Source organism: Mya arenaria, chromosome 3, assembly GCF_026914265.1.
Source record: "Mya arenaria isolate MELC-2E11 chromosome 3, ASM2691426v1".
NCBI classification, from domain to species: domain Eukaryota; kingdom Metazoa; phylum Mollusca; class Bivalvia; order Myida; family Myidae; genus Mya; species Mya arenaria.
In genome coordinates, this window is record NC_069124.1 from 75382907 (window position 1) to 75447707 (window position 64801).

General features: G+C 37.9%; 4 protein-coding genes and 1 long non-coding RNA gene across 5 annotated transcripts; 2 read left to right on the top strand and 3 right to left on the bottom strand.

Moving 5' to 3' along the window:
• Positions 1-3494: 3494 nt before the first annotated feature.
• Positions 3495-5437, bottom strand: LOC128227037 (uncharacterized). Its single transcript, XM_052937214.1, has 4 exons — positions 5347-5437; positions 4939-5099; positions 4213-4454; positions 3495-3923 (listed from the first exon to the last, which is right to left on the bottom strand). The coding sequence occupies exons 1-4, from the start codon at positions 5435-5437 to the stop codon at positions 3782-3784; spliced, it is 636 nt and encodes a 211-aa protein (XP_052793174.1). The 3' UTR covers positions 3495-3781.
• Positions 5438-7563: 2126 nt separating this feature from the next.
• On the top strand, positions 7564-13605 carry LOC128228984 (uncharacterized). Its single transcript, XM_052940583.1, has 5 exons — positions 7564-7769; positions 10277-10449; positions 12217-12346; positions 13004-13115; positions 13316-13605. Exons 1-5 carry the CDS (start codon positions 7655-7657, stop codon positions 13440-13442), a joined length of 657 nt encoding a protein of 218 aa, XP_052796543.1. The 5' UTR covers positions 7564-7654; the 3' UTR covers positions 13443-13605.
• Positions 13606-23288: 9683 nt separating this feature from the next.
• LOC128228637 (uncharacterized) lies at positions 23289-44103 on the bottom strand. The gene is made up of 3 exons (XM_052940057.1): positions 43991-44103; positions 27292-28103; positions 23289-25001 (listed from the first exon to the last, which is right to left on the bottom strand). Exons 2-3 carry the CDS (start codon positions 27928-27930, stop codon positions 23703-23705), a joined length of 1938 nt encoding a protein of 645 aa, XP_052796017.1. The 5' UTR covers positions 27931-28103; positions 43991-44103; the 3' UTR covers positions 23289-23702.
• Positions 44104-49379: 5276 nt separating this feature from the next.
• Positions 49380-51435, top strand: LOC128228975 (uncharacterized). Its single transcript, XR_008260014.1, has 2 exons — positions 49380-49477; positions 50634-51435. It is a non-coding gene; the product is annotated as an uncharacterized LOC128228975 (long non-coding RNA).
• A 3287-nt stretch (positions 51436-54722) lies between these two features.
• LOC128228566 (anaphase-promoting complex subunit 15-like) lies at positions 54723-60730 on the bottom strand. The gene is made up of 4 exons (XM_052939945.1): positions 59934-60730; positions 59739-59798; positions 57520-57639; positions 54723-55421 (listed from the first exon to the last, which is right to left on the bottom strand). Exons 1-4 carry the CDS (start codon positions 60054-60056, stop codon positions 55386-55388), a joined length of 339 nt encoding a protein of 112 aa, XP_052795905.1. The 5' UTR covers positions 60057-60730; the 3' UTR covers positions 54723-55385.
• Positions 60731-64801: the final 4071 nt, after the last annotated feature.

Sequence of the window (64801 nt, forward strand, 5' to 3'; positions counted from 1 at the left end):
ATCAACATATTCAATGACAGAATGCGGTTTAAAAATATGTAAAACATATATTTTTTTTAAAAATAAATTTTGATGTTGTATGATAAAAAGAGTTGAGATTGAGTTTGAGATTTGACTTAAGTATTTTCGTGATATTGGGGCCAGAAGTTCAAGTTTCCTTCGAAGAATGTCCCTAAATACGTATTGCCTGTTTTAATATGATATTCAAACTTTATGCAGACACCTTGGTTTTGCAGTATGTTGAACTTAAAATAGTAAGGCCAGTACGTGCCATTTCATCTGTGCTTTTACTTATAAAGCATGTTTAACGTCACTTTATAATATGTGGGGTTTTTTTTACATCGGTTGTGACTCGTGTTGACCCATGTAGACGTGATTCCCCACCCTGTACTCGTGGTAACAGACCACTAAGTAAATGCCCTATACATTCTATAGTCAATTAGCCAATATGCATGGAAGATAACACTTATTTCTAGCGCTTCACGACTCAACACCGTATATGGAGAGAAAGCTCCGCTTGTGTACTAAAGATCAAACAACGTTGGGAAAAAATACGTTTCCCCGAAGAAAAATAAAATTGGTAGAACGTAACCACTGTGTATTCGGTATAGTGACAATATCCGGTGTACGAGGACAAACACTGCGGTGACAATGTAAACTATTAAAAGTAAATCCAGCATGTTCAGCCTGTTTTTTTAAATCTCAAACCATTCAGCTTCAAAACCTATAATTGTGGAAGGTAGCCAATGGTCTGAGGTGGTACGTGTATAGCCATGCTTTGCCTCACTGCCATGTGTCAATTAAAAGAAAAAGGCATGTAACAATAAGTAGTCACTTCCAAATTGGTGTAATTTGTCCACATAAGTCATGAAACGCTACCTTTTTATGCACCAGTCAATTGTAACCACGGACCCCCCCCCCCCCCAGGTCCGGGGGACTTTGACTTTCGGTCCGGCCAACCCCGGCTAAAATCCCCGCCCTGCGGAGACGAATAGATGGTAAAATCCCCGCCAAATGCCTCCGCACCCCAGGTACCCTAGGTAAGGCCCATTCCCCGCTATATTTAAAGCGAAGACAAAACCACTACATTCACCCAGCACTGCGGGGCCACCTGAAAGGTAAACACATGGCCAATATCCCGGCTATCCCCGGTATACCCCCGGACCTGGGAGGCCGTGGTTACAATTGACTGGTGCTTTATAGAGACCTTATAAAAACTGAAATGCATCGGTTTATTGGAAGTATCCATCTAGCATTCATAATTCATAATGCACGAATGAAATCAACCGAACTAATTGTACCAATGTGCAGTATCATAATTTGACAAGGTACCAGTGTCTTAAGGGATGTTGGAAAACTTTATGTCCGGGAAATTCGAAGAAGGACAGAGTAACGATGAAGGTCTGAATCAAGCAATCAACAGAGAATAAATGTGCACTGCCTGTACAAAGATATCCAATACACGTACGGTACGATGTGCGTGCGTGTGTGTGTGGGGGGGGATCAACTTTTTTACATCACTTTTTTGTTTCAACAGGCAAACTTATTGTTTGAATTGTGAGGTTTCTCTGCCATCGAATGTTGCCAAGACGCAATGAAATAAGTGCTATTTTTCGTTGATTTGTCTTTAATTTATAACTAGGTTTCTTCAATTTCTCACACCAATCGGTCTTCGGAGGTCATAAAAGTAAAAAATAATTGTTCTGTACTTAAATTCAAGTGCCTTATAGTATGGACTTAATGGTCGGCATATGCTGTCGTCTTACAACAAAATGTTTCCGGATCGCTGTGTGCCTTAATTAAGTTCTTAAAACCAATCATTTTTCCCATTTAGGTTGCGTCTATTTCAATGTGCATTGCATTGTAGTATTAACATATGATTTATATTACGTTTAAGATACTCGTTAAGTTTTTCTAAATGTTGGTCGGCAGTACCTCTTTCTTGAGTGAGTTTATTCAGAGATGAGCCCAGATAAACGGCCATGACAGTGCCACATGGACGTTATAAACATTTTCTGTAATTAACGAATGCTAGCAAAATAAGAACTGTGTTGATGTGGGTTTCGTGTTTAACAGACAAAATTTATACTTTGAGGAAATGTAATGTTAAAACTGGAATAAATTTGGAAAGGCCAGAATTATTGTGCAAAGATTATAAGTATCTTCCATGGCCGAGAGTGTAAGATAGGTTCATGTCGACCCGAGCGTAGGGTGTTTTGTGGAAACGAGGTTTACCGAGTTTCCTCAAAACAACCTGCGCGAGGGTCGGGATGAAACTATCTTACACGAGCGCCTATGGTAGATGCTTTTTCTTCCACCTCAGTTAAACAAAATGAAGTAATAATTATTTTTTCTTGCTGAATGGATATGTGATTATTCTTGGTTGTCATGGATATGCGCGCAGTGATACAGATTATGTTTAAAGTCAAATCGGTCTTTAAATAGTTCTGAGGAGAGTGAAGCATTATTTCTTGAAAGGTGCGTGAAAACCTTTTTATGGTGACATTTGAAGTGAGAAATAATTTATTAGCATTCTTAATATTGCCACAAGACAAGGTTTCAAATTCTATGATACTACAGGCGACAGTCTTCAACAAGGGAGGTAATTACAATGTGATGACCATTAAAATGGAGTTCCATACGGGTTCTTGTTTTATCTGTACCCGTGGGCAAGATAAGTTGAATTTTTGGATCTACTTATCTACTTATCTGAGGTGGGAGAATATAAGTATCCTCCATGGCCGAGAGTGTAAGATAGGTTCATTCCGACCCGAGCGTAGGGTGTTTTGCGGAAACGAGGTTTACCGAGTTTCCTCAAAACACCCTGCGCGAGGGTCGGGATGAACCTATCTTACACGAGCGGCTATGGTAGATGCTTTTTCTCCCACCTCAGTTAAACAAAATTAAGTAAAAAAGTATTTTTTGGCTGGAACTCTTTTGTGCTTAGTGAACATAATTGCGTACGGATATGCGATAATTCGTGGTTGTCATGGATATTCGCACAGTGATTCAGAGTATGTAAATGGTCTGATCGGTCTTTACATAGTTCTAAGAAGAGTTAAGCTTTATTTCTTGAAAGGTGATTGAAAACTGTTTTCTGGTGACATTTGAAGCGAGAAATAATTAACTAGCGTTCTAAATATTGCCACAAGACAAGGTTTCCATGATGCACTACAGACGACAGTCTTCAACAAGGGAGGTAATTACAATGTGGTGACCATTAAAAGAAGTTCCATACGGACATTTTATCTTCGCCCGTGGGCAAGATAAGAATTTCTAGCATGGTTAAATTAATACTTATCTGAGGTGGGAGAAAACTGTTTCTATTCATAGCACTGAAGTGCAACCCGTTGTAGGTCTATGCCATATTTTGTTATCAAAACTTATAAACGCAACCCATTTACGAAAGGTTCCGGAATCAAAAGACTTTAAAATAAGAAGAGCGTTTTATTGTCAATTAATACAAGGATTCAACGAAAATAAACAACATAGAGTAATAATCCATATTTTATTTGACTTATATTACAATATTACAACAACGATCGGTACGTCGAACAGAGTATTGCAGTGATGGAAGAAATATTGCTAAAATCTACCGTAATTAGACAAATATACAATAACAATGAGAAACATATACTGTGTGAAGGGACGAAGCCTGCGTCCGGACACTGGGTACTCATCCTACTTAATCATAAGTATACGCGTGCTACATTACAAGGTAATTAATAAGTCCATGCGTAAAACATATTCATAGCCGAAACGTTATGTCTACGGCTTCCGGTTACAAATTGCGCCACCAGTTGGAGACACCGTCCGCGAGATCCCCAACGCTCCCCATGATGGACCCACCTAGGCTCGTGAATCGTTCGGAGGCCACTGTCGCCCCACAACGCGCGCCATCCACAAATATACGGAACAGCAGCCTTAAAATGAAAAGAAATAATTATTAAAATGATGTTTAATTTCAAATAATCGTTTGTTTGTTTTCATCCGTGTGTTTCAATCAAAACGTTAATTGAACTTTCATTACACAAACACATGCATTGAAGACACCAAAACACAGTGCCCCTCGAGTAACAGCTCCGACACCATTGCACTTACGAATGTTGAAGACACAAGACTTTACGTATAAAACACAATTAAGCCTTAAAGTACATGTTGGCATACCCTCGTTGTAATCTGTTACAAGTATACCGTTTGAAAATGCCCTACCTGGCGTTTCCAAGACCCATAAGCCTGGACACCTCGTCCGTGCCCAACATCTGGTTGTACACGTCCATGTTCGAGCGGATGAAGGTGCACGAGCTCATGCCCGCGTATTCATTATAGCTGCACGTGCGCATCGCGTCTGCTCCAGCGTCCTCGATATCATCACAGCGCGCGGAATAACTCTCGTACACCGGAAGTAGGGTCGACGTCACACATGTTTTTGATCCGTTCATGAACAATTTACCCTAAAAAATGGCATTAATTATTTTAATTGAAGACAATTTGAATTTCGTACTCGTACTATTTTTTTTTTCAAAAACACATCACAGATCAACTGCGATGCTGAATTGTAAAGAAAGTAATTATTTTGAAATGCCTTCGTAAACTTTCCCTGAAATTCTTAACTTATGACTTTTATAAAATGAGCATTCTGGAAAAAGATCATGTAAAACGTTTGTATGTGAATGAGGATAAACTAATTTTAACGAGCTTTATTACAATGCATTTGATTTTAATGTTCATCTTAGAATAAGGCGCCAAGCCGTAATATTATAATATGGGATCAGTGAAACTTTTTTGTAGATAAACCTTATTATTATTCATTTTTTCACCTTGGTAAGCGTATTTAAATCGAAACACGATTTTCAATAATTATTGACCCGAATACGCTTCTGTAATATATATATATATATCAATTATAATATAATAGGGATCAGATGCGAGCTTTACCTGGGGCGTAAACTGGCTATGAAGCTCGTCCGCTCGGGCGCAGAAGTGGAGGCCAATTTTGGTGGCGTAGCCATCATGGCCGCAGGGGAAACGCCGCTCCAGACACCGGTAAAACTCGCAGTTGCCCTGTGCCGCCGCCTGTCGGCACGCCTGGTCAACATCTTTTTAACAAGGAACATATCAATAAGGAAATGGATTCAGTTGAACAAGGTTATTGATTGAAATCCATAACCCTTACAATGACGGAATAAGAGCTCATTCGGAGCTATATGACTTGTCTAACATTTTCGTACTGTTTTCTATTTTGAAAACATCAAAATCTTCTTTTCATCAGCAATGGTTATTTACAACATATTTATAATACTCCAACTTTTTAATTGAAATATATTATATGAGAAACTAGTGTACCTTCATGTGGCTCGACCCTCGGAGAACCCCTCCAGAAGCTCCAGGAGTGAACGCCGGCCACCAAACACAGCATCAATACTATACCCTTCATTTTTTCAATGCGATATCAATAGCAAGCTCAAGAAAGTGATTGACTTTTTGGTCTTTGTAGGTTCACTATATATACATGGACGACTGACATTGTTTACCAGTTAAGGGTTATCGCGGGGTGTGATAAGATAAACAGCGGATATATGTTACTTGTATCATAGTGAGAATGGGAAATTTGGGGATGCAAAATAACATTCTAATTCACAACAAGTTACATATTCACGTAATATTTTGTAAGTCTTATCAGTGGATTGGTAGACTTTGGAATTGAATGGGTCACACCCATGAAACGTTTAATTTGAAATAAATCTGATGTCAACACATTGTCAATAATATATAATACTACTAAGGTGTGAATATCATATGGGGTCATGGTTTGGTACAGAAGTGTTGCACACAGATAACATTAACCCCAATTGAACGTTCAACTGACCGATATTTTATCGTACCATGATAATATGTTACAGGTGCATGATCATTAAATGTATATTAACAAGACGTTTTTGATTATAAGAAAATGGTTTTCTTGAACATCTAAACTTAATGTTGCATTTGAAGATTCAAAATACGCGTTTACTCCATTTTTAAGTAAAATATTTAAATTGATTAAGTACACTTAGGTTTTGCTGTCTGTGGAACACCTAAAGCCAGTGCGTGATATGTCACCTATGTTTTCCTTTATAAAGCTTTATTGGAGAAATCTTGCAACAAACCTTGTCTACATTTATGCAGTATATGTAGTTAATGGGTGTAGAACAAAACACGACCCCATCCTTAGACAAAACATCCCCGGACAAAACACCTCCAGCTCTTTTGTGTATATATGGACACCACTCCCCAATCCCTCATTGTGTATACAAGGCGGAAAAGCACCCCCTACGAATTTTAAAAGAGTGGACAAAACACCCCTTAATCAAAACACCTGTTATAACAATGTGGTTAATGTTTAATTTTATGTGTGACTTATAAATGTTTAATAAAAGGACATCATAATCTTTAGAAATCTTGAACACTCTATATGCATGTGTATGCATACAAAACTGAGCTCGGGATGTTTTGTCAGGGGGTGTTTAGTCCGTCTCCCGTAGTTCATCATACACAAAGAGGTGTTGTGGAACCCTGCAGTACAATACTTTAAATTAATCGTCACAACATTCGCTTTGCAGGACGACGAATACCATTTACAGAGCTTTGAATCTTTCATCAAGCATCCGCAGATTGAAATATGTCACCTAGTAATTTATACGCTATACTGTAGAATAAGGCCCCGCCCCGAGCCACCCTTATACCCACTGAGCTACGTTGATGCAGAACGAATGCTTTCCAGCAGTATGGTAATAAAAAGCTAGAACTATGGTGGTTTTATCATTTATTACATGTTTTGTATGATTCTGCTGCCCACAACTTTGCTACTGTTGGTAAATTATTTGGATTATGTACTGGAAATACGATTGTGATTAGACTATTGTATCATGCTTATTTTGATTATATATTTGCTCCATTTAACGGATAGTTTTCAAGTTATTATCTACAATTTGTTGCTTGGATGACACAGTTTTAAAGTCGTAGTCACTAGCATGTTCGTTCTGAAGTTGGTTAAAACGATTATTTCAAACACATGCTTTTAAATGCGATATTGTACCCCATGTATGAGAAGCCTAGAACCATTCGTCGAAGCCAAGAAATCCATAATTAATTGACTCCTTTCGGCATAATATTGGCTGCAGTCCCTCATACCAAAATACCCTGACATGATTGTTTGCATAAAACAGTTGTGATATTTATTCTATCACACATAAATGGATACATGTATGAGTGAAAGTGTGAGATTATTTTTATTACAGGCAAACCAGAACTTTATTTTTTCGACATGTTTTCAAAATGCATTTTTATTTAATCGGAAATTAACTTTAGACCTGCAACTTGCTTGAATGCAGCTTATTCCAGATACAAACCAGATTTATCGACAATTGCCTTTATATGATCTCATGAGGTATTTATATTTGAAGTTTGAACAGTTTATGAATCGGATAACAATAACATTATCAAAATAATCTAATATTGATATCATCCGATGTCCACATGCAGGGTGAATATAACTGATATGGTGCTGATATAAATATGCAACCTATCACACTTGTCAATCCTTCGGACCTGCATTCAGGATAGATTCCTCACTTCTAGTTATTACGTATACAGTAATACTGTGCCACACACTATGAGGGTTCTGCTTTTGTTTACCGTGGCGGTCCTAGGCCGCGCCCTGGCGCTCCCATCCTGGTTATCCTTTAGTGACACGGACAACCCGTCACAAGAGATCACCGCAAACACAGGTCAGTGCACGTACTTGTAAGTTGGCAGTAGCTTGATTACAAGTGACACTCGTATTTAAAATACATACACATGTATAACAAATATAAATTTTTAGTGATAAACCTTTAACTACTTACTAAATAATGCTTTTATGAAAAATATTAATTACTGATAACTGGATTTAACACGTATTTAATGCCTGAAAACGATCAAATATTATCATTATTATTATAATTGGTGAGTCATAAAACATTTACAGTGATGAAATAGCGCCTCATAAGGTAGAAATACCGTGTTTTTCTGTACCTTTCGTTCATATTCAACACGCTACCCTTCATAAGAAACATTGTTTTCGATATGTATTCATCCTTTTTGGTAAATTAAAACAATTGTATTAATTGTGGCAAATCTTATTTGGGAGTAAGAGTGCATCTTTAACTAAACAAATTGATCAAGTGCTTGAGCCACCGCAGGGCAGTTTTGCTTGCTATGAATATTTTACTGCATAGGCCATTGCAGCCTCCGTCCTTGGCATTTTTAATATAGCGAAGTGACAGGCGAGGCCACTGGGTTAAAGCTAAGCGAAATTGTTTTAAGTATACGTTGAAATGTTCATTTGCTTGCTAAATTATACGGTCCCGTTATTATGTCTATGTTGCCCATATATCAGATATGTGATGAAACTAGGATGGCCATACTGATGAGACATAATCTACCAGTATAAAATACGGCTCGTACAATAGTTTGTATTGTCTTTTTGTTAAGTTGTTTCTGTCACTGGTATACTTTTTTAATAGTTTAAAATGATTATGTTAATAAAGAGATCAACATGATTTAATAAACTATTTCAAATGTCACAGTGTCATAGTCGTAAACAGTTTTGAATTAGAGAAATAACTGACAACCTGACCTACGGAGGAATATCATGTGTGATAACGAAGGTAGCGCTGTAATCGAAATACCACCGTACCAAGAAAGCAGGATTCAAAGAGACAAGTTTTTTACATTAAATATGTCATAGTTCTTGAGGGTATTTTGTAAAACACAAAAACTGTTAGAGTTCTCATGGTTATTGTTATATCAACACACTGACACCTATTTTGTAGCAAATGTGCTTCTTTAAGCCTTGTAACTTGTATACACGTTCCATATTAAAAGGTGTACTCATTTGTTGCTATACACCACACCCGTGACACCTCTTTATTATATAAACGTGGGGACCAAATTTCATTTAAATATCTAGAACGGGGTTGAGTTATGGCCAATATAAACGTTTGTGCATGCCGACGCCGACGACAGGGGCTATGACAATACCTCGAATTGTCTCTCTTGGAGAAATAGATGAGCTGACAGGAGTTCGGTACGCAAGAAGGCTGTACGCAGTTCGCAAACGGTGAAAGTTACCCGTACTGCTAAGTTGAAGACTGTCAGCTTCGCTGTTCATACTCGAGTCCCGGTACGCACAGAGAATGGACATTTAAACCCACAAAATAGAAACCATGCGTATTAATGAACTTCATATTAAAATGTTGATACACGTATATGTCCCAATTGCTGTACACGGCCTTCGAAACATGATCGCACAGATACTGTATCAGACAAAAATAGAAATGAGATGTTTTGTGTTTACCGCTACATGTATCCATTGATAATGAAGATTATAATAGGAGAGAGGTATAAATATTAGCTCTTAGCTATCTCCTCAATCCTTAATTATTATGTATGTAATGTACGTATTTGCTAAATGTATTTATATAGAATAAATACTGTTTAAACCAAGATTATAATAGTTCCCTTCCCCTTGGAGAAAAAATTGTAAACAGTAATATTTTGTTATTTAAGAATGGGAAAATATGCGGAACAATAAATGAATATATTGTTTATAAGATATTGATATATAAGCATTTAAAAGCTTTTAATTTGAATTAGTTTTAAAACTTCAATTTTGTACAATGGGAATGACAGTGTTTTCCGAATCCGGCGTACGTTTCTTTTGGTAAATAAGGTGTTTACTGATGCTGAATATAGTCGGTTAAGCTGTATTTATTTGGTAAATGCAAAGTTATAACCCTTTAACCAGCTTCCTGTTGGATATCATATGTTGTCTTGTGACTCAGACTCAGGTTAATTCTACCGATTCACTTGATTTATAACGGCTGACTGCAGATTTACAGCCGATTCACTTGATTAAAATCAACAACGGCCTGACTGCAAATAGATTTACTAGCATATATAATCACATACTGCCATCCCATTGTGCAAGATATCAATTTCGAAAACGAATTTGTTAATATGCTGGCAATTTAGAGTGAACACAAAAATGCGCTTGGTTTGACCAAGTTTATTTTGATAAATGCATACCAACCAACTTTACCTGTACATTCTTATCGGTCACTTATCAATAACAGCAATATGTGAGTTACTTGTTCTATGTTTATACCAGTATGTCACTTAAATGAACTTTGTACTTGAACAGATAAATGTATTCTAAGAAACCAGAAATCCTTGTTGATTGTCTGTTTAATAGAAATCACAGCTGCTGAGGCCCGTGAATGTATGCAAAAGGCCGCCTGGGGGCGCTGCGAGTTCTACGACTGCCTCGAGCAGAAGTTTGCATGCGGACCAAATGGCTACACGAACAAGATCAGCAAGCACTTTTGCACCAAGATCGACGCTGACTTCGACAGTTTTGATACTTTTGTACGTTTACCAATGATCAATATTTCAAATTAATAATTATGGCCTTATTCATCTAAAACTATGTATAAACTCACAGTTCGTTTAAATGACCCGTTTTCACATATGCATACTATGGCTTTTGACCTATATATTATTCCATGTATATGTTGTAAATAATACGCGGTGTTTAAAAACATAAGGAATCAAAAGCTTTTGATGTTATAATTTTAAACGGAGTGGTTCAAAATGGTGGTTTCTTGGAACATAACTAGCTTTTTACCAAATCTTTATTAAAAATGAAGGCCTGTTGGTTTTGTACCGAAATCTGAGGATGATAATTTTTGGGTATAATATCTTCGGAAGAAACCTCTTACCTTACTACGTTCCCATAACAAGAGATAGAACACATTTCTTCTAAATATAGCTTAATAAATGTGCCTTCATATTGCTTCCTTTTCATCAAACTTAACGATTACACGATTTCAGCTCCCGAATTCGTGAAGTTAAAAACGTGAATTTGTGTGAAGGAAACCATGAAATATTGATTTTGAAATGTCACCACCTGTCTTTTGTAGGTATTCGATAATAATTTGAGTTTAATATAAGCTAGAGAAAACTCTTATAACGAAATAATATTTTTAGACAAGTAATAAAATAAATACAACAATCGCAATAAGTATTTTCCACAAACATATCTTTCTTTTATGATGCAAATAACAAATATATATATATATAGATATATATCAATTCGAAATAATATCACGAAGATGTACAATCGACCATGAGCAGGCATTGTGTTTTATTAAAATTAAACTATGTTTAGGCCACCTTCCTTATAGCAACTTCTATTGCCCCAGATATTAATTTCAGAATTTTATAGGAAATTGGAATGAAAGATTGCGGCATACATGCATATAATACATGTTACTTCAATCAGTAAACTTGTTCTTTGAGTTTTTTTTAGTTTATGTTTTTAAAAGACCGCAAATATCGCACCATCATTCATAATAAATAGTAAAATTTGCACATATAAAACGGGTAAACAAAGGCTATTATAATAATGAAATCCAGCAAAAGGTAAATCTTGGCCTTTAATGGTGAACACATGAACCAAGGACCGCACATGCGTACATTTATGTAACTAATAAACACCCGGAACCATGTAACGATGTTATCTAAAATATAAAAAAGATACATATTTTCTTGTCCAATCATGGCTTCAAAGTCGAGCTAGTTAAGGGAACTTGAACTTGCATTTCTGGATTTTTTATGACCATTTGCTGTTATCGTATATATACGGGCATTGCCTTTTTACGTCAAAAAAGAAGTTAGCCATATGTATAAATATCCTTAAATATGCTTCCGGGTACATATATCGTGTGTGTTTTCAAATCGGTATCCCTGAGCAGTAAGGATATATTTTTTAAACAAATTCTAAGAACAAAAAACGTATAAGCAAGTAAACCTTTAAATCAATTTTGGAACAATAATGGCATTTACCTTACAGTATTTTGTTAGTCAGGTGGCCACAATATATGTACTAGTCTGTCCAACCTAATGTTCAATGTCCATGAAAATGCTATTTTCACCCAACACCAGTGATTTACCATTTTGAGAGAATGGAGTCGTGTTTGGAAGGTGTTCGTTACGTAGGATCGCGTTCCAACATTACTAACATTAGTTTTACATGAAGTGGATTCGAGTGTTATTAGAATGAGCTTAATGGATGAACCCCAAAACTAGATTTCTTGTTAAAACTTATAATTAAAAACCTTCCCGGGTTTCCAGGGTAAGCGTTGGTTGAACCAGACGAGCATCTGTCTGGTGAGCTACATGCGGACCATCTACGAACAGGCGGCCACTTCCTGCCTCGACATCAAGAACGCCGGCATTGAGGCCATCCTCGCGTGCAACGAAGGTACGTGTTGTCCAATTCCGGAGAAAATTTTACAAACCTAAACTGTGCTTTAAAGCTGCACTCTCACAGATTGAACGTTTTGACAACTTTTTGATTTTTTGACTTGGAACAAGCCAATTTTTGCGAACATCCATGGAAACCAGTTATATAAGACTGCTGACAAAAATAAGATCGCAGATTTTTATATTTAAGTTCAAAAATTGATGTTTTATGCATTTTTCTTAAACCGTAAGTAACAGTTTAGGCCATAAAACATTAATTTTCGAACGGAAATAAGAAAATCTGCGATCTGATCTTTTGTCAGCAATCTTTTATCATTTGTTTGCAGATATTTAAGCAAAAATTTGCTCTTTCCAAGACAAAAAATAAAAAAACTTGTAAAAATGCTATATCTGTGAGAGTGCAGCTTTAAGATATTCGAGAAAGTTCATGTTTTTATATTAAATTAACTAATAATTGGTAAACTTAGGTAATGCATCGATGTCAGCATGTAGAGGTATTTTTAAATAACCCATATCTACTGTTTTGATGATACGTACATTCAATTTCGTCTGGTATAAATTTATACGAGTGATTTTATCTTTTCTTGAACATGAATATATATCAAATACAAACTTTGTGTACACCTATATTCATAATTGTCCCTCTTGCTCTCAGGCGTGGTGGACGGACAGGATTTTTGCGATTTCTTGGACACAAACGGGGCCGCCTACAATAACTTGATGGGTCTACAGGAGGTGCAGCTCATGCTCGGGCTCCGTGACGTCAGGTAAGCCTGTTTCATACGTATTTAGTCTTAACCTAAAATTCTACCGTGAAACTTAACAACTCATCTGTCTCTGAAACTGTAAGTTAGGACGTTTTTGTTGACGTTTGAGTAGTAACGTAAAACCCCAAAAGGATAAATGGAAATAATTATGTGTTTTTAATCCTGTCATGAACTGTCTCGATATGGTGCTAATATTTCAGGGTGTTCCGGAGCATGATCGAGGACGCTGTCACGTGCGGAGTTGGGAGTCTGGCGGACAGAGCACGATCTGTTGGCGCCAGCATATCCGGATTCTTTAGCCGCGTCTCCAGCTACATGTTCAGCTAGACACCCACAGAAGACGGGGGAGCAGGGGAGTGTTTTGGGAGGCAAAATTGGAGGTTCAGTGACGGCAGGATATATACTGTAGATTATCTTTGTAGTTTTATAGAAGTCAGATTTGTGTTTGTAAAATGACAACTAATGAATACGATTAAACTGAATAATTTTGTTTTGGAGTGATTTTTTATTAGCTTCATATATCGCTATTGAGAAAATATAATGCGCTCTTAGGAGTTTAACAGTCGTAGAGTTTTAAATTAGATAATTGATTGACCGGTTAAAATGCATTCATTAACATGTTCAAACTCTAAACGTCCTAAAATTTAAGGTATTGACTCGTATAAAGATACATATCAGTCATTCTCTGTCATCAATCGCCATGAAATTAAATGCAGAAAATTGAATAACAAGAGCAAAGCACGTACCCGACCAATTGCTAAAATAAAATACTTCTATTTAGTTTTTCGAAATGTATCAAGTTCTTACTCAACTGTGTATACATACTATTTTAATCCAGTGTACATTATAAATAGAAAATAAATCAATTCAGACTGTTTTATTAATTTTTAACCAATCCTATGTGTTTATTTTCCTTATTAGGTCGTTAAAAATGAAAAAAAAAACGGTTGAGTACATCTAAAAGTACATTTCTGGCAATAAAACCCATTTTGCACAAAAATAAGATAAATCTGTACCAAACTATGAGAGAATATAAATCTTAGATCAATCAGAGTAAAGGCATTTAATATGTTGAGTCATGCTAGGCTATAAAGTGGTAAATATATTGAGATGGAGAAATGACTTAATTAAGTATATAGGAAGAATCTCTGGAGAAAGGAGATCTAAAAAGATAAAAGCAATGCGTTCGTTTGAGGGCAAACAGATGACATTTAAATTTACTCCTAGTCGTGAGGGGACGATCGGTGACGTCAGTAATACATGTCCCTATTGGCATTTAGATGCACCCCAACTTTGGGCCCAAGTCGTGAGGGGACGATCGGCGAGGTCAGCAATACATGTCCCTCTTGACATTTAGATGCAGCCAGAGTCGTGAAGGGACGATCGGTGACCTCGATAACTACAGGGACAGGCCCAGAAGGCAAGAAGTTTAGAGGCACAAGGCAAGGGCCCAAACGACACTGAATGAGTCGCAGAAAATAGCTCAAAGAACCACACACGCATTTATCCATATTGCAACCAATCAGCGTCGGCAACTATTATCAACTATAAAACAAAAAAGCAAAACAAAACAATTTAATAGGGTATTGACTCTCGGTCTGTGCTGATAATGTGAAGACTATTTTACCTCACTAGCACTAACATTGCATTTAACTTGGGGAGCATCCGCGATTATTTGTATGTGGGGCGTCTCGTTATGCAGATTATTTAATAGGTGATGTCATGTCATATTCAGTGTAAGTGCAAATAATTCAACATCTCAATATGATCAAACGTTCGTACCTGCATTCACAATAAGAGTACTGCTGTTGTTTACCGAGACGGTCCTATACCACTTTCCTGATTATCATTTGTCGACAAGGACAACCAACCAGACGCCATCTCCGCATACACAAGTGCTTGTAAGTTAGGAGTTCTTTGAGGAAGAACATCTGGCATGATTGATCCGCCGCAGATACTAAATGTTTAATATGTATGTTTCACTACAGACACCATTGTCACCTCCATACAGTGGTCCGTGCGTTTCAGCATAGCGACGACAATAACATTTAGTGCATTCAAGCAAATATGCATATAGCATACAAACAATTTAAAAGCAAACAGGTAAAATTAGCGATAAGCATAATAATTAAATGTGAACACAAGATGAATGAAATTTAAATAGAAGTAGTGAGTTCAAAATTTTGAGGTTCCTTTAATAATTTTAAAATACAAGTGGTACAATATTCTGGGTTTTCGCAATTTTGCGATCTGCTAACACGAAGGTTACCAACTTTTTTTAAAATTGTTACATTTCTTGGAAAGTGGGTTCAACCTGGTCTTTTTATTATTTAAGCCGCTACATGAAACAGCGATTCCTCTTTAGAATCCCACAAAGCACACTTGTCACCATTTTTAGGGGGTTTCTCTTAATTTGATTGTCTTTGCATGTCGAATATAACATTATTATAATATTTTTCAACTCATTTGGACAGAAATGACTAGCCTGTCTGCATTGTTTTCTTTTCATTTGCTGTTTTTAGTTTGAAACGATTATTTAAATAACAGAGGTAAAACTCATTCACTGAGCTAGTTGACAAGTCACAGTGTCATTGTCGTTAAGGTTTTGATGAATTGCTAGAAATATAATTTTCTTGTCAAATAGATCCCAGTTCCCCAAAGTTTTCTGTCTTTTTGGTGCACTTGAGAAAGTTAACGACGATTATCCTGCGGAGGAATATCATGTGTAATTGCAAATGCGTCACTGTAAAATAAACTTTAAATACTAAGCTGCCAAGATATTGCAATTCAAAGAGAACATCTTTTGAATAATAAATGTGACATAGTTCGTGAAAGTAGTGATTTGACACAAAGAAAGTGCCAACCCTCGTAATGATGTGAGATTCAGGATTCGGGTAAAACTATGGTAGCAATGGGGATGAATATTTAAGCCTGAAGTTCAGATTTCAAAATATGAGCGAGAGGCATGAGCTGTAATGAATGTCACATTGTTCGGGGCTCGCTCTGTCCAAGCCCCCCCCCCCCCACCCTTGATGCTCGGCCGGGAACGCTCCGAAACTATCATAACGGCAAGCAACTTCAGAACTGTCGTTCGAAGCGTTTTTACTGCCATGCAGACACAATCCCGTAAGACGCCGTGTTTAAAGCACAATGAAACCTTCCCCGGAAGTCGGCGGGGAAACTTGAACCGCCACTCCCGGAATGTTCTTCATGATGCTGCACTTCCCATAGCCTACGCCCCTACGCACGAGTTTTCATTTTCAAGGCCGTATAAGGTAAGGTAGGAAGGTCGGGATAATGCATTTATTCATGCTGTTTTTTTATACCATTTTCACACTAAAAACCCGTAACAATTTGATCAGGAAAAACTATCAAAAAAGGATTACAAAAGGGAATACAAAACGGTCAAAACAAAATTGTCTGGTGGCAAAAAAATTATCCGATAAATATGAACGTGTTAGTGTAAATAGCCACTCATTTGTCAAGACCACATTCGGTAGATAGGCAAACCAACAGACAATAGTGAAAGGTTACATGTATTTATACCAGATAGATAATGCAAGAGTTGCTACACTGAAACTTCAAATGTACATTGAATTCCAGCGAATACAGCATGGTAACCGAATACAACATATTGATATTATATAAAGAAGTTTCGAAACAATTAAAAGCATTGCCTGTTCCTTATATCCTATATCATTAAAAATAAAATAAAAAAAAGTCAACATATATGTCTTACACAAGAAAACCTGTAATACTGCAGACAAAAGGGGCTCAAATAATCTGGTCATGTGACGGTCACTGAAGTATTATACATATGGTCTAGGGGGAGGGGGGTGGGGGGGGGGCAACTACTAAAACTACTAAATATACAGTTAGACCAGAAAAGACATGGTTATCCCCTTATATATTACAATTATCAAATATGCTTGGCCAACACACATATCGCGCCCTTCAGCTAGACTCCTGCTTAAGACTTCAAGACGTGCAGTTTTGTTTATAAACTCAAAGAAGGCGATTATATTTTGCACATACATGTATCGCCTTCTGTTTGTCGTTGTGACGTACGTGTCGTCTGCGGCACACTCAAGCACGTGCTGCCGTAATGCGTGCGGAAACACGTTCAACTATCAATTGCTACGCACATGCCAGGAATGTGCAAACGATCCGCCCATAGACTACGAAATGTGCAGTCATGCCTGTGGGAAAACATTCTCGACATACTATCGTCAAATATGCGATAAATGCGTTGCTCGGGTCGATTTAACTGATCAAACGTGTATTTAGGCTTGTGGAATTACATTTTCGTCCCAATTCAGGAGCATATGCGACCTATGCGTCAGAACGCCACCGCTGACAGACACTATGTGCATTAAGACATGCGGGAACACGTTCAGCAGTCAATACCGGTCTATATGTGAACAGTGTGCCCAAAATCCACCAAGAACGGACAAAATGTGCATCAATGCTTGTGGAAATACGTTCTCTAGTTATTACAGAAGGATATGCAACAGCGTGTGCTGATCTCTTTTCCTTTGTAGAACGACCGAACTATTAGGATTACAACTGCATATGGCCGAAGATATATATTGTGTATATACATACAAACTGTGAATATATTATGATAGGCTAGGACAAAAATAAACTAGTTTGTTCCTGCCCCCTGTGGTCGATACCGTAATGATGGAATGTTTGTACGAATTACCACCTATTGATAATTTTCCCGACAGAATGTTAGCAGTTATCCGTATGTATAATTTGCCAATCTTCAAATATCATAGTAAAATTTAACTTGTTGTTGTTGTTGTTCCCGATCACAAGTTGTGATATATATTATTGGCGATTATAATCAGTACACGCCATGTATCTCTACTCGTCTGAAAGGGTATTGTTATTCAAAGCAAGGCTTTATTTAGATCGCAACCGTGTTTCGATTTATGAACAAACATCAATGACATAATTGTATTTATCAATAAAACAAATAATTATGTTCAAAGGTGCCAAAATTACCCTTGACGATCAACACAGCTTGTGTTGTCTTTAGTCGAAAACAGAAGGGTCCTTCTACACTCATTATAGGTTAAAATCTAATTGCGTGAATAAAATTTTGTAAGATATTGAACTTGCTTTATAAATATTATCATTTATTTCACTAGACTCTTCTTATTACAAATCCCACAACGTTCTTCGATATAAGTACATGTAATTTACAATCCAGAACAAACTCACATACCGATTTTGCGAATGCTGACATGGATTTCAACAGACTAACCTTGACCGGATGTGCAATCTCATCTAAAACTGTACCATCAGCTGGCAGAGAGCCTGGTGTCGAACGAAGGTGTTTCGCCTTGTTCTTCTGGCTGTATGTCATTTGTGGTCTCATTAAATGGAACAAAGACTGCAGATGGGGCGTCTGGTAGTGAATTGGATGGTACGGTCTCATTAGAAACTAGTTTGCTACATACCTTGTTTCGCTCTTCTGGGTTTGAGCCTGTGTATTCTTTGGTCGAGGATTGGCTCCCTATCCTGACCCTTTTGCGTTTAAAACAAACGCCTTACTGTCCTTCTTGTTGGGACATTCAACGATCATGTGTGACTTACTATCACAAACGTAACAGCTATACGTACCTCGTGTACGGCTGAAACGCTGATGACTGCTACGCTGCTGAGTAGACATAGCTTCACCAAGCCGCTTCACCTTTTCTCGCAGACTCTGTATTTCCTTCTGGAGAAGGCTCATGTCTAACGCAGGTCCAGTATTATGCTGAACGGCGTAAACATTAGCTGTATCATCATCATAATTTATTGATTCATGAACCGTTTTTCTCTTACCCATAACACTCTTGGAATGCTGAAACAACCTGATGGTATTCATGGCCTCTTCGATGGTTGTATACGTACGCATGAAGGTGCTAGGACCAGCTTCACGATCTTGCAGGCCTTGACAGAAACGGTCTATCGCCTGCTGGTTTGTGAAGGTCTCCGGGAGTGACCGGAAAGCTTCAGCAGCTAGTTCCTGTACCCTATCTCCCCAATCTGTCATGCACTCACCCTTTTCCTGTGAAGCGTCAGCAAACTTGGCCTGCGCGGTGGCGGGAAACTATAAACCAAACCGTTCCTTAAGTTTGCTCAATAAAGAACGGTAGGGCATACGCGGACTATATTAAAGTAATCGAGCACATTTGTCGAGTACCTTTCCTGACAAACAATGTAATAAGCATAGTTTACAATCATCTGAACTCCAGCCAAATGATTGTGCACACTGCTGAAACTTCATTTCGAATGAATGCTAGGTAGATTTACCATCATATACCAGAGATTTAGGTATATCCTTCAACGCATGAGTACCCCTGCGCACAGATTGGCTGTAAGGAGACGCCTGTACTACCTTAGGGGAATATTCCGCATGCTTTTGCGAAATCTGGTGCTTATTGAGAAAGGAGGAGTGCAAATTACATTGCGCACGACTTTTCGTTTTTGGGGCATATCTTGTGTCGGCTCATCAGACGATGAATCAGGACAGTGAAGGGACAGAGTTTGGAGGGAGGTAACCGACTGCTTTTATGCATACGTACCTTTTTCTGTCGGGTACTGTATGAGCGAGGGATACCAGATGCTGACTGGACATACTCATCACTGTCGCTTTCTCGCAGTCTACCCAGGTCCAACCTTTGTTGATCGGGGTACTTGGGTTTCAGCTTTTGTGGAGTTGGCATATAGTGATTGGCCATTGAAACAGGGGCATTTGTCTGATTGTAAACAGTGGGGCGTGGCAATACATTTTCAGATTTATAACGCCGTGGGACACTAGGCAGCAATGATGTTAAATGATCAATGCGGTCATTCAAATGCTTTTGTGCAGAGGCAACAGTTCTAAAAACCGTCCACCTCACCTCAATATTTGAAACAAGAGGGGTGGTCTTGGTTGTTTGTACACCTTGAAGAGGGGGCCGGCCAAGTCTCTGTTTGAGGTGAACTCCAACTCTTGCAGGACAGAGTCCGGCAATTAATGCCGAAGCATTGTCTGCAAACTTTCTTCTTGGAGGTTGCCATAATGCTCACGCAAATCTACAATGGTAGATGCTAACCTAGGGCCAATGTTTGGAATTGTCTGCAAGTCTTCAACAGGCAAGAAGTTTACACGCACTTTACTACTTGCCATGCTTACAAATCGAATGCTCCTGAGTAGAAAAATAATTTGAAACAATCACCAACCTAGTTTGTCTTCTATCCGGCTACTTTCCCGTCCGAAAAGTGGATTTGGACGCTGAAAAGGCCTAAAATTACAAACCAAAGCACACGAAGGGGCCTGGTCAGTGGCAGTCCATGAAGACTACGACGTAGAACCAAATTATCAACTGGAACGACCAGAAGAAAATGAACAATGGCCAAAAATGTACGAAAAATGTGGCTTCAAACGCGGGAAAATTCTCGAGAAAAATTTGCCAACAAAAATTGCAGAATTTCATCAACAAGTGTACTGGAACGGCTTAATAAAACACCGCTGCAACCATTAAAGTATTCCCTAATAATTATCTGGACCAAACCCAGCATAGCTTATTTAATTATAGGCATAAACACGTGAGGTCTTTTTTAAGCAGTTATTTAGCACGTCTTGCTCCTCCAACAGCTGATCTTGAACTCCCAGAGATCTGCGCGCGAACCAGTGACGTCAGTACTTTATGTGTAAACAGGTCAAAGAGTGCACTAGCACTACAGCCTCAATTAGCCGCAATAACTTCCGGTAGAACTCGTTCACCAGTAAATGTCAACAAATAAAGTCTCACAGGTACATTTGTTTTAGTGACATCACATTGCTGAGTTCATTTACTATTGAATTTGAAAAACCGTTCTGTATTTTCGACGAATGCACTTAATTCTTCAGCGAGGGAACTAGTCATTTCGTACCCTGACCATTTCGTACCCTCCGATTTTTGGTCATTTCGTACCCTTTAGATAGTCATTTCGTACCTAACCTATAGTCATTTCGTACCATATATTTTATTTTGGTTTAAGTCCTAAAAGCAGTGCTGAAAATGAATATAGAAGTATTGTATTAACTCATATCTGGATCTTATTTTACTTTTGTGTTTTAGTTCGAGCAAAATTAGTTTTAAAGAAACTAGTAATATAGCAATGGAAGTAGAACTAACTTTTGAACTATACTGGTAGAGATCTTTCATTCATACCTACAGGCTGTCAGTCTGCTGGGCTGCTGACTTCACGCTGCTAGGCTGCCACTCTGCTTGGCTGCTGACTTCACGCTGCTGGGCTGCTGGGCTGCCAACTTCACGAACATCTTACATTCATCATGAAATTCCATAAATGTATTTCCTCGATCTTCACTTATGTCTAACTACTACCAACAGTAATGAAGTGCACCGCCTAGAAAGGTGCAGTCAACAGTCAGAGACATTGATATCTGTTTTTAAAACTCCACACATAGTCCACTTTCTTTCTTGTAGCTGTACAAATAGGAAAGTAGGTCAAAAGGGTTTGGGCTGTCTCTGACCCTAGGGGCATTATTTGAACAAACTTGGTATAGAACAATCATAAGATAACAAAATCAAACGTATGGGCCTTAAAGATTTTTTAAATTATTTTATATAAGAATATAGAAAACTTGTGATCCCTGAGGTGGAGCTAGGTAGAGGATCACTTTATGATGCGAGATACAAAATATCAAAGGTCTGTTTCAGACCGGAATATTTCAAAATATTGCTATATAAGTATATATAAGAAACTTGTGACCCCCGGGGCGGAGCCAATTTGACCCCAGTGACATTATTTGAACAAACTTGTTAGCTACGATAAGGCTACATTTAAAATATCAAGAGTCTGAATGAAGCTGTTTCTGACAAGAAGACTTCCAAAGATTTCCCCTATATAAGTTTATAGGAAACATGTGACCACTTAGGCTTGATCAGTTTTGGCTTAATTTGAACAATCTTGGTGAAGGGTCACTAAGAAATGTTACATACCAAATATCTAAGCTCTTTGCCTTGCGTTTTTTGTGAAGAATTTGTTTTTAAAGTTTGTCCTTTCTGTTGCCATGGCGACCTTCTGCATGAAATTCATTTTTTAACACGTTTTAAGGTCAGCACACAAGGAACCTCCTTGTGAAGTTTCATCAAAATTGTCCAAGCGGTTAAGAGATGTTTATAGTTGTTTAAGCAATTGTTGACGACGGACGGCGAACACGGACATAAACCAATCACATTAGCTCACACTTAGAACGTTGTGCTAACAAGGAATGGAACTTAAAAACTTTTTATGTTTTGATCCTTCAACCCAACTTACAATACAACAAGTAGGAACTGAGTCTTTCAGCCCTTGACGTACGCAATCCTTCCCTGTTTACCTGTGTTGAAAGATATTTTTGTCTTGCATGCCAACACGTGCGTGTAATCATTGGGCTGATAGAGACGGTGTAAGTTTTAGTCTGTAAAGTTTGGGGTGAAATGCAACATTGATATTTTACCAGGCAACAAAGAAATTTTGAAAATGTTAATTACAAATCTGTAATAAAAATAATTTAGTTCTTACAAAGAATTTTGATATTACCATAAAAAATAATGTAAGCATTACACGCATGCGAAACAGTAGCTCCAGCTCTTTTAGGAGCTGTATATAAAAAAGAGCCAATGACACTTCCGAGCTAGAGCAAAAGAACGGACATCATCATAAAACGGAAGTATGACTCGTTATTTTTATATAAAAAAGAGTATAAATATGCTTATTCCGGTAAACAGGCGGTCATCTTTATTCCCGACAAAATAAAAGAACTCGATAATACTGGTTTTATCTTAAATGTAAGCTTCTTGAGTGAAATTCAGCTGAAAATCGGTGAAAATGTTCTACTTTCGTTTGTAAACATATTTATATGGCACTGCATTCCCCGATTTCTCAAATAAGCACTCATAATTGTGATATTAGATAAAATAATGAGTCATACTTCCGTTTTATGATGATGTCCGTTCTTTTGCTCTAGCTCGGAAGTGTCATTGGCTATTTTTTATATACAGCTCCTAAAGGAGCTGGAGCCACTGTTTCGCAGCCATGCATTAGGCACACAAGAATGCAGTAAACATAATTTATGCTTAAAGCAGCACTCTCACAGATTTACCGTTTTGACAACTTTTTTATTTTATATCTTGGAATTAGACAAATTTAGCGTAAATATCTGCCAACCAGTGATATAAGACTGCCGACAAAAGATCAGATCGTAGATTTTCATATTTCCGAAAAAAATATATTTTATGGCTTAAAGTGTTACTAACGGTTTAAGAAAAGTGCATAAATCATCAATTTTTGAACTTAAATATGAACATCTGCGCTCTGATTTGTGTCAGCAGTCTTTTATCACTGGTTTGCAGGTATTTACGCAAACATTTGCTCATTCCAAGACAAAAATTGAAAAGTTGTAAATACGGTAAATCTGTGAGAGTGCAGCTTTAAAAAAAATCGTTACACTGCTGAATGTAAGCTTTTATGATAATATCAAACATATGAATGAGAATCTGTCAAATGCATAATGGTTTTGTGAACAATTGCATTGTTTTGCACAACACATCTTGTAGATCGCTATTGAGCCTTACAGTAACACAGAGGTCTGAGCAGCTTGTCTGTGATACAGGCCGATTGACTCCCATACTTGTTTACACGGACAATATCACCAACCAAGCGGAACTCCGAACCAGAGGTCACGTGATATGTCGCCTCGAATGCTCCGTGACCGGGGACGGTCTCAATGGTGAGGTCATACCGCTGCAAGGCGCGATCTTCCGGCCGGAAAAACTGCATCAAAGATATTCCTTTGTTTTCCGTTTCCATGTGTTGTAGGCCGCTCAGCACGTGTCGGACGTCAGTCACCCGGTCTAACGCGAGTGTAGCACACTGAGGCTCGACTGCTAGCCGTTTGTTGAGATCTCTTATCACAGCTTCCGCCAAAGTTTTGGCAGTTTGGTCTGAGGCGTTAACGGGAGTGAAAGTGTAGCACGCGCAGTAGTTCTCCGGCACCCAGGCGTCCGTGCACGAGCGGCCCTCTGGTATGGACTTAAATAAACTAAGACTTCGAACGGTGCCGTCAATGAAAGACTTTGTTGGTGTTTCGAAATCACTATTTAAGACGTCAATCATGGTTTGATGAACATCGAATGGTGTGGTTAATCGGTTAAGATTAATTTTGAGACTAGTATCTACATTTGGAAACTTTGATTTTATATGATCTGGAATCACCATGTGCAGCATAGGCATGCGGTCCTCAATTCTCCCCACAAATGTATTCCTAATTTTATCAATTCGAGAACCATGGTCACTAAAAAACACTAAAACTGTATTGTCTAAATGCCCGTTAGTTTTCATCCATTTCAAAAACTCTAAGAAATCATCATCACCATAAGAAAGGAAGTTTGGGTATTCGTGACTAAACTCAACTAAGAAAGAAAGCATCATTTTTCTCTTATTTTTGTAAGTAATCAAAAATTGTTTCAAATAATCGATCAGAACCACATGTTTTGGGCGGTCCTTGTAACACAGCGTAGATCCACCACCCTGCAGATTCACGTTCTTGTTCTCCAAGTATAGAAAAATGGGGCCAAGTTTGTTGCGCATGCGCTCACGGTCAATCAGGCCTAGCCAGAAGGGCCGCATATAATGGTCGGCGGGTGGCCTCACAAAACCACGTGTGAGATAGTTAAACGTGCCTATTTCCGGATAGTCCTCCGCGTACAGTGTTGCGGCGCCCCGCTCCGAGAAGTTGCGCCACAGGAAGGGAAATGGGTCGAATGGGTCAGTGGTGTAATCTTTGATGGGGACCTCGGAAGTCCACACGCGCCGGCCAGTCAACAGCGGCGTCAGATTTGGCAGCGTGTTCTCGCCAACCTGAAAAAAAAATTCAGTAGTTGTAGTTTCACGGTACAACGTCAATAAGCAAGTGCTTGTTATCAAACGTATAATGATGACATTTACTATGAGTAAATGCAAATTGGTACGGCGACGTATTTAAGCACTTGTTATAGCATGGAATTCCCAACTCCAGCCTCGTTAGTTTTAATAATGTACAAAATATACATTCCAAGAAACAATAGTGGATTTCTGTATTAACGTCTGCTTTGGTCTCCCTCTAAACAAATAACTGATAAACATTCTGAGTTTGTTCAAGGATTTTTAATTTGCCGGAAGAAATATGTGGTGGAACATATTTAGTAATATGCATTTATTTTATATGTTTGCAGATAATCTGTCTGCATAGTTTACCTTGGCAAATGCCTGAATATGTTGAGTGTTGAGTAAGTGAAATCCGCGGATTGTTGAAAATGTTTCCAATCCGTTTATGCGTCAAACATTTCTTCCTAATACAGCATAAATGTTAACTCATTTCTTTTGACAGTTTCATTCAGTTTCATTTACGTTCTTCTTTGAAAAGAGAACATTGTACCTATGATCTATTGAATATATTGTGCATGATCTATTAAATATACTGTGCATTTATTTCGATCATCTCCTCCTAATTAGTGTCACTCTAGGCTTGTGATGTGATTCAAGTTTGAAGCAGTTGAGTTAGTCATGCAATATTTATTGATTGAAGGTAAGCATCGACCGTTTTGTCAATTTGTCACTATCTACCTCATAGTTTTCCTCTCAAATACCGGCGGTAAGTTCGTTTGTTGAATGCTATCCATTCTCTGTTTAGCCATATATGTAGACTATAAAGTTGGCTGTGTTAAGTGTTTTTTTGTGCAGCAATCTTTCCAGCAACATATCTAACCTTCTAGCTCGTCATTTATTGGAGAAACATTGAATATGAAGATTATTAACAATATGATACAGCTGAAGCGTTCCAAGTCCAGTCCAAGTTTAAAGTTTTATTTATCAAAAGTCATGTCACTATAACATGACTAAGTAAACATGATAAAATATATACTTTGAGATTATGAGGCACATAACATTATCCCAGAGACTGCTCAGTGAGTCTCAGTCAATCCTGAATTCTCAGTAAGCATCAATCTGCCGAAACCCACCAGCGAGTCTCAATCAACCGTGACTGCTCAATGAGTCAGTCAACCGAGACTGTTCAGTGAGCCTCAATCAACCAAAACTTCTCAGTGAGTCTCAATCAAACCGAAACTACTCTATGAATCTCAAGCAACCGAGATCTTTAGTGAGTCTAAGTCAACCGAGGTTGTTCAATGAATCTCAATTAACCGAGACTGCTCAATGGGTCTCAGTCAACCGCTGATTTCAAGCTGCCAGTCTGTCACGCTGTAATCCTGCAAACTTTACGCTGCTAGGCTGTTAAGCTGCTCACTTCACGCTTCCAGGCTGTCACGCTGTCAGACTGCAACTCTGTAAGTCTTCCTAGTTCACGCTACCAGGATGCCAATCTTTTAGGCTGCTAACTTCACGTTGCCACGCTGTTAGTCTGCTAATTTCACGCTGCAAGGCTACCGCGCTGACTGACTGCTCACTTCACGGACATCACGTAAAATGTTTAATGTATTATTCATGCAAGCGCCAAACTGTAGTGAGTGTTTACCATTAAAGCGATTGCATTTCGAAAACAAAATCAATTGTCTGAACATTTATGATGTATGCTTTTAACAAACCTTAATCATTATAAGTTCAATATTTAATAAGCGATCAGCACTTTAAGCGGCATTGTCGGTTATGGAGAATTAAAATTAGGAATGCAAAAATACACAACAGGTTGTGTAGGTCTCTTTAACGCTACCCTTCTCACTGAGTATCATAAAACCTATCATAAATAATGACTAGCCATGTCTCAACTTACGTTTCTATGTTGCCAAATTCTGCCATAAGTAAGTGTACACACAGTACTCGGTCCTACAGTTTCAGCTACATTTACTTATAATTTTAGAACAGTAATAAACAGTGAAACATTACACAACCTTTTCACCTTTCTGAGGTATGAATGTATACAAGCCTGGTAGAATTGATGGGATCTTTGATCCAGACTCGGCTCGACGTTTAGTCCAATAATCATAAATGTCTGAATATATTTAGATGATGAACTTTGGAAGTTTGCGATAGCGATTTAAAAATCCCCAGTTTTGCAGATGTTTTACTGAAGAATACCGACATTGCCTAGCAATTTTATGTTATTCTTACTGACTTATCAAAACATATTTCTTTTAAAGCAATGGTATTATACCTTCATATAACCTTTAAAGTCGTAGGAGCCCAGTTCTTCTCGAAGGTAACGGATGGTTTTTGGCAGCTTCCGTATGGAAGCCGAGCGGGAGACGGAGTCGACACCAAACATAACGACGCTTAAATGGTGAGCAGACTCCTCCAGGAGAGGGGTCGTTCGATGCACGGATTCCTTAGCAACATTTGTGAGAATTTTGTCAAATATGAGCTTCCCGTCAATTGAGCATTCTGTGTAAAAGAAATCTGCATTCACTCGTGTGGGCGGTGACAGCGTTATCGGCTCGTCAAACTTTACTGAAACGTCGTCATTTTGACGTCGAAGTATGCTGTATGTGCATGAAACTTGATTCATTGAAAGTTTCAGAAGAGCTAAGGCACTTTTATTGAATATCACAAGCCCATGGTTATCAACTGTAAGAATGTTGGTTGACGTGTCACAGGTGAGCGGTTTAGGGTCCCATACGTACTTCATGATGGACGGGTCGTATGGATTCAGGCTGGGAATGATGCACGAGCTGCTCGTGTTCGCATGTCGGAACAGGTAACGCACCGTAAACGTTATTTCTATGTACAAGTATGGCACCATTACAATGGCAATTAGCCATAACAACACTTTTATCACACGACACTTCCTCATCATGCGAGTCTATTGTCTGTTTATACATCCACTAAAATCCTTCGAGATTTATGTACATCTAGAATTTATAATATAGAAGCGCTATCACGTAACTGCTTCAACATGGCGGCCGTCCCGGCGAAGCACGCCAGTCGCAAGAATCCACTAATCGTCGCCTTTCATTTCCTTTAGGCAGCCTGAAATCACAAACAACAACATTGTCTGGCTTCCTCTGTATATTTTGTTTGTTAATATTTATAATCATATCTGCAACCTGATGTAAAACTGAAAATGCATAATAAAGAAATCTCAAACGGCATCACATACATATCTATTTTATCATCATCTCAAGTTCACTATATAATTAATGTTCCGTCTAATATCCGTTAATAGTTTACTTTCGTTGACTTTTATTCCATACATACAATAACAACATCACTAAATGTTCTTGCGGGTGATAAGGAAGTTCCATGGCGCATTTACAATACCCATATGAACTAGCTCTCAAACTGACAAGCACTTTAAGCCTTAATACGTCGAAGTCAAAGTGATACATTTTTCTCCCACCTCAGATAAGTAGATCCAATAATTTAACCATGCTAGAAATTCTTATCTTGCCCACGGGCAAAGATAAAACAAGTACCCGTATGGAACTCCTTTTTAATGGTCATCACATTGTAATTACCTCCCTTGTTGAAGACAGTCGTCTGAAGCATCAAGGAAACCTTGCCTTGTGGCAATATCTAGAATGTTAATAAATTATTTCTCGCTTCAAATTCACCATAAAAAAGTTTTCACGAACCTTTTAAGAAATAATGCTTCACTCTCCTTAGAACTATTTAAAGACCGATTTGACTATTAACATAATCTGAATCACTGCGCGCATATCCATGACAACTACGAATCATTACATATCCATACGCATTTATTTTCACTACGCACAAAAGAGTTCCAGCAAAAAATGCATTTTTACTTAATTTTGTTTAATTGAGGTGGGAGAAAAAGCATCTACCAAAGCCGCTCGTGTAAGATAGGTTCATCCCAACCCTCGCGCAGGGTTTTTTGCGGAAACTCGGTAAACCTCGTTTCCGCAAAACACCCTACGCTCGAGTTGGGATAAACCTATCGTACACTCTCGGCCATGGAAGATAATCCATCTCGCAAATGGCGACGTCAAGTGCCCATCGTGTAAACTCAGATGACAAATAACCATAGCAATACTTTGCAAACATACAGGGCCCAGCTTCCCGTTTAACTATTGAATTGGTGTAGAAGGCGACCTTACATTTTTTAATAAGTACGGTAATTAAAACATGTCCTATTTGGTATACAGGAATTTTAAGACCTCAGAGTGAGCAGAAAGTCACGTCAAAATAATCCTGCAACTGTACGAGACATTGCAGTAATTGATCTGAGAACAATACGTTTTTAGACAAAATTTCTTAGTAAGAAATGTTAAAAGTTTAAACATACAGTGTGAATTCAAAAGGCAGAGCGCATATTATGTTAAAGCATGTTGTGTGAACTTGATATACTTTTCATGCTTGCGAGATCACATTTTTACAGCATTTCTCACACAACATGCATGTAGTGACATAAATCATATTTCCTGTGAAATTTGAGATCGATGCAGGTTTTTGATGTGACATGAAATCGCATTGTTCACATTAATATAAAGGTAGAAAAATCACTACAAATCACTGGCAGAGTTCGACACATTCACTACATGTCACTTGCAGAGTTGGACACATTCACTACATATCACTAGCAGAGAACGTCACATTCACTACATATCACTAGCAGAGTTTGACACATTCACTACATGTCACCAACAGAGTTTGACACATTAACTACATGTAACTAGCAGAGTTCGACCTATTCAAGAGCATATCACAAGCAAAGTTTGACACATTCACTACATGTCACTAGCAGAGTTCGACACATACACTACATATCACTTGCAGAGAACGACATATTCACTGCATATTACTAGCAGAGTTCGACACATTCACTACATATTACTAGCAGAGTTCGACACATTTACTACATATCAATAGCAGAGTTTGACACATTCACTACATATCACTAGCAGAGTTCGACACATTTACTACATATCACTAGCAGAGTTCGACACATTCAAGTACATATCACTAGCAGAGTTCGACACATACACTACATATCACTAGCAGAGTTCGACACATACACTACATGTCACTAGCAGAGTTCGACACATACACTACATATCACTAGCAGAGTTCGACACATTCAAGTACATATCACTAGCAGAGTTCGACACATACACTATAAATCACTAGCAGAGTTTCCCTACATATCACTAGCAGAGTTCGACACATACACTACATGTCACTAGCAGAGTTTGACACGTACACTACATGTCACTAACAGAGTTCGACACATACACTACATATCACTAGCAGAGTTCGACACATACACTACATATCACTAGCAGAGTTCGACACATTCAAGTACATATCACTAGCAGAGTTCGACACATACACTACATATCACTAGCAGAGTTCGACACATACACTACATTCACTAGCAGAGTTCGACACATTCACTACATATCACTAGCAGAGTTCGACACATTCAAGTACATATCACTAGCAGAGTTCGACACATACACTACATATCACTAGCAGAGTTCGACACATTCACTACATATCACTAGCAGAGTTCGACACATACACTACATATCACTAGCAGAGTTCGACACATTCACTACATATCACTAGCAGAGTTCGACACATACACTACATATCACTAGCAGAGTTCGACACATACACTACATGTCACTAGCAGAGTTCGACACATACACTACATGTCACTAGCAGAGTTCGACACATACACTACATATCACTAGCAGAGTTCGACACATACACTACATATCACTAGCAGAGTTCGACACATACACTACATGTCACTAGCAGAGTTTGACACATACACTACATGTCACTAGCAGAGTTCGACACATACACTACATGTCACTAGCAGAGTTCGACACGTACACTACATATCACTAGCAGAGTTTGACACATACACTACATATCACTAGCAGAGTTCGACACATACACTACATATCACTAGCAGAGTTTGACACATACACTACATGTCACTTGCAGAGTTGGACACATTCACTACATATTACTAGCAGAGTTCGACACATTTACTAAATATCACTAGCAGAGTTCGACACATACACTACATATCACTAGCAGAGTTCGACACTTACATTTCATATCACTAGCAGAGTTCGACACATTTACTACATATCACTAGCAGAGTTTGACACATTCACTACATATCACTAGCAGAGTTCGAAACTTACACTACATATCACTAGCAGAGTTCGACACATACACTACATATCACTAGCAGAGTTCGACACATACACTACATATCACTAGCAGAGTTCGACACATACACTACATATCACTAGCAGAGTTCGACACATACACTACATATCACTAGCAGAGTTCGACACATACACTACATATCACTAGCAGAGTTCGACACATTCACTACATATCACTAGCAGAGTTCGACACATTCAAGTACATATCACTAGCAGAGTTCGACACATACACTACATGTCACTAGCAGAGTTCGACACATACACAACATATCACTAGCAGAGTTCGACACATACACTACATATCACTAGCAGAGTTCGACACATACATTACATATCACTAGCAGAGTTTGACACATACACTACATATCACTAGCAGAGTTTGACACATACACTACATGTCACTTGCAGAGTTGGACACATTCACTACATATCACTAGCAGAGTTCGACATATTCACTGCATATTACTAGCAGAGTTCGACACATTCACTACATATTACTAGCAGAGTTCGACACATTTACTACATATCAATAGCAGAGTTTGACACATTCACTACATATCACTGGCAGAGTTCGACACATTTACTACATATCACTAGCAGAGTTCGACACATTCAAGTACATATCACTAGCAGAGTTCGACACATACACTACATATCACTAGCAGAGTTCGACACATACACTACATGTCACTAGCAGAGTTCGACACATACACTACATATCACTAGCAGAGTTCGACACATTCAAGTACATATCACTAGCAGAGTTCGACACATACACTACAAATCACTAGCAGAGTTTCCCTACATATCACTAGCAGAGTTCGACACATACACTACATGTCACTAGCAGAGTTTGACACGTACACTACATGTCACTAACAGAGTTCGACACATACACTACATATCACTAGCAGAGTTCGACACATACACTACATATCACTAGCAGAGTTCGACATATTCAAGTACATATCACTAGCAGAGTTCGACACATACACTACATATCACTAGCAGAGTTCGACACATACACTACATTCACTAGCAGAGTTCGACACATTCACTACATATCACTAGCAGAGTTCGACACATTCAAGTACATATCACTAGCAGAGTTCGACACATACACTACATATCACTAGCAGAGTTCGACACATACACTACATATCACTAGCAGAGTTCGACACATACACTACATATCACTAGCAGAGTTCGACACATTCACTACATATCACAAGCAGAGTTCGACACATACACTACATATCACTAGCAGAGTTCAACACATACACTACATGTCACTAGCAGAGTTCGACACATACACTACATGTCACTAGCAGAGTTCGACACATACACTACATATCACTAGCAGAGTTCGACACATACACTACATATCACTAGCATAGTTCGACACATACACTACATGTCACTAGCAGAGTTTGACACATACACTACATGTCACTAGCAGAGTTCGACACATACACTACATGTCACTAGCAGAGTTCGACACGTACACTACATATCACTAGCAGAGTTTGACACATACACTACATATCACTAGCAGAGTTCGACACATACACTATATATCACTAGCAGAGTTTGACACATACACTACATGTCACTTGCAGAGTTGGACACATTCACTACATATCACTAGCAGAGTTCGACACATTTACTACATATCACTAGCAGAGTTCGACACATACACTACATATCACTAGCAGAGTTCGACACTTACATTTCATATCACTAGCAGAGTTCGACACATTTACTACATATCACTAGCAGAGTTTGACACATTCACTACATATCACTAGCAGAGTTCGAAACTTACACTACATATCACTAGCAGAGTTCGACACATACACTACATATCACTAGCAGAGTTCGACACATACACTACATATCACTAGCAGAGTTCGACACATACACTACATATCACTAGCAGAGTTCGACACATACACTACATATCACTAGCAGAGTTCGACACATACACTACATATCAATAGCAGAGTTCGACACATTCACTACATATCACTAGCAGAGTTCGACACATTCAAGTACATATCACTAGCAGAGTTCGACACATACACTACATGTCACTAGCAGAGTTCGACACATACACAACATATCACTAGCAGAGTTCGACACATACACTACATATCACTAGCAGAGTTCGACACATACATTACATATCACTAGCAGAGTTTGACACATACACTACATATCACTAGCAGAGTTCGACACATACACTACATATCACTAGCAGAGTTTGACACATACACTACATGTCACTTGCAGAGTTGGACACATTCACTACATATCACTAGCAGAGTTCGACACATTTACTACATATCACTAGCAGAGTTCGACACATACAGTACATATCACTAGCAGAGTTCGACACTTACACTTCATATCACTAGCAGAGTTCGACACATTTACTACATATCACTAGCAGAGTTTGACACATTCACTACATATCACTAGCAGAGTTCGACACATTCACTACATATCACTAGCAGAGTTCGACACATACACTACATGTCACTAGCAGAATTTCCCTACATATCACTAGCAGATTTCGACACATACAATACATATCACTAGCAGAGTTCGACACATACACTACATGTCACTAGCAGAGTTCGACACATACACTACATATCACTAGCAGAGTTCGACACATACACTACATATCACTAGCAGAGTTCGACACATACACTTCATATCACTAGCAGAGTTTGACACATACACTACATATCACTAGCAGAGTTCGACACATTTACTACATATCACTAGCAGAGTTCGACACATACACTACATATCACTAGCAGAGTTCGACACATTCAAGTACATATCACTAGCAGAGTTCGACACATTTACTTCATATCACTAGCAGAGTTTGACACATACACTACATATCACTAGCAGAGTTCGACACATTTACTACATATCACTAGCAGAGTTCGACACATTCACTACATATCACTAGCAGAGTTCGAAACATACACTACATATCACTAGCAGAGTTCGACACATTCACTACATATCACTAGCAGAGTTCGACACATACACTACATATCACTAGCAGAGTTCGACACTTACACTACATATCACTAGCAGGGTTCGAAACATACACTACATGTCACTAGCAGAGTTCGACACATACACTACATATCACTAGCAGAGTTCGACACATTCACTACATATCACTAGCAGAGTTCGACACATACACTACATATCACTAGCAGAGTTCGACACATACACTATATATCACTAGCAGAGTTTGACACATACACTACATGTCACTTGCAGAGTTGGACACATTCACTACATATTACTAGCAGAGTTCGACACATTTACTAAATATCACTAGCAGAGTTCGACACATACACTACATATCACTAGCAGAGTTCGACACTTACATTTCATATCACTAGCAGAGTTCGACACATTTACTACATATCACTAGCAGAGTTTGACACATTCACTACATATCACTAGCAGAGTTCGAAACTTACACTACATATCACTAGCAGAGTTCCACACATACACTACATATCACTAGCAGAGTTCGACACATACACTACATATCACTAGCAGAGTTCGACACATACACTACATATCACTAGCAGAGTTCGACACATACACTACATATCACTAGCAGAGTTCGACACATACACTACATATCACTAGCAGAGTTCGACACATACACTACATGTCACTAGCAGAGTTCGACACATACACTACATATCACTAGCAGAGTTTGACACATTCACTACATATCACAAGCAGAGTTCGACACATACACTACATATCACTAGCAGAGTTCGACACATACACTACATGTCACTAGCAGAGTTCGACACATACACTACATGTCACTAGCAGAGTTCGACAAATACACTACATATCACTAGCAGAGTTCGACACATACACTACATATCACTAGCAGAGTTCGACACATACACTACATATCACTAGCAGAGTTTGACACATACACTACATATCACTAGCAGAGTTCGACACATACACTACATATCACTAGCAGAGTTTGACACATACACTACATGTCACTTGCAGAGTTGGACACATTCACTACATATCACTAGCAGAGTTCGACACATTCACTACATATCTCTAGCAGAGTTCGACACATACACTACATATCACTAGCAGAGTTCGACACTTACACTTCATATCACTAGCAGAGTTCGACACATTTACTACATATCACTAGCAGAGTTTGACACATTCACTACATATCACTAGCAGAGTTCGACACTTACACTACATATTACTAGCAGAGTTCGACACATACACTACATGTCACTAGCAGAGTTTCCCTACATATCACTAGCAGATTTCGACACATACAATACATATCACTAGCAGAGTTCGACACATACACTACATGTCACTAGCAGAGTTTGACACATTCACTAAATATCACTAACAGATTTCGACACATACAATACATATCACTAGCAGAGTTCGACACATTCAAGTACATATCACTAGTAGAGTTCGACACATACACTACATATCACTAGCAGAGTTTGACACATACACTACATGTCACTAGCAGAGTTCGACACATACACTACATATCACTAGCAGAGTTCGACACATACACTACATATCACTAGCAGAGTTCGACACATTCAAGTACATATCACTAGCAGAGTTCGACACATACATTACATATCATTAGCAGAGTTTGACACATACACTACATATCACTAGCAGAGTTCGACACATTCACTACATATCACTAGCAGAGTTCGACACATACACTACATATCACTAGCAGAGTTTGACACATACACTACATGTCACTAGCAGAGTTCGACACATACACTACATGTCACTAGCAGAGTTCGACACATACAAGTACATATCACTAGCAGAGTTCGACACATACACAACATATCACTAGCAGAGTTCGACACATACACTACATATCACTAGCAGAGTTCGACACATACATTACATATCACTAGCAGAGTTTGACACATACACTACATATCACTAGCAGAGTTCGACACATACACTACATATCACTAGCAGAGTTTGACACATACACTACATGTCACTTGCAGAGTTGGACACATTCAAGTACATATCACTAGCAGAGTTCGACACATACACTACATATCATTAGCAGAGTTCGACACATACACTATATGTCACTAGCAGAGTTCGACACATACACTACATGTCACTAGCAGAGTTCGACACATACACTACATATCACTAGCAGAGTTCGACACATACACTACATATCACTAGCAGAGTCCGACACATTCAAGTACATATCACTAGCAGAGTTCGACACATACAGTTCATATCACTAGCAGAGTTTGACACATACACTACATGTCACTAGCAGAGTTCGACACATTCAAGTACAAATCACTAGCAGAGTTCGACTCATACACTACATATCACTAGCAGAGTTTGACACATACACTACATGTCACTAGCAGAGTTCGACACATACACTACATGTCACTAGCAGAGTTCGACACATACACTACATGTCACTAGCAGAGTTCGACACATACACTACATATCACTAGCAGAGTTCGACACATACACTACATGTCACTAGCAGAGTTCGACACATACACTACATATCACTAGCAGAGTTTGACACATACACTACATATCACTAGCAGAGTTCGACACATACACTACATGTCACTAGCAGAGTTCGACACATACACTACATGTCACTAGCAGAGTTCGACACATTCACTACATATCACTAGCAGAATTTGACACATACACTACATATCACTAGCAGAGTTTGACACATACACTACATGTCACTAGCAGAGTTCGACACATACACTACATGTCACTAGCAGAGTTCGACACATACACTACATGTCACTAGCAGAGTTCGACAAATACACTACATATCACTAGCAGAGTTCGACACATACACTACATGTCACTAGCAGAGTTCGACACATACACTACATGTCACTAGCAGAGTACGTTCAACACATACACTACATGTCACTAGCAACGTTTGACACATACACTACATATCACTAGCAGATTTCGACACATTTACTACATATCACTAGCAGAGTTCGACACATACACTACATATCACTAACAGAGTTTGACACATACACTACATATCACAAGCAGAGTTCGACACATACACTACATGTCACTAGCAGAGTTTGACACATTCACTACATATCACTAGCAGAGTTTCCCTACATATCACTAGCAGAGTTCGACACATTTACTACATATCACTAGAAGAGTTCGACACATACACTACATATCACTAGCAGAGTTCGACATATACACTACATATTACTAACAGAGTTTAACACATACACTACATATTACTAGCAGAGTTCGACACATACACTACATGTCACTAGCAGAATTTGACACATTCACTACATATCGCTAGCAGAGTTTCCCTACATATCACTAGCAGAGATCGACACATACACTACATGTCACTAGCAGAGTTTGACACATTCACTACATATCACTAGCAGAGTTTCCCTTCATATCACTAGCAGAGTTCGACACATACACTACATATTACTAGCAGAGTTTGACACATTCACTACATATCACTTGCAGAGTTTCCCTTCATATCACTAGCAGAGTTCGACACATACACTACATATCACTAGCAGAGTTCGACACATACACTACATATCACTAGCAGTGTTCGACACATACACTACATGTCACTAGCAGAGTTTCCCTACATATCACTAGCAGAGTTCGACACATACACTACATATCACTAGCAGAATTCGACACTTACACTACATGTCACTAGCAGAGTTCGACACATACACTACATATCACTAGCAGAGTTCGACACATACACTACATATCACTAGCAGTGTTCGACACATACACTACATGTCACTAGCAGAGTTTGACACATTCACTTCATATCACTTACAGAGTCTGACACATACACTACATATCACTAGCAGAGTTCGACACATTCAAGTACATATCACTAGCAGAGTTTGACACATACACTACATATCACTAGCAGAATTCGACACATTCACTACATGTCACTTGCAGAGTTGGACACATTCAAGTACATATCACTAGCAGAGTTCGACACATACACTACATATCACTAGCAGAGTTCGACACATGTACTACATATCACTAGCAGTGTTCGACACATACACTATATATCACTAGCAGAGGTCGACACATACAATACATATCACTAGCAGAGTTCGACACATTCACTACATATCACTAGCAGAGTTCGACACATTCACTACATATCACTAGCAGAGTTCGACACATACACTTCATATCACTAGCAGAGTTCGACACATTTACTACATATCACTAGCAGAGTTTGACACATTTACTACATATCACTAGCAGAGTTCGACACATACACTACATATAACTAGCAGAGTTCGACACATACACTACATATCACTAGCAGAGTTCAACACATTCACTACATATCAATACACTACATGTCACTAGCAGAGTTTGACACATACACTACTTATCACTAGCAGAGTTCGACACATACACTACATATCACTAGCAGAGTTCGACACATACACAACATATCACTAGCAGAGTTTGACACATACACTACATGTCACTAGCAGAGTTTGACACATACACTACATGTCACAAGCAGAGTTTGACACATACACTACATATCACTAGCAGAGTTCCACACATACACTACATATCACTAGCAGAGTTCGACACATACACTACATATCACTAGCAGAGTTCGACACATACACTACATATCACTAGCAGAGTTCGACACATACACTACATGTCACTAGCAGAGTTCGACACATACACTTCATATCACTAGCAGAGTTTGACACATACACTACATATCACTAGCAGAGTTTGACACATACACTATATGTCACTAGCAGAGTTCGACACATACACTATATGTCACTAGTAGAGTTTGACACATTCACTACATATCACTAGCAGAGTTTGACACATACACTACATGTCACTAGCAGAGTTTGACACATACACTACATATCACTAGCAGAGTTTGACACATACACTACATGTCACTAGCAGAGTTCGACACATACACTACATGTCACTAGCAGAGTTTGACACATTCACTACATGTCACTAGCAGAGTTTGACACATACACTACATGTCACTAGCAGATTTCGACACATACACTACATGTCACTAGCAGAGTTTGACACATACACTACATCTCACTAGTAGAGTTTGACACATACACTACATATCACTAGCAGAGTTCGACACATACACAACATATCACTAGCAGAGTTTGACACATACACTACATGTCACTAGCAGAAATTGACACATACACTACATATCACTAGCAGAGTTTGGCACATACACTACATATCACCAGCAGAGTTTGACACATACACTACATATCACTAGCAGAGTTCGACACCTACACTACATGTCACTAGCAGAGTTCGACACATACACTACATATCACTAGCAGAGTTTGACACATACACTACATGTCACTAGCAGAGTTTGACACATACACTACATGTCAATAGCAGAGTTCGACACATACCCTACATGTCACTAGCAGAGTTTGACACATACACTACATGTCACTAGCAGAGTTTGACACATACACTACATGTCACTAGCAGAGTTTGACACATACACTACATGTCACTAGCAGAGTTCGACACATACACTACATGTCACTAGCAGAGTTCGACACATACACTACATATCACTAGCAGAGTTTGACACATACACTACATATTACTAGCAGAGTTTGACACATACACTACATATCACTAGCAGTGTTTGACACATACACTACATATCACTAGCAGAGTTCGACATATTCACTACATATCACTAGCAGAGTTCGACACATATACTACATATCACTAGCAGTGTTTGACACATACACTTCATATCACTAGCAGAGTTCGACATATTCACTACATATCACTAGCAGAGTTCGACACATATACTACATATCACTTACAGAGTTCGACACATACACTACATATCACTAGCAGTGTTCGACACATACACTACATATCACTAGCAGAGTTCGACACATACACTACATATCACTAGCAGAGTTCGACACATACACTACATATCACTAGCAGTGTTCGACACATACAAGTACATTTCACTAGCAGAGTTCGACACATACACTACATATCACTAGCAGAGTTTGACACATACACTACATGTCACTAGCAGAGTTTGACACATACACTACATATCACTAGCAGAGTTCGACACATACACTACATGTCACTAGCAGAGTTCGACACATTCACTACATATCACTAGCAGAGTTCGACACATACACTACATATCACTAGCAGAGTTCGACACATACACTACATATCACTAGCAGAGTTCGACACATTCACTACATATCACTAGCAGAGTTCGACACATTCACTACATGTCACTAGCAGAGTTCGACACATACACTACATATCACTAGCAGAGTTCGACACATACACTACATATCACTAGCAGTGTTCGACACATACACTACATGTCACTAGCAGAGTTTGACACATACACTTCATATCACTAGCAGAGTTCGACACATTCACTACATATCACTAGCAGAGTTTGACCCATTCAAGTACATATCACTAGCAGAGTTCGACATATTCACTACATATCACTAGCAGAGTTCGACACATTCACTACATATCACTAGCAGAGTTCGACCCATTCAAGTACATATCACTAGCAGAGTTCGACACATTCACTACATATCACTAGCAGAGTTCGACACATACACTACATATCACTAGCAGAGTTTGACACATACACTTCATATCACTAGCAGAGTTCGACACATTCACTACATATCACTAGCAGAGTTCGACCCATTCAAGTACATATCACTAGCAAAGTTCGACCCATTCAAGTACATATCACTAGCAGAGTTCGACACAAACACGTTTTTAGGAATTCCGCATGGACTTTGGTTTTCACCGGGAATTCCTGATAAAGATCACGTGACAAATGTGATTCATTTAGTTACTAGTTAGTATCATATATTAGAACAAAGTTTTTGTCGGGAATATAAATCTTAATTTAAAACTGCCAATGCAGCCATAGTGAAACATTCATATGATAAAATATTAAATATGATATCAAATTCAGGTAGGGAATATTATGTTTGGTACAATCAGAATTATCATGGATTAAGTAACAGTTATCTAAAATAAAAACAAAACAAGGGATCCTGCAGGAACACACCTAGCAAAGTAAAATTTGGGTTCCTGTTACCCTTTTAGTGTCAAACCATTTGAACATCTCATTTGTTTAACAAAATCACATAGTGAAATAATTTTAATGATTCTCTGTAAACAAGTAGTTGTTTAGGACCATATTTCCACAGATCACATTTTTCACGCGATCCTATTTGTCAAAGTTGTGAAGAATGGGACGAATTAAAACACAGTCAAATGTCCTGTAAAACAATGGGATTTTCTTTTTCACACCATTTTTTGGACATACATATATATAACAACATTGATACTTGTTTGCAAAACTGTACACATGGTTAAAATGTTATTGCTGTAGCTTCAAAAATAAGAAAATAGGTCAGAAGTCACAATCTAGGTCATCCAAAGACAACATTGATAATTGTTTCAAAACTGTACACATAGTCCAAATTTTATTGCTGTAGCTTCAAAAAAAGAAAGAAGGTCAAAAGGTCACAAACAATGACATCAAAGTATAAAATAAATATTTGTTTTCAAAACAGTACACATGATCCAAATTTCATTGCTGTAGTGTCAAAAATAAGAAAGTAGGCCAAAAGGTCACTGTCAAGGTCATCCGAGCACAACATAAATATTTGTTTTCTAAACTGTTCACATGGTCCAGATTCCATTGCTGTAGCTTTAAAAACAAGAATGTAGGTCAAAAGGGGCTAATTTCAACTGTCTTGGTATATCGCCATTATATGATGCTCCACGACAAATATCAAAGGTATGGGCCTTGTGGTTTGAAACAAGAAGATTTTGAAAGTTTTTTCTTATATAAGTCTCTAGGAAACTTGTGATCCCCGGGGCAGGGCCAGTTTTTGTGCACCAGGGGCATAATTTGAATAGTCTTGGTAGAGGACCACTTAATGGTGCCTTATTGAACATATCAAAGGTCTTGGCATAGCGGTTTCAGACAAAAAAGATTTTCAAATATTTCCCTATATAAGTATACCAAACCCGGGGTGTGGCCAGTAATGACCCCAGGGGCATAATTTGAACAAACATTCACAAGCAATTGTGTTCAGATGGATGCACGAACGACAGACACTTCTAGCCTTTGACCAATAGAGTTAAAAATCAACCAACCCCTTTAAACTGTAATGTTGATCTCTTTTTAACAAAGGCAAGGGAGAGTAAAACAAAAACAACTGCACAACCAAAACAGATGTCTGTCTTTAATCCTGACTTGGCTAAAAATAAACTTTCAAGGGCCACACTCTAGTGATGCATGGGCGGGATCTGGCTAGTTTCGAAAGGAATCGAGCCCTCATGGATATCTAACTACTGTACAAGTTTCATCGAGATAAAATCAAAACTGAAGACTGTATTGTGTTTACAAGCAACTGTTTACAGAAGAACGGACGCACGGACGCACATACGACGTTCACCACGCCACCGCATAAGCTCTTAAGTCCTTTGGGCAGTAGAGCTAAAATTTAAAAAAGTTAACAATCAATCTGTGAGAGTGCATCTTTATACGGGTATATTTATATTGATTCACTTATTGGGGCTCTTTTTTAAACTGCATTCGTCCATTTTAATAACTGCCGAGGACGAAATTGTTCTTTATGAGCTGGTAAGGAGTACAACCCCATCATATGACATAGACTGCAAGAACTCTTCAGAAACAGCCATTTGTAAAAAAAATGACAGAATTGGAATTGTTTGTTTTTGACCATTTAACATCCTTAAAATATTATATATTAGTTTATCTACAGGAACAAAATTGTAAAGGACGAAACCCGTTCTTTATGAACACGTCAGTAGTAAAAAACGCGTTATATTACTTATCTATACTGCAAACACTTTTCTTTTAACAATGGAACTTAGCACCATTTCATACCACGGGCTACAGCTCGAACGAAATAAAGTTTGTGTAAATAAAACAATTCAAGGGTCATATAACTGCAGTGACTTAGGCGTCATGGCAGGTTGTCGAATTTGGTCCAGATATTCTGCTCATTTTCCAAGATTGGTAATGATCGGACAAAAGCTCCTCAAGTTACAGCGCGGACAACATGAAGAGTGTGTAATTAACGTAATTTAATGACCATTATTCTGAAAATACTGAAGCTACATGACTGATATTCGGCCGAGATATTCTGCCCATACAAACGTTGTCCACGTTTGGTAATGATCGGACTGAAGCTTCTCTAGCAAGAACGCGGATAAGCTAGTGGAAATATTTTAACAATATGATCAAAACAATACAGATACCATTTAAAGAATGTAGAACAATACAAGAAGGAATATGCCATAGAAACAAAGAGCTTATAATTGGAATTAGGGATTAGAAAAATCCCGTATTTAACGTCTATTATTTTTGACTACATTAAGGAGTGTCTATAAAGTTTAAACATTATGATGTTTTCAACTGACAGACTCCTCACTTCAATAACATTCCGAAAGAAATGCAAGATGACTTACCTTATAAACACGTTATGCTCTCCCTATATTTTCACTAAATCGAATACATAATGATTTGATTCAACCGCAAACACATTGTCAAAGAAATGGTCGCCTATATAATATTGACTTCCTTCACAATTCTCTATACACAACGGTGAGATCATATTTCATCCCCGCTGTGAAGCTGTGAGGTGCGCTTCTTTAAACCTACCCAGGGCTTGAATACATTGAATTTTTAAGTATTTCAATGACTTATTCCACATTCACGGCCACTAAACGCCAGCTCCACCACTTATCGGAGGTGCAAAGGAAATGAGTTGTAAACACTTCCGTGGTGCGGCTGTGTCTTGTGTTTACTTCTACAAACATGAGTACGATTGGTATTTTATTTGATATTTTTTTTTAACGGACATATTTCGAAAATCGGAGAATGTGGTACCGTGTAAGAACACTTTTACTGCAGGTTGGCTACGATTTTGTTTCAAAATTGTTCGCACCGTGATGCCAGAATCTTTTCTGCCGAATCGGACTTGTGCATATTATGAAATCTGCTAGCAATTCAGGTACACTTCGTTGCTTACACACATCCTACGAACATTCTGGCGCATGCATTTTTTTATACCTACTATGCATAGTACTTACACTGGAACACAATAAAACTAATAAGCACTTCATAAAAGGGAATTATGCACATTTTTATAAGTGGTGGAGCTGCTGCTCTAGTGGTGGCGCTGTCGATTATGTTTTGCACCCAAAGTAAACGAAATTGCAGGTTTTGACACCCAAAAATGTTGGAATTCTTAATGATAAAGTCTAGTACTTAATGATTGCCTATCTGCAATTTCATTGGCTGAAAACGTAGGTTTATTCTAAGAAAAAAATACCGTTTTATAGCGCCTCTACCCCAAACATTCCGAAACATCAGACGTTGCTTCGATGACTTAGCTTATGAAAGAGGTAGGTCTAAGTAAAATCTAGCCTACTGTGTGTTTTTTTCGGAATAGTTTTCACTTTGGTTAAGGTAGTTCGCCCTGTTTCATACTAACTAGGGCCTTACTGTTAAAAACATTGCAAAGTGTTTTGGTAACTATTTTGATATTGATGTACAAAATAGTACTCATTTGCAAATGATTTTATGTAATTATCACCTTTTCACCTTTTAGTGGTATGTGTATTGCATTTGTTATGTTTGAACATATATATACCACAGATTTTTTAATTTTATGAAACATGTAATTGTTTGTTTTTTCTAAGACGAGTCACCAACCATATATGTACTTAATAAAAGATTAAACTACAGTTGAACAAGTCAACTGTAACAAGTCAACTGTGAACTCCTTGCAAGCTCAGAAAAACATGTAGATATAAAGAAACTGGCAAAACATATTTTATTTTAAAACAAAATATGCCAAATTGTATAACATTTGATCTTGGAACCAACCTGCAAGTCACTTTCTCAGTGAGTGTGGTGCTGACGTGTCAATGGTGTATGTGCCAGTGTGAAAGCATGTGAACAAATTGGGGGGGGGGGGGGGGAGTGATGCAGCGTGCGTGCGTGCGTGTATGTGTTGCGCTGTGAAACACCTTTATAATACGAAAAGAAATATTTCAAGAACGCACGAAAAGAATAAACATACTTGATAAGCTGTTCTTCGAATGTCGTGCTGCAGTTATTTAACGCTGCCTAAGAACATGGTAGTCATTAGTCAACGTAATAAGTATACATGGTAATATATGAGTATATGAACATTTTAGAAGTATTGCATTGCTTTAAGTGTCCATGAAAGGTTCTAACCGTGCTCCAAGAAGTCGTAATGTCCATTGTATATGCACGAGGTCACCTAAGCTGTCACAATGTTGTACACTATATGAACCATTGGTTTGCGTTACACTGTCTTCTTTGACTTCCAATACTTGCATGCATTCACTAAATGTGTTGTCATAGATTCTGTGCTAAATATTATATTTAACATTCTCACTTTCATATCTACCATCATACACAAAATTCTAATCATACACGAAATAGCCCAAAAAGATTAACTCATATTGCACCCAAAGAGCGTGGGCAACCATTTATCAACTATAAATCAACAAAACAAAAAAGAATGGTGTTGACTCTCGGTCTGTGCTGATAAGTTGAGGACTATGGAGCGTCTAGTTAGTGCAGCATATCTTACAGGTTATACCATGTCATATACACGTGCAGTGTTATTGTAAATATTTACACCTCAACTTCCATTCCGTCAATGAACTGTCTTTCGTCATATGCGGTCATCATCCGATGAACGCAACTTCTTCGGATATGCTCGGATCGTAAATCACCGCATTACAATATACATTTGTACATGGAAATTGTTTTTCTTGTTATTGTTTGTATTGTGTAAGCAGGTCCCGTAAAAATAAATCAACATTTTAGAAAGTGTAAATTTATGATATGTTTAATGTATTGTTGCCGTTAGTGGTTCAATTTTATGTTTAATAGTGATTTCAAGTGGTTGATCTTTTCCCGCGTTATTGTGACATTATTTGATGTTACAGTCGGGTCGTTTCATTTACAGAATGGGTTAGAAAGGAATACTGCAAGGTTTTCTTAAATTAAATGAAGTATTTTTAACAATTCTTGAATGAAATAATGAACTATTGGTGTAAATATACGCAATGAATTGCGGGATTGATGTCATTTACGGGGTTATGAGCACACTTACACTGGTCAAAGTACGCGTGGCACTTTAGCCACCTAAAATGCGTTCATACCCCGATAATGACTTCAATCCCACAATTAATTCCTTAAATGAAGACAATATTATGTAGTTTTCTGGCCTTTTGCTTTTTTACGATTTGCATACTCGAAGATTATCGGCGTTATTTTCAATTGTTACATTTCTGGAAACCGGGTCCTTCATTAGCAGTTACATGAAACAGCGATTCCTTTTAAGTATCCCACAAAGCAAACTTATCATAACTCTCTGAACTTGATTGCCTTCGCATGTTGAATATTACCATATTTTTGTAAGTCATTGGAACGAAATGACTAACTTGTTTTCTTTAATTTTGTTATTTTTTTTTCAATTTGAAACAATTATGTAAATAATAAAGGTAAAGATCATTCACTGAGCTAGTTGACAAGTCACAGTGTCATTGTCATTAAGGTTTTGATGAATTGCTAGAAATATAATATGACCTCAGCTCCCAAGCTTAGAACAGCTTTTTGATTATTAATATGACAAAGTTCGTGAATGTCACATTGTTCGGGGCTCGCTCTGTCCAAGCAAAACCCCCCGTTGATGCTCGGCCGGGAACGCATAACGGCAAGCAACTTCAGAACTGTCGTTCGACGCGTTTTTACTGCCCTGCAGACACAATTCCGTAAGACGCCGTGTTTAAAGCACAATGAAACTTTTGCCGGAAGTCGGCAGGGACACTCGAACCGCCGCTCCCGGAATGTTCTTCATGCTGCTGCACTTCCTATAGCCTATGCCCCTAGGCACGAGTTTTCATTTTCAAGGCCGTATAAGGTAGGGTAGGAAGGTCGGGATAATGCATTTATTCATGTTGTTTTGCAGTGTAAATGAGGACTTTTACAAAAGCCTTTTCAATGTCAACTAAATAAATAACTCTGAGCTTATAAACAATGGCAAAAATACAATGCTCATTATCTAAGCAAGTGTTTTTTTTTCTTCTAATATTATGTTTAAATCATTAAAGTTCGGAAACATAAATCATGATTTCATGAAATTGTAAACATGATTGACTTAAATTAGCTCAAGGAGTTATTACAATTATCAACAAATTCACGGGCTTGAGATCTGCTTGAAATCAACGTGCCGTGAATCTCCAGTCTTTTATATCACAAAAATAAGTGTCGATCCAAAATGCGAGCGAAATGAATCGAAGAATAGATAACAAATGTTCACATAAATAATTATATTCCATTTCCTTTCGAAACACTAATGATCGGAATCTGCGACGTCAGGTAAACGACCCGTGTGTAAGGACGCATAGGTGACTGTGTTTCATACGATAAGAATTAACCTAAGACTTAGTCCATATAAAGAGCCGCTTCAGAGTCTTTGACAATTTTTGTCTTAGCGACTCATAATGAATGTCCAAATGATAAAAAGTTCGCATAACGCGCATTTTTGTGGCTAACCTAAGACCTTACTGTAAAATCAACTATGTCACCTTTCCGAGAAATATGAACAGCACTGCATGGCCACCTGGAAGGTAAAAACACGTCCATTTTCCCCGCATGGTTACAATTGACTGGTGCATTTAATACCAGTTAAATAATGCAAGAGTTGCTACACTGAAACTTCAAATCAACATGGAATTTCAACGAATACAACATGGTAATCGAATACAACATATTGATATTATATTAAATGTTTAGAAATAATTAAAAGCATTACCTGTTCCTAATATCCTATTTCATGAAAACAATAAAAAGATAAAATGAACATGTTTGTCTTACACAAGAAAACCTGTTTTACTGTAAACATAAGGGGCTCAAATAATCTGGTCGTGTGAAGGGTCACTGAAGTATTATACATATGGTCTAGGGGGAGCAACTACTAAATATACAGTAGGACCAGAGAAGACATGGTTATCCCCCTTGTACTATTGTGTACATTACAATTAATAAATATATATGGCCAACATACATATCGCGCCCTTCAGCTTCACTCCTACACAAGACTTGTGAAGACCTTACGCGCAGTTTTGTTTATAAACTCAAAGATGGCAATTATATTTTGCACATACATGTATCGCCTAAATTTGTTCAGCAAACATTTACTACGAAATGACCAATCTGCTGCCGTTCGGGTGGTGGTGGAGGATACATGTTTTATTAAACCGTTAACGTGTTAGTGGCAGCATGGCGCTCTCTTGTTTAAATAGGTTATATATCAAATTAATGTTACCCCTTGCTTATTTCAATAACTTATTAGAATGTTTAAACTTATGTTCACCCTCCTTCGAATTATGATAGAAACAATGTATTCGCATTTAAACCTATTCAGCCTCGATTTTGATGTTAGCCTTGTTGATCATTCAAATGCTAATAAACAAGTGCATGATCTACAGCTTTAACTAAAACTCCGGTTTTGTTCCGAACTTTCGTCTTTGGTGAATATAAAGTTATTAATGACTTCGACCTTTTCTCCGTGCAGATTTATGACGTTACCGCTAAGTACTAAGCGATCGACTCACATTATCAAGAGTGTTAGTAAAATGAAAAGTACAGATACATGTATGAGCAAGCCACTTGTGTACAAACACTTCCACGAAAAGGTTCAGCAATAGAAGCAAATTCAACTAAATCCGGGAAGGAAACCTGGATATTGACGGACGGTGCGTATATATATATATATATATATATATATATATATATATATATATATATATAGGTATGTTTAAATAGTCGGAGTAAAGTAAACGTACCAAAGCAGTGAAGTATCCAAATAAACGTTGTTTTTGCTGCCGGCGTTATAATTATCATTGACGGTATACCAATTTTATATTTACATAATTATGTGATTAAATATATTTAAAAAGTTAACCTTAGCATTTTTTTTTGTTATTTTAGTTTTGTGATAATCAATTTGATAATATGATATATAGGGGATATTATGATGGACGCATTTCTGGTGACCTGTCTCACGTCGAGTTCGGTCTGTAAACACGCATCTGTCGAGACCGAGACGTGATACAGGTCACCAGAAAAGCGTTTTTTTCGTTATGTTCCATTTATTATATACCTGCCTTTTTAATTATTCCTTTTTAATTTTCGGTTTCAATTTGATTTAAATTGACCGCCATCTGTGTGAATTCGAATGCGCGTATGAATTCGAATGTGTTACGTAGTTTTGTGTAATGAAGTCAAGGAAGGTTACTACAGCGAAACGAAGTCAGAAGATACAGAATTCACTTTATTGAGCAAAATAAGAACAAAATAGTTTGTGTTTTAGCACAATTAACAAATTACTATTACGAAAATAATTATTATTAAATGTCACAGCACAAAAAAACGGTACTTATTTTACGAGTATAGACTAATCGTCATTTCCTGTAAACGTAACGCGGCCATTTTAACAAAGTAAATATTCGTGGGTGTTTTTGACGATCATAATATGCAGAATTTAGGGAAGTTCGTGAGTCAATCGCTATTTCTATCGATGACGCGAATTCGCCTTTTTCTTAGTATTGGCGAGCTGCTCATATTCATAATAATAAACATGGATTATGCAATAATTTATGAACTTCGAAATGGCAAACAAATAGTTCATTATAATAGCTGTCTAGATAGATTGGAAGTGTTCTCTGCTTCATGTTTATCCTCATGGTTCTTTGAGGAACATGAAAACTATGTTCCTGAATATTTACATGCTTCTGGAGCGTGAGTAAAGTTAGATAATTTGATGTATTTAAAAGTTGACAGTTTTTTATACCAGTTTTTTGGTCACGCTTTTTGAGCAACGCGAAAGTAGTTCCAAGATTACACACGGTACTCGCATGATACGGAATCAGAAAACGACAGTATCATGATACGGATTTTTAATACGGCGTGCCGTATTTTCACTGTTGGATATGGAAAAGGAATTTGATAGGCATACATGATAAAATTATAAAGATATCAGTAGATGTTTTGTCATTATTACAGATGTCGGCGTACGGACGGGCTCTAAGACTGGCACTTCTGTTTGTCGTTGTGACGTTTGTGTCGTCTGCGGCACACTCAAGCGCGCGCTGCCGTGCTGCATGTGGAAATACGTTCAACTCTCGTTCACGACGCACGTGCCAGGAATGCGCCAACGATCCGCCCATAGACTACGAAATGTGCAGTCATGCCTGTGGAAACACATTCTCGACGTATTTTCGTCAAATATGCGATAAATGCGTTACTCAGGTCGATTTAACTGATGAAATGTGCATTAAGGCTTGTGGAAATACATTTTCGTCCCAATTCAGGAGCATATGCGACCGATGCGTTAGCACGCCGCCGCTGACGGACACGATGTGCATTAAAGCATGCGGGAATACATTCAGCAGTCAATACCGGTCTATATGCGAACAGTGTGCCCCAAATCCACCAAGAACGGACAAAATGTGCATCAAGGCTTGTGGAAATACGTTCTCTAGTTATTACAGAAGGATATGCAACAGCGTGTGCTGATCTCTTTCCTTTGTAAAACGACCGTAGAACGAACTATTAGGATTACAACTGCATAATTATGGCCGAAGATATATATTGTGTATTTACATAGTTACATTCTGTGAATATATTATGATAGGCTAGGACAAACATAAAACTAGTTTGTTCTTGCCCCCTGTGGTCGAGAACGAAATAATGGAATATTTGCACGATTTACACAACCTATTGATAATATTCAAGACAAAATATTAACAGTTATCCGCTTGTATAATTTGCCAATCTTCAAATATTACAGTAAAATTTAAGTTGCTGCTGTCGTTGTTGTTGTTGTTTGTTTTTACCCGATCACAAGTTGTGATATGTTATAGCCTATAGGCGAGTATAATTTGTTCACGCCATGTATCTCTTCTCGTTTGAAAGGGTATTGTTAACCAAAGCAAGGCTTTATATTTAGATCGCAACCGTGTTTTGATTATTTTTAAAAAAAACATCAATGACATAGTAATTGTATTAATCATTAAAACAAAGGTGTGCAAAGGTGCGAAAATTATCCCTGAAGATCAAACATAGCTTGTGTTGTCTTTAGTCGAAAACAGAAGGGCCTTTCTACACTCATAGAGGTTAAAATCGAATTGCGTGAATATATTTAACATACTTTGTAAAATATTGAATTTGCTTTATAAACAGTATCATTTATTTCACCAGACTCTTCTTATTAAAATCCCACAACGTTCTTCGATTTAAGTAATGTTAAGATGGTATGAAGTTATTTCTTAATGATTCATGAGCGGAGTGAGCGTATCGAGACGTCCGGTAAGCGACCCAGTGGGAGGGACTTGTCATGTCTTGGTAAATTTAATTGTACGTTGTAGGGGCCTTTTTTTAAGTTAACAGCTAAAATGGGGAGTCTAGTGAATAGAGCTGAAACGGGGAGCCTGGCGGCAAGTGCTGAAATGGGGAGTCTGGCGGATAGTTCTGAAATGAGGAGTCTGGCAGATAGTGTTGAAATGGGGAATCTGGCGGATAGTGCTAAAATGAGGTGTCTGGCGCATAGTGTTGATATAAGGTACCTGGCGGATAGAGCAGAAATGGGGTGTCTGGTGGATAGGGTTGAAATCGGGTGTCTGGCGGATAGTGCTGAAATGGGGAGTCTGGTGGATAGAGCTGAAATTGGGTTTCTGCGGATAGTGCTGAAATGGGGTGTCTGGTGGATAGTGCTGAAATGGGGTGTTTGGCGGAGTTCTAAAATGAGATATCTGGCGGATAGAGCTGAAATAAGGTATCTGGCGGATAGAGCTGAAATGGGGTGTCTGGTGGATAAAGCTGAAATGGGGTGTCTGGTGGATAAAGCTGAAATGGGGTGTCTGGTGGATAAAGCTGAAATGGGGTGTCTGGCGGTTATTGTTAAAATGGGGTGTCTGGTGGATAGAGCTGAAATAGGGTGTCTGGTGGATAGTGCTGAAATGAGGTGTCTGGCGGATAGTGCTGAAATGGGGTGTCTGGCGGAAAGTGCTGAAATGGGGAGTCTGGTGGATAGTGCTGAAATAAGGTATCTGGCGGATGGAGCTGAAATGGGGTGTCCGGTGGATAGTGCTGAAATGGGGTGTCTGGTGGATAGTGCTGAAATGGGGTGTCTGGTGGATAAAGCTGAAATGGGGTGTCTGGTGGATAAAGCTGAAATGGGGTGTCTGGTGGATAGTGCTGAAATGGGGTGTCTGGTGGATAGTGCTGAAATGGGGTGTCTGGTGGATAGTGCTGAAATGGGGTGTCTGGTGGATAAAGCTGAAATGGGGTGTCTGGTGGATAAAGCTGAAATGGGGTGTCTGGTGTGTAGAGCGGATAGAGCACGCTCCGTAGGCGCCAGTATATCCATTTTTTTGAGTCGCGTCTCCAGCTGCGTATTCAGAAGGTGAGACATTATAGGAAACAAAGTTGCTATAGCCTATATAATAAGTATCGTGGACTGTCTGGTATTATAGAATTCTGTTTTGTAAATAGAATGACTACTTATCTGATGAAAACCCTTAAACTTAATAGTTTTGTCTTGGACTGATTTAGATGTTTCAATCCGGAGGCCTGCTCAGAAAAACTGCGTATCGCCTTTTAAAAAAATCGCGCGCCTTTAAAAGTATACACGAATAGTTAGAAAATTTAATGAAATAAAGTTGAGACGCAGAAAAAATAATTTCATTTACATAGTTTATTGTTTGTTCGGAGAAACCTGTTTATATATGTGCTGCAAACTCTTACCAGCGTATTTGTTTTCCTTGCACCGTACAAAGCATTCTGCAAATGCACGTCTGCTTATCAGAGTTCTTGTCTAGACTACCACTTGAGACCGTCCAAGACATAACACGTAGTTGGCTCGAGCAATGGTTGAACAGTAGCCAATTCAAGCCAAAGTGATTCGACATTTAAATGATAATCAACAAGTGTATGGTCTTGAGCTTTGAACTTCAGATCTGGTTGTTTTTAACTTATCGTCATTGTTTGGCAAATATTTGGTGCACCATTTTAAAGTTATACAACGGGCCTTAATTATAATGACATTGACCTTTTATCCGAGCAGTTTTACGACGAATAATCTCGGCGATCTTTTTCAAAGAAGAGTACCAGTTCTGAATCATAGGCTATGAGCATGCCACTTGTTTACAAACTTTTCCACGAAAAGGCCTGGCAACAGACACAATTTACATGAATCTGGGAAAAGAAAACACGGATAGTGACTTTCGATTCGTGTGTGTGCGTGTTTGTCTTTAAATATATATAAAGTTTGACAGTGCGGTGCAAAGCATTTTTGGGCTGCCCGAGTTGAAATACCGTTTTTTTCATATTTACATACTCGTTTATAAGTATAATTCGCTGTGTTCAAAAACATTTACCAGTATTTCGGTAAATTTATGATAACAAAAATGTCAATAGGATTTAAGTCACAACAGGTTTGTTTTCAAGTACAGATGGCGGTGTCCATGCGGTTTCTACGATTGTCACTTCTGTTTGTCGCTGTGACGTACGTGTCGTCTGCTGCACACTCAAGCGCGCGCTGTCGTACTTGATAAAATAAGGCAACAAAAATGATGTTGGATAGTTCAAACAACCTGTGTCTAATATTCGTTGCAAAACCTTAATGAAATATAAAAGGGCCATAATTAACATATAACGCCAAATAGAGTTATATAACATGATTATTTAAGTAGGTTTGATGGTTGGGTATCATTGCACTGCAGGTAAAACTATAATACGTCCCATTTTTTAATGGGCCAATAAAATTGTCAACAACACAGATCATATAAAACATTTTGGTACCCGGGTTTCAGGGTCTTTTTGTACTGACCATTTTACATTCATAACAGTGGTCAGTCATTTATACTATGGCGCATGTATAATTTTTATAAATAAACTAAGAGAGTGTACTGATTCTCATTGTTTTCATAACTGTATTAAGTTTGGTTTATCATTCATTCAGTTATTTGTTTTCTGCAACTGAGTAGAGATATACATGACCATAAAAGGTTTCACAGATTCAAAGTATTTCTCTCCCCACCCCTCCCAGAACCAATATGTGTTTTAACATAAAACATGAAAAAGCTTTTTCCAAGGGGGAACAATGTTTATTTCAATAAACTCTCATTCATAAAGCATATAGTGAAAAATATTAGGAAGATTAAAAATCTCAAACTTATGTGAATAATACTTGGTTGATTGAATATGATAAATAGAAGTATATAATTTTGAAAAAATATTTGTTCATCTTTATGACATTACAATTAGTATAGCTTGTGCATTTTTTGGAAAGCAGACTTTCAAAAAAACTTAAAAAAGATTGCTTGGCAGAATTTGGGTTCAAAATACAAGGTTCTCAGTATGTTAGGCGGTAACATCCTCCACAGTGAAGGTATTATACAATGAAAGTTCACCATTAACAATTAACAATTAACAATTTATTAAAATGTATGAACAATCGTATATATGCACACATTGAAGTCGCTTGATCCAACATTTGGTCTCTGAACACTATAATGTATATCTCTCACACAGTCCACTTTGCACTGTCTGTTGCTTTCATTTAAGTGCCCTTCATTTATCCATAGAACTTGTTTTCATTCAACTATGTACAAAAATGGTTCTTGTTTGAGGAAAAGCACTCTACAAATTTCTGTAGGATGACTTTGTATACTATCAGCTTTTCCACAATACCTTGCACTTAGCATTATGGGAATGTTGCAGTCTATTACTATACATGTAACTGGTTGGAACCCGTCAGGTCATGGCCATTCCGTTCCCCTCCATATCCACCTGGAATGCAGGTAAATAGAAAATAAAAGAAAAGCAATTTGGCGCACCATTTTACGGACCATGTGGAACTTACTGCTGAAGAGACGGGCTCATTACCTAGCATCTATACTTGAACTGTCTGCATCGCTTTTGCTTCAAATCGCCAGCTTAATCATGGCTTAAGATTATGCGTAAACACGAAAAAATACTTTGAAGAGTTGAAACAGATTGTCATAAGCTGCTGCTGAGGCGGTCCAAAATGGCCTTGTGATCATGCTTGGTTTGACTGATAAACCTTTCTATTTGCAAACAGTAGTACATGGTAAAATGAGTTGAGAATGAGGACTATGACTCAAGTATGTAGCCAGGCACAGATATCAGACACATGCTCAAATCAACTCATTTTACCTGACATAACCGCAAAACATGACAAAAAATAACATGTTTTCCAAAAGTACATTTTCTAATAATCGTATAATGAATGTTAAGTCAATATACTAAAGATCTATAATTCTAGAGCGAAACAAGAGCTGTCACAGTATGTGACAAATGCCCCCGAATGTGACATTGACCTATGAACAAGGTCAGTACATGAAAAGTTGATCTTGCATTTACGTGTCAAAAACATATGGCAAGTTATTTAAAATTGCCTCTGAACATAAAAAAATACCACCCATACTTGACAACCTACATTGTAATGTCCTTATATTCAGAATTCCCTTGTGAATAAACACTTAGTGTATCTTTCACCTTAGAGGTAGGGACACGGGTCTTGCACACGACACGTCGTCTTGGTATGTGGAACCCATGTGGCAAGTTATTTTAAAATCTGTTCATACAAGGGAAAGTTACAGCCCGGACACGACATCCTATACTCTATGTCCTTATATCCAGCACTCCATTGTGAATAAACACTAAGTGTGACCTTGACCTTTGAGACAGGGACACGGGTGTTGCACGCGACAGACCACATGTCGTCTTGGTATGTGGAACACATGTGGCAAGTTATTTTAAAATATGTCCATACAAGAGAAAGTTACAGCCCGGACACGACAACCTATACTCTATGTCCTTATATGCAGCACTCCATTGTGAATAAACACTAAGTGTGACCTAGACCTTTGAGGTAGGGACACAGGTCTTGCACGCGACACGTCGTCTTGGTATGTGGAACACATGTGGCAAGTTATTTTAAAATCTGTCCATACAAGGGAAAGTTACAGCCCGGACACGACTACCTATACTCTATGTCCTTATATGCAGCACTCCATTGTGAATAAACACTAAGTGTGACCTTGACCTTTGAGGCAGGGACACGGGTCTTGCACGCGACACGTCGTCTTGGTATGTGGAACACATGTGGCAAGTTATTTTAAAATCTTTCCATACAAGAGAAAGTTACAGCCCGGACACGACAACCTATACTCTATGTCCTTATATACAGCACTCCATTGTGAATAAACACTAAGTGTGACCTTGACCTTTGAGGTAGGGACACGAGTCTTGCTCGGGACACGTCGTCTTGGTATGTGGAACACATGTGGCAAGTTATTTTAAAATCTGTCCATACAAGGGAAAGTTACAGAGCCAGACGGACGGACAGACGGACGGACGGTGCGATTTTAATATGCCCACCTTCGGGGCATAAGAAGTATTTTAGTCCAAATCATTATTTTGGTGACATTACTCTAGTACATTGTTTGCCCTATAAGTATATTTCTTAAAAACATATTGAGCAATGAAGTTTATCAACATATATTGAAGAAGAATGTTCTTTTATACAGTGTAAACTGTATAATTTTGAGTCCATACTATGGAGTTTAGTCTGCGGAATGAAAGTATTTCTATATTATTTGGATCAGGGATCTCTGGAGGTTGGGGAACATATAGACTTATCCCCAGATATAACATATACCAATACTGTAATGGTCAATGTGGTGACAATTAAATAATATCATGATATACAAAAACATTTTATGAAAAAGAGCAAGAAAGTTAGAAAAAATTTCATTCCAATGTTCCTATCAAATAGGGACAGTTAATAAATTCTAAACAAAAAAGACGAAAACCCAACAATTTTTTTACAAGAGGATAATAATATATGTATATTTTATATTACATCGTCAGGTGAGTCTCTGTCATCGATCATATCAGAGGCGAGTTCATCATCGTTGGTGTCACTCTCATCATCATCGTCTTCTCCCTCTTCATCATCCTCATCATCTTCATCATCACATTGCTGTGTGTAAAAAAAGCATCATAAAGTGGAGTGACAAGCAGCAGACTTAAGTAATTAATATGGTTTATACATGGTGTCCAAGTAAATAACCTTAGATTCAAAGGATGTTTTCTGAATTCAAACTATAATAACACACAATGCAATATAATTGACATTTTCAAAGGAGATTGCAACCTTCGTTTTTAGTGTTCTTTAAATGAAAATGTTAACTTACCGTACTTAATTCTTTAGTACCCGGTAAAAGAAATTTTGAAATTGATCAATGTTATCATATGAAAATTTTAATATCTCTGCAGGCAGACATTTTTTATTTATATACCAGTTAACATATTTTCTTCACAATCGTTTTCCCTGTGATTAATTTATTCCATATTATGATATACAGTAGAAACTCACTAAACCGGACAAGGTCGGGACTGGGCAAAATTTCCCGTTTAGTGAGGATTTCGGTTTAGTGAGGATTTGATGTACGGAGTAAGTTTACTCAAAATATTAACTGAGTTAACCTTTAAAGGGAAGTTGAAAACTGGAATAAAATGAAAACACATAAAGATAACATTTATTTTACATCAAAAATGGTTCAAGTAACTTGAAATAATGCATAGAATATATATTCATTAATATATATATATGTGCATGTGCTTGTTACATCACAGATACAGTTTATATCATTGTATCTTTAGGTTTCTACGGTGTCAAGATAATTGTTCTACATTACTTAAAGAAAGTGTCCAGTGTCCTCTGTTTCTGAGCACTACATTTATATTGATCCGATTATCTGTAATTTAATGCTTGTTAAGTATGTTTGATAGTTTAATTAACGCACTGCTCTAATTTGATTCAATCAAAGAAGTCTTTGATTATCGTGCGGCAGTCAATCCACAGCGCAATCATCATTATCGATTATCGAGTTAACACAACATCACAGGTGCAATATTTAATGACACACCGGCTGTCAAAACAAAGTGACACGCGATTCGCGAATTCCTTATACACAAAATCATTTTGACATGTTGGAACAAATATATGTCCGGTTTGGTTTTGTAGGGATTTTTTTTCATTGAAAATAGAAGGGAAAAACCGGGACTCTGAAAAAAGTCTGGTATCCCGAGGATTCCGGTTTTGTGGAGTTCCGGTTTAGTGAGTTTCTACTGTACATGTACAATTAATAGTCACTGAGTATCACTAGCAATACAATAGTTCCCTACTGATTGTAATTCAATAGAAATACTTTCATTAATGATATGCATATTTCCATTTGTAATATAAGTTTCATTTACCCAGTTTCACACTTCTTGAGTTATCAAAAGATATTTTTCTGGATGAAAGTTTTTGTCTGACAAAAGATCAATTGACATATGTAATTCACTTGGGGTCTTCTAACCACACACCTAGTTTCATGTTGAATTGTGGTATTTTAAAAATTTCTGTTGCCACAGGTTGATACCAACAACATATTTTTATCTTATTGTATCAACAAACTAAAAAAAAACTGCATAAAATCCTAATAGCCTTTTTCTATAAACCAAGTTTTAAGAATGCAGCTTTTCATACTTTTTAAGCTTGGCCAAGGTCCACTGAAAACAGGCATTTTCACTATTTCTATTGCCATAGCAACCACAATTTTCGTCTGACTGAAACTTTAAATGACTTGTACCATCCCTTTATTGCCTCCTATCCACAAACTTACTTTCCTTCATGTAGAATTCTTTTTGAGTTATGCCAAGGTCCAGTCAAAAAGTGGTTCAAAAAGTGATATTTTCACCATATTCATTGCCGGCGTTCAAACCACCTCGCATACTCTATTGTATGTACTTATGAAAATGAAAGGGGTTCCCGGGTTTTAGCCCCCCCCCCATCTCCTCCGCCTCCGACTTCCCCAACCCTCTCCAACCTCCAATAACTACGGCATACAACCCACAAACACAATGAAGTATTGAATCCGGGCGTACAAACCACCTCGAATACTCTATTGTATATACTTATGAAAATGTACGGGTTTTTCGGGTTTTCACAAGTTTTTGGTAATTCCACCAACCCAATCCCTTCGGGTAGCATAAAAGACTCTCTAAACTTTACCACAATACTAAAGTACACACCTCTGAGGCTGTCTTTCCAATAGGAACAATGTGATCATCCTTCCTGGAGATGCTGTCAATCTGAAACATAACATCTATTTTAGAGGCCATTGTGATGTACCAGTATCATAAAGTTGCTGGCAAGAGGCTGTCCGAAGTAGAGTATCCGAAAAATGGACAATTTCGAAAACCTTAAATAAACAGTTAAAATTTTACCCAAGATTTGTATTCATTCTCCAGTTCAGTAAGCTCATTTTCATCATCGCAAGGTTTATCGACAGTAAACCAAAGAGGATCAGTTGCGCAAGGAATCAATTTTGGAAATATTGGAGCTGACATTTTCACAAGTCGCCTTGGTAGCAGTCAACAGTAATGAAGCTCACCGCCAAAGATGCACTTTACAGTCAGTTACCAGAGATATTTCATGATGTTTGATAAAGAAATGTCTACAATTGTTATGTGAACTCAAATGAATATCGAATTTAAAAAGGTGTTTTCCCGTATTGTGTCTGTCAACAGTGGTAAGAGAATTAACAGTTTGTTTACGTCAAAGACCACCTGAAGATTTTGTCATTTTTAACGATTTTTTCCCAACTTCAGAAAAGACAGCTTTTAAAAGGTTTGTAGCCACACATTTTCATTGATCTAAAAGGAAAGTTTTCACAATTCTACGAATGTATCCACATAAGTGAGTATTTGTAGTAAGTGTACATTTTTGTACAATTTTCATGCTTCAGGTAATCAGGATTCAGTGTAGTTCTGGCTTCCATAACTTTAATGTTGATATTTATTTTTTTGATGTTTACAACACATTAAACATCCAAAAAGGTAATATATAACGTGTTCGCTGAAGTTCTTTAGCTAGATTCAGTGTGTTGTAGAGCTGTAAGGCGGCTTTCCATGCACAGTCCAAAAGGCGCTGAAGGATCAAACAATAAAATGTTTAAAAATTCAGTTTTTTTTAGTTTTTAGATAACAAATTAGCAAGCATAATACATTTATCTGATGCAGCATGGGTAGCTGTAATGAGGAGTTGAGCAAATTCTACGATTTTTTTTATCAAACTTTTAATAAAAATATCTCAGATATATAATTCCGTATACATGTAGTCTTTGTAAATAACTATGTAAGTTTAGAACTACAAACCATCTTTTACCCACAGAGAAGGAGCGACATTTAAATGTTGTACAAAACTTAAGAGCTTGTTCGCTTTGTGATAAAAATGTCATTGATGATGAATACCCGTGACTATCTGTTCGAATGTAATCATGTTCATGATATAAGAACTAACTTTGTACCGCAGTATTATTATAATCAATCATATGTGTTAAAACTTGAATTACTTATGAACTGTTAAGATAAAAAAAAAAATCATTTAAACTTGCCTTATTTTGTAAGATAATTATGTCTAACTTCCATTAATTTCAATGATTTTGTTGACTCATTCTCCATAATCATTAACAAGCTCTTAGGCCGACTTTATGATTTTTATTATAACAATACTATTTCATTTGTTAATTGTGACATCAGTAAATAAATTAACATAAGCTGATATTATTGTTTTTGTTTGAATATTATTTTCAGTTTGATCTCACCTGAAGTGATACACACATCATGTTCACTGTGTTTTAGATAATGTAGTAACTGATATATGTTTCACTGTTTTGTTTAAACTGTTTCAAACTTGTTTTCTATGTCACCGCCCCATGCATATTGTATGCCAAAGATGTAAATAAAACTTAAAACTTGAAGCATTTGCATTTTTTCCGGATATGGCTTTAAACAAAATGAATATGGTTTTGTGTCATTATAGTCAGTACTACCCTATCAACAATGTCTTGAAGCTTTCTGGTGATAAAAGCTATTTTAAGAAAGATCTTTTGCATACTTAAGTAGAGTGTGTAGCTGCAATCAAACACATTTCTGCAGTTGCATAAAATGCAATTAACTGTTTAATCGTCCTATTGTGTGGTTAGAAAAACTCTTAAAATTAACATAACCGCAACGTTGTATCATGATGGTTTTGAAACAGACAACATCATGTAAAAACTGTTCATGATTGAAGATGTAATAGAAGAGTTTCATCACTTATTTGTTTTGCTTTTTACCTGAGCTAAAAGGAAACTGTTATTGCATTTTATTTTTAGGTATGTTAAGTGTGTAAAAGGTCGGGTTTCAACTACAGAGTTATGGAAGGATGCTACAACCTGTCCTCGTGGAAAGCAGCACGTGCACCGTCCTGCCTTCATGACATTCAATGCTATACATAATCATATATGTCTAAAGTTCTGATTTAAACTGTGGCTATAAAAACATACATTTTGGAAAGTTGAAACATAATAGAACTTCTAATAAACACCATTTCTAACATTTTTGTCGTATTTATGTTAGAGTTCTTTATAGCCTGATACAATGTGTACTTATCTCCCTTAGAACCATGTTCCTTTTCTGCAGCACCCTGGTCCTTTTTTGGAGCACCCTGGTCCTTTTCTGCAGCACCCTGGTCCCTTTGTACAACCTGGCTAAAATGTATAAGGATTAAAAGTGAAATACTACATTTCATTATTGGTACCAAGGCAAAAAAGAATCCTTTGATGAAAAGTGTTTCTTAACACATATAGCTACTAAAACATAAAGCCCAAAAGCATGCTATATGATTAACTATTCAGTATTACCTGCATGTAAGAACATTACAGCAATGCGAACATGGCATCCTTTTTGAAAAGCTTGAATTATTTGTAACAATTTGCATACGGACCAGACTCAGTAATCATTTTAATTTCAAATTGGTTGTATGGAATGACAGCCTGTTATAGTTTATGTTGCTTATAATAATATCGTTCTGTTTTCCCAAGTATTTTCTGTTTCTGACATATCATGATTCATTCGATTTCGAAACAAAATTGTGAGTTTATGTCATACAAAACATCTTATATAAAACGAATATTTCTTTAATGGGCCAGCTGTCGTTTTTCTAGCAATGCCGAATATTCGTGTGATATTCGTTAATACAGTTAACGAAATTATATAGAAATGGCACGAGGCAAGGGATTATAGAAATGGCACGAGTCAAGGGATTAAAAGTGACATGTGATTAGTTACTTATTTCTGTTATTTCTATAATTATGTTTACGGTACTTACAATCCCCGAGTAATTTCTCTACCGCCGTGCGTGCCACGCCTTTCCATCTTATGGTAGGTTTTATTTTCATGTAGTATACCCGTGTGTTCGGTTTGAAGATGCACTGTTTCATGTAGTATACCCGTGTGTTCGGTTTGAAGATGCACTGTTTCATGTAGTATACCCGTGTGTTCGGTTTGAAGATGCACTGTTTCATGTAGTATACCCGTGTGTTCGGTATGAAGATGCACTGGTTCATGTAGTATACCCGTGTGTTCGGTTTGAAGATGCACTGTTTCATGTAGTATACCCGTGTGTTCGGTTTGAAGATGCACTGCTTCATGTAGTATACCCGTGTGTTCGGTATGAAGATGCACTGTTTGATGTTGAAGATGCACTGTTTCATGTAGTATACCCGTGTGTTCGGTATGAAGATGCACTGTTTGATGCAGTATACCCGTGTGTTCGGTTTGAAGATGCACTGTTTCATGTAGTATACCCGTGTGTCCGGTTTGAAGATGCACTGTTTGATGTAGTATACCCGTGTGTTCGGTTTGAAGATGCACTGTTTCATGTAGTATACCCGTGTGTTCGGTTTGAAGATGCACTGTTTCATGTAGTATACCCGTGTGTTCGGTATGAAGATGCACTGTTTGATGTAGTATACCCGTGTGTTCGGTTTGAAGATGCACTGTTTGATGTAGTATACCCGTGTGTTCGGTTTGAAGATGCACTGGTTCATGTAGTATGCCCGTGTGTTCGGTATGAAGATGCACTGTTTCATGTAGTATACCCGTGTGTTCGGTATGAAGATGCACTGTTTCATGTAGTATACCCGTGTGTTCGGTATGAAGATGCACCGTTTCATGTAGTATACCCGTGTGTTCGGTATGAAGATGCACTGTTTCATGTAGTATACCCGTGTGTTCGGTATGAAGATGCACTGTTTGATGTAGTATACCCGTGTGTTCGGTATGAAGATGCACTGTTTCATGTAGTATACCCGTGTGTTCGGTATGAAGATGCACTGTTTGATGTAGTATACCCGTGTGTTCGGTATGAAGATGCACTGTTTCATGTAGTATACCCGTGTGTTCGGTATGAAGATGCACTGTTTCATGTAGTATACCCGTGTGTTCGGTTTGAAGATGCACTGTTTCATGTAGTATACCCGTGTGTTCGGTTTGAAGATGCACTGGTTCATGTAGTATACCCGTGTGTTCGGTTTGAAGATGCACTGGTTCATGTAGTATGCCCGTGTGTTCGGTTTGAAGATGCACTGTTTGATGTAGTATACCCGTGTGTTCGGTTTGAAGATGCACTGTTTCATGTAGTATACCCGTGTGTTCGGTTTGAAGATGCACTGGTTCATGTAGTATACCCGTGTGTTCGGTTTGAAGATGCACTGTTTCATGTAGTATACCCGTGTGTTCGGTTTGAAGATGCACTGTTTGATGTAGTATACCTGTGTGTCCGGTGTGATAATGCACCGTTTCATTTAGTATAACCGTGTGCTTTGTGTGATAATGCACCATTTCATGTACATGTATTTTTATGTAGTATACACGTGTGTCCGGTGTGATAATGCACCATTTCATGTAGTGTTCCCGTGTGTCCGGCGTGATAATGCAGCGTTTTATGTAGTATACCCGGCGTGTGTTCGCTGTGATAATGCACCGTTTCATGTAGTGTTCCCATGTGTTCGGTGTGATAGTGCACCGTTTTATGCAGTATGCCCGTGTGCTCGGTGTTATAATGCACCGTTTCATGTAGTATACTCGTGTGCTCGGTGTAATAATGCACCGTTCCATGTAGTATACCCGTGTGTTCGGTGTGATAATGCACCGTTTCATGTAGTATACCCGTGTGCTCGGTGTTATAATGCACCGCTTCATGTAGTGTTCCCATGTGTCCGGTGTGATAATGCACTGGTTCATGTAATATACCCGTGTGTTCGGTGTGA

Bases quoted from the DNA above. Each gene is read 5' to 3' on its own strand.
- LOC128227037 (XM_052937214.1), bottom strand. From the start codon at position 5,437: ATGAAGGGTATAGTATTGATGCTGTGTTTGGTGGCCGGCGTTCACTCC. The intron at 5,100-5,346 runs GTACACTAGTTT...CTTGTTAAAAAG, and splicing joins GAGGGTCGAGCCACATGAAG to ATGTTGACCAGGCGTGCCGA. The intron at 3,924-4,212 runs GTAGGGCATTTT...TTTCATTTTAAG, and splicing joins ATGGGTCTTGGAAACGCCAG to GCTGCTGTTCCGTATATTTG.
- LOC128228984 (XM_052940583.1), top strand. From the start codon at position 7,655: ATGAGGGTTCTGCTTTTGTTTACCGTGGCGGTCCTAGGCCGCGCCCTG. The intron at 7,770-10,276 runs GTCAGTGCACGT...TCTGTTTAATAG, and splicing joins AGAGATCACCGCAAACACAG to AAATCACAGCTGCTGAGGCC. The intron at 13,116-13,315 runs GTAAGCCTGTTT...CTAATATTTCAG, and splicing joins CTCGGGCTCCGTGACGTCAG to GGTGTTCCGGAGCATGATCG.
- LOC128228637 (XM_052940057.1), bottom strand. From the start codon at position 27,930: ATGATGAGGAAGTGTCGTGTGATAAAAGTGTTGTTATGGCTAATTGCC. The intron at 25,002-27,291 runs GTATAATACCAT...TTTTTTTTTCAG, and splicing joins ACTTTAAAGGTTATATGAAG to GTTGGCGAGAACACGCTGCC.
- LOC128228566 (XM_052939945.1), bottom strand. From the start codon at position 60,056: ATGTCAGCTCCAATATTTCCAAAATTGATTCCTTGCGCAACTGATCCT. The intron at 59,799-59,933 runs GTAAAATTTTAA...GTTATGTTTCAG, and splicing joins AGAATGAATACAAATCTTGG to ATTGACAGCATCTCCAGGAA. The intron at 55,422-57,519 runs GTAATATAAAAT...CCTGCATTCCAG, and splicing joins ACAGAGACTCACCTGACGAT to GTGGATATGGAGGGGAACGG.